This window comes from Alosa pseudoharengus, unplaced genomic scaffold (assembly GCF_046254945.1).
Source record: "Alosa pseudoharengus isolate Yale_2024_CS ecotype anadromous, Long Island Sound unplaced genomic scaffold, YU_APseudo_1.1 YU_APseudo_1.1_scf_9, whole genome shotgun sequence".
Taxonomy (NCBI): domain Eukaryota; kingdom Metazoa; phylum Chordata; class Actinopteri; order Clupeiformes; family Clupeidae; genus Alosa; species Alosa pseudoharengus.
Window position 1 is genome coordinate 31,100,485 of NW_027468881.1, and position 60,312 is coordinate 31,160,796.

The following is a 60,312-nucleotide window of genomic DNA, read 5'->3' on the forward strand; positions in this document are numbered from 1 at the left end:
AAGTAAAATCAAGTCATTTTCATCTTTTTACCATGTTGCCAGGGATGGGCAGTATTTCTAATACATGTATTTAAAATATGTATTTCAAATACAAAATACTATTTTGTTATAGGGTTTCTGAGATTTTTCTTTTTTCCTTTTTTTTTAAGTAACTGGTACTCACGGTTATGGGTAGAAATGTAGTGGAGTAAAGAGTACAATATTTGCCTCTCAAATGTACTTGAGTAAAGTCATGAGTACTCCCCAAAAATGATACTCGAGTAAAGTACAGATCCCTCAAAATTGTACTCAAGTACTGTACTCAAGTAAATGTACTCCGTTACTGTCCGGCTCTGCTAGTAGCACAATTTAAAGCTTTCTCTAATGCTTCTCTGGTGATTTCCCATATTTGATAACAGGATGAAAACACATGCACAGTATTACATTCCGTGTCAAGACTAAGACATTTACATCATTAGTTATTCATTAGGTATTTCCATGCTGTATAGTTAGGGCCTGAGCACCAGAAGTGCATCAGCCCTGTTGTTTCTAGAAGGATTATTATTGCTGCGGTTATTACAATTGGTGTTTTTTCTTATAAGGCCCCATAGTTCAACATTGCTTTTTCCCTAAATGAAATTAGTTTGCTGATCCTGCTCCTCAGACCTAGATAGAAACAAGTGGCATCATGCCTCGCTTAAAACTGGTTATGTACAACGGCATAAAGCGGCATGTTAACTTTTCATAACACACAACATCCCAGACCTCAGCTCAGAACAATACTGCTTCTTGTTTGCCAGTTCCACAAGGGAGACATCAAACATCGCTCTGTTCCAACCTTACAGTTACAGTCTCTGTCTGTGTGTAAATTAACTTTAACAACATTAAACCTTGCATTTTATGTGCCGACATTCCAGGAAACTATGGTAGCTTTTTTTATGGCTCATTCTTCATGTCAGTTGCTTCTTTGCTTTTGCCTCTGGCACGCCGACTCCCAGTCTCGTCACTTGTCATTTCCGAGAGCGTGAATGATCACGATGACACCTCACACCGCCCCAGTGTTGCGACACTCAAAAGGCACCGTGAGCGAAGGACAGAGCGAGCTAGTGAGGGAGGGAGGGAGTGAGGGAAGGAGGAAGCCAGCCTCCTCGATCCGAAGTTTATCTATAGGACAATCTGAGCTTGGCTTGAGAGGAACGTGTGTTTGTGTGAGATTAGGGATAATCACAGAAACACCGTTCTTCAGCCTTTTCCCTGGGCTGGTGACGTAAGGGTTCACAGATGTCTACGTCGATGTAACCCTCGCTTCACTGACTGACCTCCAAATGGGGTATCTGTTGAAGAGGTCTCAAGGGGGAGAAAGTTACAAGGGCCACCTGGGATATCTAACATTAGATTTTTTTTTTCAGTTTGGACTTTTGGCTTGCCTGTGTGCTCAGTTTAGAGAGAGAACGAGAGAGAAAGAGACAGAGACAGAGAGAAAGAGAGATAGAGATAAAAGTGTGTGTATGAGAGAGAGAGAGAGAGAGAGAGAGAGAGAGAAATAGAGAGAGAGAGGGCTTACCATACATGGCAGTGTTTGTAGAGACAAGGAAAAGGGCAAGCAAGTGTGTGTGTGAGTGTGAGTGTGTGTATGTATGCATGCATCTATGCCTGTGTGTGTGTGTGTGTGCCATGTTTCTTCACACGAATATGAGTGATTGTGTGTGTATCTCTGGATGCCCATGTGTCTGTGTTTCTTCAAGGTCTTCCCAGCTGAGTGCTTCTTCTGGTGACTTAAAGAGAGATTCTCTGCAAACAGATAACTGTTTGGTCGACATGACACATTCAATGAGTTAGAGGAGATCGGAGTCCCCACAGTTTGTGAGTGTGTGTCAGTGTGTATGAGTGAATGAGGCAGAGGGTGTCTGGATGTTAGCAACGCCGGAGATGACCAGTAGTTGCTGAGAGATTTTTGGGCTCTGATTCATACTACTGTGGAGGTTACCTTTTAAAGGCATCATGAATCAGTCTGGACACACACACACACACACACACACACACACACACACACACACACACACACACACATACCCACCCACCTACAACCACCCACCCACCCACCCACACACACACACACACACACACACACACACACACACACACACACACACACACACACACACACACACACACACACACACACACACACCTCAGCTATCAATGAATCAATTTGTCTTGCCTATACTGTAAGTATACTTCTGACAAGTATCTCTTATACCCACCAACTCTATAGCTATATAACCTATTTAATTCCATGTGATTATTGCATCCAAACACTCACTCACTCACTCATTCACTCACTCACTCTCTATCACACACACACACACACACACACACACACACACACACACACACACACACACACACACACACACACTGACACACACACACACAGACACATACAAACACACACACACACACACACACACACACACTCATCCTCCACCACCTTTCCCACTACTCAACAGGAACATAGCAACATTACTGGAGATCTGGGAATCACTCCAGGACACACACACTCAGTCCTCTCTCTCTCTGTCTTTGTTTCCACTTTCATTATTTCTCTTTCTTTCTTTCACACACTTCATGTCTTTATTTGACAGTCTCTTTGGGTTAGTACTGTCTAGTATTGTTTTAGATAATTTGTAAGCTGATTCAATTGTCTTAGTTTGGTCTGATTGTTAGTTTGTCAGTGACAGAAAATATCAAATGTAGGTATACTCTTAAAACCAGTGTAGAAAACAACAGAACTTGCATTGGTTTTAACACATCACTATGTCCAGATAGGGACAACACAGTTTGTGTTGTTTCCCTTTTTTATTTGTTTCACAATATGTCTTGAAAATAACACAACTTGCATTGTTTTTTTAACACATATCTGTGCCCAGATAAGGACAACACATTTGTTTTAAGAGTGAAATGTAGAAATGTACATCATCCACAGAGAGAGTGCTCAATCTTTTTGCATAGAAAACCTTTTGAATCATCTCAGTCTGTTGGATGCCAGATTCAAATAATCCAGAACAGATGCGAAATTATCACCTTGAAAACATCTGATTTTCCTGCTCACCACACAATGATATAGCAGCAAAAGGTGTCTAGCTAATTTATTTTAAATTCACTTCTGCTCAGCCTCAAATTACAGTAATTCAATCCTCCAGACAAAATATGATTATGTGTGAACAAAACAAGAATTCACATGAGCATTTCATTAAGAACAACAGCACCACATATATACACCAAGTAGTGTTGTTTACGCTGACATTAAAAACAAAAACATTACATCCCCAGATATACTTAATCCCAAAGCCAAATAAGACTGTTTCCATAAAAGTGGTTCCAACACACCTGAAACCAACATTCCTCAGATGCCAAAACCCTTGATCTGTTCTGCTGGCTCTTTTCCCACCTGGAGGGGTGACGCTGACGTCAGACGTCTCAGGCTCCATGTTTGATCTGGGGCATGGCTGGAGAGTGTCTACTGACACACACACACACACACACACACACACACACCTACACATACATACACACACATACACTCCTACACTCACATACACACGCACACACACATGCTCACACAGCACACACACACACACGTACACACACATTCCTACACTCTCACACAAATGCTCACACACGCACACACACACACACAGAGTCTGACTCAGAGTAACGGGAGCCCTCCCCATCTGTGACGACTTCACAGTGATTTGGGGCTGTTTCTCTGAGCATGACCCACGGGAGAACAAAGGCTGTGCTTGCGCAGCGTGGAGCAGCCAGTGGGGGCATTACACAGTCCTAGGCCCTGTGACTAGACCATGAGTCACAGCTCAATGGTTTCCTCCCAAACACCAACAGATGGTACAGAGTCCTCTGCTCCCCCTCGCCTTCAGGTGCTCAGACTTATCTGTCTGAGTGTCTGCAGGTGTGAGTGTGTGGGTGAGTGTGTCTGTAAGTGAATACTGTAAGTCAGGTGTTATGTGCTTCACAGGTATTGCAGGTGTGCCTTACTGTCGAGACTGTGTAGCATCTGTGGCAGCCTTGGCCAGGTTCGTGCCAAACATGCTGGACCTTATCTGAGTCAAACACATTTATCTTGGTCTATCTGACCAAAGAATGTGCTCCCGAAATTCATCGGGTCCAGGCCATCTTACACGTTCTTTAGCAAAGTTTAATCTTGCGGTCTGATTGGGATCTAGTTGGTGTGAACCTGGCCAGGACTACCACAGTGAAAGCATAATGTTGAGAGAGTTATATGGAGATGGGAGGGTGTCATTTGGGGCTGCATTTCATTTCATTTTCATTTATTTATTTAAAGGACAGTGCACATTAATCAACATTTCTGTAAATGTGCCAGTGTTAGCCAGCAGGCTAATTTTCATTTTGGGATATGACTTTTATAGATGGCATGATCACAAATGCATGTGGATGCCAAAATACTGGCTGATAAGATGTCTCCCAGTCTTCAGAGGCTTGGCACAATAAGAATATTTCAGCATGATAACAATCCAAAACACACTGGCAAAATCATGCAAGAGTTTTGTAAGAACCACTCACTATATAGGGATCACATGATGAGTTGTTGATGAGACTGAGACCATTGTTGTAGTGAGACCATTAGAGTGAATCAATCAAGACATGACAATGTATACATTTGATTACATTCCCTGGACCTAGTTAACTTCTCCTGTGGACATGTGACAAGCATTTGACAGTAGGCACACAATAGGCACACACTTCCACAAAGCAGATAGCTGATGATTGAAAGAATTATCATCAGCCTGGGAATTAGGACCCTTACAGTTTCTAAAGAAAAAAATACTTGGCCATGTATGTCACCAAACTTGAATCTAATAAAATAGCAAAGCAAAGAGCAGATGAAAATACATCTCTGAAGAATGGCAGGACATCTCTCCACAAACGGGGATCTTGGTTAGAGTCCATCCCGGGTCATTCCCCGACCCCACCTCATCTCTCTATCACTCGCTTTCTGTCAATCTCTAAACTGTCCTATCACAATAAAGTCAAAAATGTCCCAAATAATATACTTAAAAATAAATAAATAAAGGGATATTGACTTTTGTTGCATTAAGTTCTTATTGTATAAAAAATAAAGAATGCAACTATTTGTATTGTTTGGTCATTATTTATGATGTACAGTATCTTCATAACGTTCTCAGACAGTCCTGGTTTTTAAGTAACAATGAGCACAGCATTAGAACTATTCTTACTTCTTTATCGGTCATACATGTGTGTTTGTGTGTGTTAACTGACTTGATTTGAGAATCAAAAATGTATTTACCTGACAAGACAAGGCTTTGTCACAAGGATAGGATTATGAATTGAAATATGAATATGGACGTAATGAATCCATGCCTCCTTCAAGCTGTTTTGACTGTTTCGTTCCTTAGCTCTTTCTTTTAACTCTTCTGTGTGTGGCCATGTTTAATTCCATGGAAACAGGACTATATCTGTCACTGGGACTTCCTGTCCACATAACAGGCTGAACAAAAGCAGATCACTCTGGTTTGGCACACAATTCTCCATGACACTACCCACTCTGGACTTCCCTCAGGATGTTACACTGGCTTTGGAACATTTCATGACTCTAGGGAACCACCTGAATATAACATTCCATGTGTGAGAATAAGAGAATACCTTAAAATTATAATCATATTTGAAATATGTTTTATTATATAAATATGCAATCTCCTCATGTTACTATAAATCAATCAATCAATCAATCAATCTACAACTTTTACTTCCACAATGACGTTTAATTTGCCTTGAATCCTGATCCAGTCGTGTCTTCTCTGTGATTATACAAAATCAGTGAGAAACCTACTGTGCAAAAAAGGTCGGAGAAACTCATTTTAAAGGCATGCAGGAATGAACCAAGCCAGTATCAATGGATTGAGAGGATGTAAAAAATCAGAATCTCTGACCATCACTATGCTCTAACAATAACGAAACACACACAGGGACAAGGTAAAGAGCTTATTTACTGTAGGTAAAACCATTTATTGGCCTGACTTTTGCACTATTATATTGACTGTCTATGCACAATTGCACAATTTCAACCCAATTTTGCTGCTCTTATTTCTTCACTGTATGTGCCTTCTTATTTACTTTTTATTGTTTACTTGAATGTCATGTTTGTCTGTGGACTTAAATTGGTAAAATATGTCTTGTCTCCACCGTGGGATAGTGAGAAACATAATTTCGATCTCTTTGTATGTCTTGGCATGTGAAGAAATTGACAATAAAACAGACTTTGACTTTGAAGAGAGACTTTCTGAATAAAGTGGAGTAACATTATAACTTTGAGGAACTGGTCCTCTATACCCTCCTCTCTCTGTCTCTCTGTCTCTCTCCCTCTCTCTCTCATGCTCCCCCTGCTTTACTTTTATCTCAGTTTGTGACTGAGCTAATTTTGACTTTAATGGTCATAAAAACACAACTCAATATTTTACTAGCTTAAATCTGGAATCCAAATGACGGCATTTTCCTATTTTTCACATTCTGTGAAGTAGACTATTGCTTGCCTTTGACATAACTTTCCATCGTACATGTGTTCACATACCAGTGTGTCTTGAGCAGAAACAAAAGGCCAAAGCACAGAGCATTTGTTATTGTTCGGCATTTCTGTTACATTCTAAGGAATTGCAATTAAGGCTGCCCCTTATAAACACAACTCTGATGACGTAGCTAACAAATGATGAGTTCCGGTGTGTTGTGCCCTGTATAAACATGTTTGAGAACTTTACAAACAAAAAACCCCAACAACAACAAAACTGATGCTCATAGTCAGAGGGGAATAGCATGGTTTAGTGACAAACCTGGGTCAGTTCTCTCAGGATAAGAAGCAAGGCTTGGTACTCAAACTTGACACTTTTAAGGCACTGAAAAGCTCTGATTGAGTGAGAAACTGCCTTTTTCTTCATAAGCCTCTGTCCCTGTTCATCTTTATGTTAAGACAGCTTTAAGTGTTCAAAATCAAAGCAGCTAAAAATAAAACAAAAAATCTGTACCGTAGGCTAATGTGTTTTTTATTTTTTTGTTGCTGAAATTAATTTGATTAATTGGTATTGGAAAAATGTATCGTATAGGTACCTGTATCAAAGTCATGATATCAGTAATAATAACTGTATCGAAAATTCCCAGCCCTCGTAAGAGGTAATTCTCTCAAAAAAGAGCTGCTTAGTTGTCCTAGTAAAACAAAGGCAATACTATTGTTATAACTAAAATAAATTAAGAACACTAGGATGAAACACTGGGGGGAAAAACTAATTATTGTTGAAAAACACTCAAGAAGTGCATCAAATGTGTGATTGATATTCAGGAGTTCAGGAGCTTGCAAGCATTTTTCGTGGGGCTTTCTCTCCATGGCCAGAGGTTGGACTAGCAATGTTGCCAATACAAAGCATGATTATTATTATGAACAAAACATAAACACGTCAGGGCAGGTCATTTTAGAGGGCAACACACTCTAATACTTCTGAGACTAATCAGCACATGAAGACCATGACATATTTTCAGATGAGCTTGCCAATCAAGGACCTTTTTTCCATTGCACCAGTAGGGAACGCTGACAAAAAAACATTCAGTTCTTGCAATAAAACAATGCTCTTTTCCTTTAAAATGTGCTGAGGACACGTGATGGCATCCAGCTATTGGTCTAATACTCTCTGGATGTTCAGCGATCCACTATCCAGTTTTATGAGGACTTTAACTAGGTGCCGTGCCTGACGCACAGCACTTTCATTGATGATCACCCTGTCCAGCAGGTCAACTATTAAGAAGTTATCCTGATTTGTCCCCTCTCTCTGTCTCTCTTAATTTCTCAGACACACTCAAACCTCAGAGTTAATCTGTTTGCCCAGGTTTGGTTGAATTGGTCCTGTCTTTACCAAACCAACAGAACACAAAGGAATATGATCTGCAATGAATATTAAGACAACGAACCATGGTGTTAAAAAGGTATCTGCTTTTATGAGTGCAAATTAGCCCAACCCATACCAGGGCTCTTCACCAAGTATCCAATGGAAAACCTCACTAGGCTATCTTCCATTCTCTTTTTGTCATTGCACCCCCAACGTGTTTATACTTGGATTAGATAAGCAAGTAGCCTACTCTTGGCTGTATTTGACTAGCTTGTAAAGTAAATAATACTTAACAGTATGATTTATGAATGAATAATTGGCCTTGCATCATGATTTAGGGGTCAAGAATAAAAGGTTAGAGAATTTGATATCTGCATTGACTCTACAACTGCATCAGGGCCTTCTTTAAAGCACTGAAAAGGCCTTAATACATTTTGACAGGATGATGAGTATTTCGAATGATTTTTCATTTAATTTCATTTTCATTTTGAATTGACGGGTTCACTTTAAGAATTTTTCTTACACTTTAAGGCTATTCAAAATAATTATAGATAGATACTGTAGATAGATAGATAGATAGATAGAAATATAGATAGATAGATAGATAGATAATCATCATCTTCATCATCATCTTTATCATCATCAAAAACAGATTCAGTAATCTATTTCACTGGCTAATTGAATAATTATTGTAACCGCAGAGATTCCTTACTCTGTCCCTAATTATAGTCGCGCTTTGCAGTTTGTTGTTGTTGTGTTGTTGTGGCTCCTGGCGTTTACATTCGGCACTCGCAGCAATGCACGAAAGTGCCATAACACAAGAGGTCAAATGTTGACTTGACTTAACAGGGTTGCAACACAGAGCTTGACTTGTGTGGACAACTCAAAAACTACTCAAACATCCCGCACGGACAGATTAGCCTACAGGCGCAGTGAGCACGCTGACATCATACCTTTAAAATCTGAGGCGCGGTCGCCGGTATAACGTCAGCCTTTTCTGAAACACACTCACCAAACAGAGAAGAAAGCACCCCCCCCCCCCCCCCCTTCAACCCCCCTTTATACTTTACCAATTAAGGCTCTTGCAACAGGGACACACACGAGAGAGAGGGGGGAGAGATAGAAAAGACCAAGTGGTGTCACTCTTGTTCTTTCTTGAGTTCAACAGAACACAAACATTTTCCCCGAGGGAGGCTCGCCCGGGAGGGAGGTACAGTGATAGCTGCTTACATTTTGCCGGAGCTTCACGCGCAGTCAGAGAGGAGTAGAAGCGACTGTTGAAAGCTATCCACAGTGCCAGTAAGTCGTAGCGAACTGAAACGGTGAGTTTCGCAACTTTTTTTTCTCTTTTCAAGCTTAGTTGGGGTTTTATGAGCTGTGTCATTGCGTTGTGTGGATCTGAGGTTTGCTTGCATGTAAAGTTGTACAGTGCTGCGGACTATCTGTAGCCTATTGATTCAATACGTGAGCGTAATAATATTATTGATAATGTGAGAGACGCTGATTTAGTCGACCTATCGTTGTAGTTTTAACCCTAAAGTTAGAGACCTAACCTGTTGTCTAATTCTTTGGATGGTAGCTTGCAAAGAGATGCCCAAAGCTGTCATATGGCATTGTGCAGTTTTTGTAACTCTTTTAAGGAATGGATATGCAGATCTACAGCCCTTGTTGGGGTCTGTTGATGTTTACAGTGAATCAAAGTCTTGCTTAGCTTGGCGTTTTCATAAAAATGTTAATCTTTGAGATTATGCTCTGGGTGTAGACCAAGTCTACGAGTGGGTAACCTTCTGTTATAAATTTGAGCGTGTTAACTGAATACATGAATCGTAATACATTTAAGTGTTTATACTTAACTGATCTGAGTTTTAATGCGTATTGGCCAAGTGATTGAACAGCATGGCATTGACCAAATTATTGGTGTAGTACAGCCTATGGGTCATTTAGAGTATAATTCCACTGACTCTATTTCCACTGTACATTGTGACTGTCTGCATGAACCACCCGATGCTCTGTGGGATTTTAAACGCATCAATCGTATAATCTAATCAAGGAGTCCACACCAAATAAGGCAAAATATGGAAAAGTCCTCTCCCTGTCTGAACGGGGATGGGATAGTTGCGCGCGCCCCCCCACGATCAATGGAGATGCTGCACCAGAATGGGTTGTAACCTAGTCTAGTATAGTCCACTACCTCGATTTCCCGTTAGACATTTCTGACACACTTCGTAAATAATTTACTAAATGATTTAACTAAATAATTTTAGTTTTAAACTAAATGTAACCTATACGTAGCCTATATGAGCTTGCTAACAACAGCGGTTTTAGGAGGTTAGTTTTGGTGATCATAAGTTTACTAGGCTATTGAGCTGACTTGAAGCTGAATTACTTGTGTAAACCATTGTCGTATACAATATTTGTTCTTCAAATTGGAAGAAAATGTAGGCTGGAAAGTGCAGCGAGAAAACATCTGGCTTAATAAAAATGTTGCGGAGCCTAATCAGTGTTTTTCACTGCCAGTGAGAAGAACATGTCCTGTGGTTGAGCGCTGCCAAGGAGGTCGGTTAACCAAAGTGCCTCAATCTTTTCCGCTCTTCGCTGTAAGGGTGTCGGTTATTGTTCTGTGCATGGCATCATCAGCAACATGTCTGCAACCCTCCCTCGTCTTCAGTCGCGAAATGTATGAAGCTCCAATACGGCATTGGCTTACACCTTTGTTAATATAGCAACATCTGTGGCAAATATTAAAGATAATGCGCATAATTGCGGACTGGGTAGTTTGCCAGTGGGATCCATCACATTGTTTTACAGTGGTAGGGGTTTTCAGAGGACTATGACCCATTTTTCAAAGCTGGATTATATGTGGACAGTGGTGTGAATTTTTTGAAAGTTAGGTCAGACATTGTGTTAGAGTGTAATTTGAATCATCATGCCGAGGTATGCACAAGAGAATTTATTTGACTCGGTTCATACTAAAGGCGATTACATTTTTTGGGTGGGGGAGGAGACATGTCCAAAAACCTTGGCCATCCTCCCATGTTGTATAAAAACATCCTCCAGGGAGCGCCAAAGTCCAAGCTGTGCGCAATAGTTACGCAGCACGTCATCGAATAATGAATACGGGTCCAGCATCCCCTGTTGTGCCATGACTTAAGTTTCACTGGTTTAATTCCAGGCCGAACGACTTTATCGCACATGCCAGACATTCTTTGTAAAAACTGTGCACCAACAGACGTTGTTATATAGCTTTCTCATTTTTGGTACAACTGTTGACAAGGAGATATTTTAGATAGTAGGTAAAATTAGTGAATGAATGAATGAATGAATGGTTGAATGAATGAAAATGTCGTGTTCTAGAATGATTGGCTGTGTGTGTGTGTGTGTGTGTGTGTGAGTGAGAGTGAGAGAGAGAGAGAGAGGTGTGGTATGTCTGTGTGTGTCTGGGGGGTAGGGGTGTGCCTGACCCTCATATTTAGAGGTTGGGGGTCATCATTTGGTGGTCAGACGTAGGCATTCCTTAGATTCTCATACAGACTCGGGAGCTGAAAAAAGGCCAAAAGAAAAACATTCTTTATGGACTGCGTCCTCACACAAGCTTTTGACAGAGTGGCCTTATTTAGTAAAGCTAGTATTTAATGTTTCTCCTCATTCCTATTAAATTTGTTAAATTGCTTCCTTCTATTAAGTTTCTCCCACTTTAAGGGTGAAACACCACTCCAGTTATCTTGCCAAGAATCTTTATGACATCCACCATAGGTACCAAGACATTTGATTATAAGCATTTCTATTGCCCCCCCCCCCCCTTATTTTTCCAACCAAACAAAGAAACAAAGAGGAGGGGGCTGTCTAGACACATAGACACGCCTGACTAAACTTGCATTCCCTTTGGACAATTAGCTGAATTGAGCAGCTCTGACAGTACTGGAATGGTCCATCGAGACACTTAGGAGTGGGTTTAAATGCAGAGCTTTAAACAAGCACATGTTTTTTTGCAAACGCTGTAATGAGAATGGGCAGGATTCCTTTGGGGATAGTAGGCAACATGACAAGAAATAGAAGTGAGAGAGTCACACGTCCTCAGAAAAACACTTTGACAAGTTACAAAATAGGATAACTATTTATAAATAGCAGTTTTTATCACCGCTCACAGATCTGAGAATTTTGTGGTAAAACTTTAGCTGTAATGTTTTGGACTTGGTGTTTTCCCCAAGAGTATAGATTTCCAGCTGACGATTTGTTTATGAGGAGAATTCACAAATATTTACTCGGACACCTTGGCAATCAGTCAACCTAAATGTTCCAGTGTTGGAGTTGTGTAACATAGGCGAAGCAGCTCCTCCGATGACTGTTTGTGCAAATGCCACTTAGCATATTAATAGCCTATATAATAATCCTTTAAGATCTTCTCTAATTCAAATTATCTATATAAAAAAGATGTCAGTGGTATTTTTTATGAACAAAGCAGGTCTGTGATACTTAAATGTAAATCAGCTAATAATCACCTATCTGTAGTCCCAAAAGCTGAGCCACTGGGCACAGTCTAAAGTTGTTGAAAGTATGCTGTCAGTTATGCTTATAATATTTTTTGGGGTCGACATGTAAAGGTGACCAAGGCATAACATAACGGAGTTCGTGTTTACACAGTCAATCTCACATTTTGACACTGTCTAATACTAACATTTACATATGTCTCTTTCTCTCTCCAGTCAAACAAAAACGCTACAAAGAAGAACCAAGGAATTGTAAAATCCCGCAAGACTCCACCCTTAAAAGCTAGACAGCGAACTAGTGAGGGAGACCAGAGTCAATAAAAATGAGTAGTCAACACCCACGCCTCCACCAGTCGAGCGCGGCCGCCGCTCCCGTATCCAACTCAGCTCAAGAGAAGGACGCCGACATGCCAGCCACGGAGAAGGATCTAGCCGAGGACGCACCATGGAAGAAAATTCAGCAAAACACCTTTACGCGATGGTGCAACGAACATCTTAAATGTGTGAATAAGAGAATCGCGAACTTGCAGACTGATCTGAGTGATGGGCTCCGGCTGATAGGGCTCCTTGAGGTGCTCAGCCAGAAGAAGATGTTCCGCAAGTACAACCAGCGCCCGACGTTCAGGCAGATGCAGTTGGAGAACGTCTCGGTGGCGTTAGAATTCCTGGACAGGGAGAATATCAAACTTGTTTCCATAGGTGGGTGTCCGTCTGACTCATTCTTTGTTGATTTTCCCTTTCTTTTGTAGCTCACACGTCACTTAGACGAATTAACTCAGCGCTATATGTTGCATCCGAAATCTCGTATTCCCTATTCGGACCTCCTTTTTGAGTTCAAGATCCATAATCTGTTTTTAACAAGGATGCTGATTAATGTCACTGAGCTGCACCTGGAGCATGCCCAATTGTCATTGATCCGTGTGTTCTGCACAGCAGGGTCCCAGGCCGTGGTATGAGGGGAAAAGTTATGGATGCAAAGTTAGGCTATTGTAAAACCACTGAGTAGGCTGAGTTGCTGAATAATAGACTATATCAAAGGCAGATTGGACATGCGTTTTGGACAAAATTATTCAACAGTTTCCCAATTTTTACAAAAAAGTATAATACGGTAAAGTGGAATGCGTCCTGGTGGACAAAATGGGTCGAACGTATGGGTTTATCTTACGTCTTGCAGGATTTTAACGTACACCGTATTCTAGCTGCTCCAATGTCGTAAAGCGGACGCAGGGGCCTGTTACTTCAGCGTTTCTTGAGCCCCGGGCGTTGTATTTCTATGCAACAACGAATGAGAAAGGACCATGTGTAACTTCTGGTCCAGGGGCTTATTGCTTGCAGAGATTGAACTTTTTTTGGCCTGGCAGGGAGGGAAGTAGGGAAACGTAACTTGTCAATAGAAGCGTTTGTTTCTCAAGCTCAAACAGTTGTCATCGGGTTGATCAGTTACATCTCGAAGCGCAACTTTTTAGAACTATTGCCTCAGGGCTTTTGTGAACTTGTGAAGTTTCTTAATTAAGGGTGGGGAAAGGGAACGTTTCTTTGTTAGCTATTTTGCAATGCTAGAGGACACAGGCAGGCTGTTGTAATGTTACATATGTAATATCCATGTAAAACCTTTCTGACGGATTTCTGAAAGATTAAAGTTGTTCGGCTAGGTCGTCTATGGAACATTATGCTATGGCTATGTGGAGGGAGAGTTCGTCAGCACAGATCACCACAGTAGCTGGAACAAAGTGAACGCCTTATTCTGCAAAGCAACAGCATACAATCATTGTTCATCCTCACAATGGAAAAATTTAAGCATTACCGTTGTCTAAGGGCGATCGCACATTCTTAAAGCGATGCCTCTGGGGAGGCGTTCAAGCTGAGACAGACTCACCAGGGCATGTTGGTCCAAACATGTACGGCCCAACACCCAGCAACAGTCAAAGGATGTTGTAGATAATCCGCTGTATTGTGCGCTGGTATCAATCACTCATCAGTTTTAAAGTAATCTTCATTAGTGTTTATTCTTCCCTTTTTACTGCTACTGTCTCTGGGGGTAGTAAAAGACCAAAAGTGCCTGTGCAGAGATAAACTCAGAGTTAGGGCTACTCACCTGCCTTTGTAGTGCTCATGTCTACATTATGGTCACATATAGACATACCTTTAAGAGAAAGGCATCTATATGCAGAATATCAATCACTGGAGAGAAGAGACAGATACTTAAAAAATAACATGCAAATTTGAATACCCCAAAAATGAGTCAATGAAAAAGTCATGGAGCTGGTTTGCTCCCAGGGCACTGTCTGTCCCGTTCCTGCCACTGGAAAGTCAGCATCTACCATTAATATGTTATTTTACACAAGCAGCAAGACTGCACCTAGCTTGGGACTTTATAAGCCATCCTAGGCTGTGTGTTTGTGTATAATGGCCAACTGAATTTACAGTGCACGGAAATGGACTAGAAGAAAACCTGGATAAATCCAAGGCGGTTTGTGTTGTTGCATTCCTCCACATGTTTCCCAGTGTTTCATGCCTTGAAATAGAGTTGTGGAACAGAGGAGTTCACCTGGAAGGAGTTAGTCAGTTAGTCAGTGCAGAGATGTGGAATTTCTTTTCTAGACCTTTAAAAGTAGTAGTATATGTGTGTGTGTGTGTGTGGTTGTGTGTTTGAATGGAAGAAGAAATGGCACTTCTGTCCCATAAGCAAAAAAGAAAGTAGTCCCCCCAACACAACTCCCTCCTCACCTCATCTCTCCACACACCCTCTCTTCGTGGGCTCACCAATCAGGACAGAACTTGCTCGGAGACACGTTCCATCACAGCAACTAGTGTTTTATATCTATATAATGAAGGTTTGTAGAATGCATTGCGTCAACCCCCCCCCCCCCCCCCCCCCCCACACACACACCTTCCCAGAGGAAGGGATTGAGAAAGAGCCAAGTTGCCTTCCGATTCTTGACAAGGGAGCCTCGCAAGAGAACTGTGGCTGCGCTATATGTTGCTCAACTCAAGAGTTGGAATTAACATCCTTGAAGTTGTTTTAGTCAGGCAGCGACGTTGTTGAAAGGACCTGGTGCTCGTCAACTTTGCTCCACACTCCTTGTAGCTCCTTAATGAGCCGAGCCCTTTCAGCAAGGGATCAAACCCTATCTATGCAACGTTTTTAATCTTATCCCTGTGCTGTCAGTAGCTCAGACAGCCGTGCCAAAAGTTAATTTGAGAAATACTAATTGCAGATATTTCCCAGTGGAAGTTATTTCTATACCAAGGAGATTATGTTTTTGGTGCCATCATTTGTCTGTCTGTTTGTCAGCAAAAATGACCAGGTCAATTTTTATGAAACTTAGTTGCAGGGTGTGGCATGTGCCATGGAAGAACCCATTACATTTTGAAGCAGATCTGAATCATGGGGCAGATCCACAAAGTATTTTCATTTTGTTATCATTGCAAGGTATTTGTCCTTGCTTGAGGTCTGTGCTCTCTGAGTGCCCTTCAAATTTTCTCTTGTTTTTCTGCATACCTCTGATAGGATTTTTTGCAAGGATTTTTTAAAGAGGGACATCTTGACCCCGTACCTTGGCATAAAAAAGACGTTAAAAAAATGTAATCATAGATGTACTTCATGTTCTATCAAACTCTGCTAATGTACAGAGAAAACATACTCTTTGCTCTCACACACCCTTTATGGTAGGTTACATGAGCTATATAGCCACATTCTTGTACGCCTAGGAGGTTCCTGCCCAAGTGCCTTTGTTAGAGATGCCAGGATTTCCTCTAAACTACCAAGTTGTGTGTAAGGAATGGTCTCTGTGGAAAAGCGGTCTAATAACAAGTGTGAGATGCATTGAAAAGACCTTTAGTAACAGCAGTGTTTTATCCTGTTATGTCATTAGTGTGGTAGGTATGCGTGCATGTGAAGATATTGGGGAAAGCACCAAGATATGCTTTCTTATGTGAAAAGGTGGTCCTCCCCCTCCCATTTCAGCAGAGTTCCCTGTCATTTAACATTTTACATAACATGACCTATTTAGTCGTTTCAAATCTCTTGTTGTTAACCTATTAAGCCAGCAGCCACGGTAGCCCATTAAGACGACAGCTGCTTAAACCACAGCGGCCTTTGATTTTTCTTTCACGAAGATAAGTGCCCTCTTGCACTCGGAACAGGTTCTTAACTTTCCCTAACTTGACAGATGTGTGAATAGACAGACAGATGGACAGATGCACAGACAGAGATAGCCGAGGGCTTGGAAGGACAGAGAGGGAGAGAGAGAGAGAGAGAGATAGGGGACAGGATGAACAGATGGCAAGGCCAGGAAATGGCTCTTCCTGACTGTGTTGTGCCTCCGCGTAATTAACTTATCCCACAGCCTTGGCACTGATGAAAAGGGAATTGCAGTTGATAGAACTTGTTAGGTTTGTTTCAGCATGGTTGATATGTGGCCGCATGAAGCCTTGTTGTAAGTGTCCTCTGTTGTAGGTTGCTTGGTGAACAAGGCAAGACAGCAGGGCAGGGGGTGGGGTGGGGTGGGGTTAGATGGAGTAACAGTGAAAGTTTGAGCAAGTCTGGACACCAAGGTAATAGGTGTGTCTTCATAGCTTTACCCGTGGTGTAAGGATGTTGAGACAGGCAGAGAATTGTGCGTGCCTGTGTGTGTGTGAGTGACTTTTATTGTGTAAGATGCTCAGTGGCCACTGTCTTCTGAGGAACGTATAGAATGATGAGGAATCTGTGATAAGGGCTTTTGGCCCCAAGCTCTTGCCACACCGTAAACATTGTTGATTAAATCTTGTTGCAACTTCGTTCAATATGTTGTGGTGACTAGCCTGCAGGCCTGTAGAAAGCTGTTGCATTGCATTGTATCATTAACTTAGACACAGAATGATATAGAACTATAATTAACACACATACACACACTCACTCTCTCTCTCTCTCTCTCTCTCTATTGATGTCTTTTCTCTGCAGTTCATCTCTTCATTTCTCTCTTTCTTGACCTCTCTCTGCTTGGGCTCATTATGCTGTCCTTTCATTCAGCCAAAGGGTGGAGCTGTAGAGGAATTTAAGAGTGTACTGAGGAGTTTCAGAGTGGACAAAGTATCCGCTAATTCACTGGCTGTTAGTGCCTGGTGAATGGTTGTGCTGTTACTCCGAAAAGTTTTAGATTTTCTGATGTGTGCAGAAAAGATGTTTTTTTTTATGTGTGTAGATGTGGCTGCACTTTCTTGTGGTAGCCTGATGTGTCTGGTCTGGGTCCAGTAACAGGACTAAGGCAGCCAAATGACAATCCGACCCTGTCAATATGGGCTTTTACAAAAGTCCCAGCACAGCAGTTTTCAGTGTTTCACTCCTCTCTCTCTCTCTCTCTCTCTCTCTCTCTCTCTCAGCCCCCCTTTGTTCCCCCCCTCTCCCCTCCCACATAGCCTGCCTCCCTCCTTCTCTATGCTGTAATCAGAAACCTCCAAGCGGGGGAATGGGTGGCCTGCCAGGATCAAGTTTGCTTCTGCCCTTTTAAGGCTAAAAAACCAAGGGGAACATTTCCAGCTTGTGAGCGAGAGAGTGAGCAAGTGAGTGAGGGAGGTAGAGAGAAGGGAAGAGGGAGGGAGGGAGGGAAGGAGAAGAGAGGCGGGAGGGAGGAAAATAAAAAAAGAGGAGGGACAATTGGAAGTAGTGAAAAGGAAAGAGCAAGGAAGTTTGCTGGAGAAGTTCATGCTCCTGGAATCTTCTATTAGAAATCCACCCCCACCGATCCCCTCCTTCCCCTTGTTCATTCTGTTTTTTTTGTGTTCTCTCACTTTTGGATCGGCACCATGCATGTTAGGAGCGTCGCAGATGCAATGTGTTTCGAGGGCTGTGCCTGTGGAAGAGAATCCAATGGCAGCAGCTGGGTCGAATACGGCAAAAAAAAATGATGTAATGCTCTGGCTACCTTTCATTCAGATAGCGTAGACATGGTCCTCTTTCTCTAACTGACTCAGAGGTCTGTGTGTGTGTGTGTGTGTGTGTGTGTGTGTGTGTGTGTGTGTGTGTGTGTGTACGTTGTGTACTCTTGGGGTGCAGAACGGCAGAACGTGGGTTAATGGTTTAGTGGGTGTTGGTGTGTCTGTGTATGACCGCACGTGGGGGTGGTTGGGCGAGAGAGGGAGGGAGAGGTTTGGGGGGGGGGGGGGAGTCCAGACCACAAACCCTGGACTTGGTGATAAGTCCTTATTGGAATGTGTGCAATTTCCTCTGTGTCTTCCTCTGCCGAGGTGCAGCTCCAACTTCTGCTGACGTGCTAATTCTGAAACCAATGGCATGATTTTGCTCACCCCTTTGGCATACCATTGGCTAATTAGTCCTAATTTGAATCATATCGTAATCTTCATGGTGGTGGCCAGTCCCTGAGACGGAGGAGGAGGAGAAGAAGCTGTAACAAAGTTGGAAATGGTGATTTTTCTGTTCTCAGGGAACATGGGTTGAACTGAGTATCCTCATCATGTTTGAGCCTCTGGTTTTGCAGTGTCACAGTCCCTTGGGTTGATGTTCTTGCTGATGTGAAAGAGGTCACTGGTTTAATGGCCCAGAGAGAGAGAGAGAGAGAGAGAGAGAGTGCGCTATGGGAATCTGTCCTGGGGGGATCGCCTATTGCACTCGCTGGTGATGACTCAAGCCATAGAAATGGCTCATCCATCCCCTGTTGTTCCAGAACAGCCCAAACCCAACTCTCACCCACCCCCTTTCTCCCCACCCCACCCTACCCTTTCCTCTCTCTCTCCTTTCTCTCTCTCTCTGTCTCTCTCTCTCTTTTTCTCTCTTTCTGTCTGTCTGTCTCTCTCACTTACTCCCTCTCTTTCTCTCACACAGACAAACACACCACGGCTACTGATCTGATGACAATCATGTTTTGGGAATTTGACTTTTTAAACTGCTGGTGGAAAGGCTGTGTCAGTGTCCATGTCCAAAAAAGGGCAGAGTCAGACTCCGTGGGCTTGGTGGTAGTGTGGTGGGAATGCTGCTTTGGATTCCTGTCATGTTTCGTGTGTTTGCTAGAGTGAGACGTGCGTCACAACCCACCGCTTCCCCCCCCCCCCCATCACCTCACCCCAACCACCACCGTATGCACTCAGTATATATACATACATACCCATATATATTGCCCCCCCCCCCGCCATTACCTCATCACCCCACCCCTCCCTTCATGTACACAGTGTATGCATACATACCCAACTCGGTGTATACCAATACATTACATACATACATATAAAGACCCATGTATCCACCTGCTGTATGACATGGATCTAAATCTTCATTCGACCCAGATCTGATCCAGGTCAAAATCAGGGCTGGTCTAGATCCAGCCCAGATGGTCAGATGGTCTCTAGTACTTATGAGTTGGACTCATGTATGCATATACTTGTAGACTACTTACTTACATTGCTGTTGTGTGTGTTTTTTCACTATCAACATCTGTAGCTTATTGGAATGAAAGATTAAGCTTTCGTTCTTACTTTGATATATGACGTCTATAAACTAGACATGTTTATGGATGTTCTTGAATCTCCATGATAAATCAGCAGCTCCTTTTACCACAAAGATGTAGTCACTTAATGCCACACGTCTGGACTGGAGAAACCACACTCTGGCTCTGGCATGATTTAGGGACACCGTGTTCTTGACTCAAAGGATGGTGAGTGGCTGATAAGCAGTATTTCTCTCTTTCTCTCTCTCTCTCTCTCTTTCTCTCTCTCCCTCTCTCTTTCTCTCTCTCCCTCCCTCAGCAGTGCAACTCACCTGTTGATTCACATTTGACTCATGGGTGCCAACCACGCCTTAAAAGTTTTGCTCCACTCTGCTCCTAATAAGTGTTCATAATTCTTCAAGCAAGCTCTGACCTGTTCATTGCACAACAGTATGGCAACACAGCACATCCATGCATTTGTCATCTGGTCAGTCATATCTCCAGGTGTTGCAAGAGTTGTCTGTATGAATGACATGAATGACATGTATCTGTATGACATGTTGAGGACTTGAGAGTGTATAGGTTAACCTGATGCCTATAGGCACGCTATGCTCCTTTCACTTGTATGCTTTTCCATCAGAGTGGGTAGCAAGCTGTGTATCGTTTGCATGCTGAAAGTGAGTCAGGCGGTGGTTGCCACCCCGTTGCCACGGTGACGGCATCACAATTCTGTCTACTGTGGTGACCGCACTGTTTGGTGGCACGCGTGCAAACTTCCCTACCTCGTTGCCGAGTGCAACCCTTTTAGATACATACTGTAAATAAAGCTGGGGTATTCCGCTTCTTTTGGGGAACTGGATTGGAAAAGTTAAACCAGAAGTATACATTTAGCTTTGTCTGGGCTGGTCCCTGATTCATAGGAACACTCATTACTCGTACTCAACTTCCTGGAGTTTTTTGTTCAAATTTCTATTAATTTCTAGATGAGTCCACATGTACTGAATACATCTCCAGTGCATTTCAAAATAGCAGCGGATGCTGGGTCTGAGGCTGAACCTGGGCCAAACCCAGGCCAGATCAGGGCCAGATGTGTGCCCAGAGTCCTCAGCGCTCTGGATTGGCCTCAGAGTGGGAGAATCAGACGTGGTTAACATGGCCACCCGGCCAGCAGCCAGGGCGAATACCAGCAGACTTGGGGGATTTGAGGTTTATAAACCACTCTTTGTAAAAACAAAGAACACAGAGAGACTCGAACGTATTATTTGACATGGTCAAAAGAGAAAATGTTGGAAAACTGGAAAGAGGGGAACGGGCAAAATGTCAGTTTCGTAACAAAATTGCTTTAAAAAATAGTTTTCATTATATAGATCCAGTTTAGATTTTCTACATCTTCTGTCAGTAAAGAGTAAGTCATCATGGAACCATTGGAATAAACTAAGATCTCAACTGAGAAAACATTCCTCCTTGTTCAAATTCTGTTGAAATAGTGTATCCTACAGCAGTATAAATATCAGTGGGAACAGTCTGAACAATCTCTAAACCCCTTTGCTCCCTTGGACATCAAAGTATCTGAAACTTCATCTTTAATTGAGCATGCTTCTGCCTGGAAGAGGAAGAGGCTTGACCCACCACGCCCTCCCTGTTTGAGAAAGGCACTCGTTTTAGAGAAGCAGGCAGCTAGCAGTCTTGTTTATCTACCCCTATCTCTTATCACCACCACAGAGAGTCCCAGACCATTTCTTACATGTTTGAGGGTTTGTGTACTTCCTGTGTGTGTGTGTGTGTGTGTGTGTGTGTGTGTGTGTGTGTGTGTGTGTGTGTGTGTGTGTGTGTGTGTGTGTGATGAGCAACTCTGGTATTAACCAGTGATGCGTTTGCTAAGGGTTGCTTAATCCATGTCACATTCGCTCGAATTTATTTTTTAAGCTGTGAGGACTGGATAGGTATGAATTTGTGTGGACATGCACATATGTGTCCTCGCAGTTTAAAGATCCTTCATCCCAAAAAAGGAAAAGCCGCTCTCATTGGCTGTTTTTGCCCATTGGACACAGGGCTCCACACTTGAACTGTTGTATCTTTTATTAACTGACAATAAACTCACAAGTAGCTCACAGGAAGGCATGCTTCACACAATGCCATCTTGTCTTGTCACTTGTTGCTTGTAGTCTTGTACAACGAAAAATCCCTTAAAAGAAAAGAAAAGTCTTTAGGACAGATGGCTGTTTAGATTTATCATTTACTTTTGAGTCTACGTGTTTGCGCTTGTTTCTGTAAGTGTAATAGCGCATATCCGAGGGGGAGCTAGGGTGTGTGTGTGTGTGTGTGTGTGTGTGTGTGTGTGTGTGTGTGTGTGTGTGTGTGTGTGTGTGTGTGTGTGTGTGTGTGTGTGTGTGTGTGTGTGTGTGTGTGTGTGTGTGTGTGTGTGTGTGTGTGTGTGTGTGTGTGTGTGTGTGTGAGCTCAAGTGTGATCACAGCCGAAGCAGGGTGTGGCAGGCCTGTGGCTGGGTGGAGATGGAGAGAGAAGCCCACTTCCCCATTTCTGTCATAACCTTATACCCAAGGGGTCATCTGATCACAGCATTGTAGCTCCTCAAAAAGTGTGTGTGTGTGTGTGTGTGTGTGTGTGTGTTGCACAACACAAAGTGCTTTCTCTTCTAAGAAAGAGTGAGGCTGGGACTTAAGCCTCAGCATGTTGCAGTGGACCACACCCAGACAACACATATTTCAAGCCAGGAGCTTTAGCCCGTGATTACCAGCTATCTGCCCATTTGAATGATGTCTCAAATGAACAAAAACAGGGCCCGGGCAGCTCACAGTCTGCACTTAGTAAGGATAAGCTCAGTAGGAAGTTTTATTTCTGCAAATGGATGTAGTTAAAAAAACTGATTGTTTTGAAACCATGTCTTGCAAAAACTCCTTGGTACTCTTCATTTAAAAACATGTAGGGCAATTTTACGAAGACATTAAAAAATAAGATGCTCCAAGACCCTTAGGCTATTTTAAGGCCTTCCTTACAGTCAGGAAGTATTCTCAGGTTAGAATCTTTCTAGTCCTGCCATCCTGCTGTTTCTTGACATTCTCCACTAATCCCCCTTGTCTCTTTCTTTGATTTCTCTCTATCTATCTCTGTCTCTCTCTCTCTCTCTCTCCCTCTCCCTCCACAGACAGTAAAGCCATAGTGGACGGTAACCTAAAGCTGATCCTGGGCCTGATATGGACGCTCATTCTGCACTACTCCATCTCCATGCCCATGTGGGACGAGGACGAGGAGACAGCGGACGATGGCAGGCAGAAGACTCCCAAGCAGAGGCTGCTGGGCTGGATCCAGAACAAGCTGCCCGAGCTGCCCATCACCAACTTCCACAGCGACTGGCAGTCCGGACGCGCCCTCGGAGCTCTGGTGGACAGCTGCGCCCCAGGTGAGGGGAGGGTGGAGGAGCTGGGTGGGGTGGGGTGGGGTGGTGGAGCAGGGTGGGGGTGGGGGGCAGGAGGAGGGTGGAGGAGCTGGGTGGGGGTGAGGGGCAGGAGGAGGGTGGAGGAGCTGGGTGGGTGTGGGGGAGCTGGGTGGGGGTGAGGGGCAGGAGGAGGGTGGAGGAGCTGGGTGGGGGTGGGGGTGGGGAGGTTAGGGAATCTGGAGGGTGTTTTGGTGGTGCGGCAGTGGCCTCAGGCTGTGCAATAAACCGAGCAGATGGTGAAAGAGTCCTGAAAGGGTGGAGAGAAAGGGGAGGACATGGAAGGATGGGATGTTTACATTTTTGAGATATTTGGCATTTTGTGGGGAGTAAATGAGAAAGCCATAAGAAAGGTACCTGGAAAGAGAAATCAATAAGGCAAGGGGAGGAAGGAATGAGAATGTATGTGTGTGTGTGTAAGAGAGAGAGAGGGAGAGATGATTGGGTGGTTATGTAAGCAGGAGGGAATGCAGATGGGAGATGAAAGATTGATGGTTACTAAAAAAAAGTCTGGAAATTAATGAATCAGGTCTTTGTGGTGGAGTTATGTAAGTGTGCATCCAGTGAAAGGACCTGCCAGGATTTGATCTTTTGTAGCGTAACTGGTAGAGGTTGTCCTCAGGTGGTAAAGAAATACTCCAAGGAGCTCAACAATTGAATACATTTTCTTGTTCAGCAAACATTTCGTATTTGAGCAGAGTTGAGCAGATAGGATGCATATTTCATCAACAATGATGTTTCCAGCAAATCCCTGTTAGCAATAAATAAGTATACTATAGATATATACTATAACAATCTCTCTCTCCCTCTCTTTCTCCTTCTTGCTCTCTGGCTCTCTGGCTCTCTCCTTCTCTCTTTGAACTGTCCAGGCCTGTGTCCAGACTGGGACTCCTGGGACCAGACCAAGCCAGTGGACAACGCCAGGGAGGCCATGCAGCAGGCTGATGACTGGCTCGGTGTGCCTCAGGTGAGCTCTCTTATCAGGCTGGCTAACGATCGCTTCTTTTCCACAGTCACCTGAGTGAGGCTAATCTAGCTTGCCATTGATTCTGTGATCCTGCTAACTTAGCCAACTATCGATTCTGTTGAGCCCTGTTCCATGCTGAGCCCTTACTCTCTGAATATATCATATTGTTTAGCAGCTTATCATTAATCATGGATTAAGCTTATCATTAGTCATTATTGTAATCATGACTGGTTGAGCAGAGTGAGTCCCTCTAGTGACTGATAAAAGGTGGACTGTTTTGTCATCAGTGTATGTCAATATCTCTGAGTGAGTGCATCAAATCTCCACAGCCAGAAGAATAGTTATCAGATAGGATAGATCGTGCCTTAGTATAATCTCTGAGATTGATACATGGTTTAGTAGTAATTTGGTGATCTATTCCAGCTAAGCAAATGTTGCATAACATTTAATCATGTCCTGAAACCTTTACCAATCATTCTCTGTAAGTTTCTCTGTGGTTATATGAGTTTCATCATGACTGTAAAAGAAAACAAAGTCGCTTGCACTTCCTGGTTTGCTGCTGTTGTAAAAAACTGTTATCACAGCCCTATCACTTTGCATACCTGTCTAATACCCTAAAAGTATGATGTGGGTATGATTTGGGGAACATTCTTAGGATGGATTTCTGCACATTAGATTCAGCTTATTGTGCCTAATTTCTGAGATTTTGTTGAGATTGCACCACTTTGTTTCCGGATTTACCTCACAGACAGAGATCTTTTTAGGTCACCAGTTCTCAGTGCCAGGCTTTCGTGACAGTTGGTAAAACCACACGCCACCACCGATCTTGTCAGTTGTGCGCCTGTGGTCTGTCGCCTTTCCGCCCCCACGGCTGTTCTGCTGTGAAAGTTTCGTTTTTTTGGAAGTTGCGTGTGGCTTGTCACTCAGCCCTTGCTGCCATGTGGTATGATTGGCAGCTGCGCCACAAGCACATTTCCAAAGTGTTGCATGAAGTTTATGGTCTGTGCTGTATGTGTGTGGACCGAACAATTCATGAAATGGCTTTCCAACAATTCCTTGAAATTACTTGGCAGAGGAACAAGCAGTCCAGTTGGTTAGCTTGGAGAAATATGATGCCTTAAAAACATTGATACCTACCTACTCTGCTCAATACCCAAACCTCTCAGTATGAAAATAAACCTTCCAGTTAAGATTATGGAGATGGGTTTTCGGTATATTAGCGGGTTTTCTCAGGCCAAATTTGACCTGTCCAATCAGCAAACAGAGTGGGTGGCTGAGAACGATGATGTTGAGGTTGTGCGCTAGTTTGATAGATAGATAGATAGATAGATAGATAGATACTTTATTGATCCCCAAGGGGAAATTCAAGGGTCTCAGTAGCATACAGACATCACACACAACATGCACTTACAGCAGAAATGGTAAATATGAGTATAAGTATAAACATATAACTAAACTCCACTGTACAATAAAGACAGTAGAAGATAAGAAAACTAACAAAACTAAATACTAAATATAGTATATAAATTAAAATTTAAAAGTCCAATGTGCTTGAGGGTGATCGAGCATAAGACGCTTGTAGTGACAGGGCCGGGACTGGTAAGGTGCTCAAGGGAGTGAGTGTCATGGTGAAGGTGCAAAAAGTAGTCCAACCATAGTCCTTTAGTTATGTGTGCATGGTAAGGTGCTCAAGAGAGTGAGTGTCATGGTGAAGGTGCAAAAAGTAGTCCAACATTAGTCCAACAGTGCAACAGGGCAAGAATAAGGTCTAGAGACCAGCATAAATAATATGGACAAATAGGAGAGTAAAGTATAATGTAGACAAGGTGATATAAAAAACTATGTCAGTGCAAGAACAGGTTGAGGTAATAGGGTTAAAGCCATTCAGTATTGTAGCAGAAGCCTGACCGCAGCCATTGATCATGTGTGCTAATATAGCATGAAAAACAGTGTAGCAGTAAAACGGTAGTGAAGTAGCAGTAAAACAGTAGTATGAGCATGACTCGTCACGACCAAACGTTAGCGATTGGTTATGGAAGATCCAGAGTGGCTCTGGGCAGATCCAATAGTTAAGTTAAACTTCAACAGAGTACTCGCCTTCAAGGACGTTAACGCTTGGCAATGGAAAGTGGCCAGACTCTCTGTACATTATGAAATGTATGAGAGTCTGGTAGGACCAGGCTAATAAGCTTTACCTTCAGTTCAACAAAATATTTTGCCTTTCAGTGTCCAAAACTGCATGCAATGGCAGTAGTCAAGTGAAAGGAATAAAAGGTGTTGGTGTCTTAGCTGTACCTCACATTGCCAATGATTTCCCCCTCCAGCTGATGACCCCAGAGGAAATTGTCAACCCCAAAGTGGATGAGCATTCCGTCATGACCTACCTGTCCCAGTTCCCCAAGTCCAAGCTGAAGCCTGGCGCCCCTCTTCGCCCAAAACTCAACCCAAAGAAGGCCCGTGCTTACGGACCAGGTAACCAAACCGCACAGCAGTCAGATGATTCACGCAAACAAATTAGTTTGCCAAAGTAATCATCAAAAAAGTGATATTTCTCTAAGATTAAGTAATTACAATGAAGTAATATACTAAATACTATGTGTGCAACACTAAAGTGTCCCGTTACTATAACACCATGCCATAACTGTGAACCTGTTAGGTATCGAGCCCACCGGTAATGTGGTGATGAAGAAAGGCGTGTTCACCGTGGAAACCATCAGCGCTGGAATGGGAGAGGTGCTGGTCTACGTAGAGGACCCGGCTGGCCATCGCGAGGAGGTGAGAGAGGCATTTACATTCGCTGTCGATGAGTTACTCGGGGTGAGGCCTTACACTGAGAAGCTCACAGGACGGCGTGTTCTCATCGCAGTTGAGCAAGGAGCACATATTATGTGAAATGCCTATTGTGTCCCATTCATCCTAAACAATTCAGTGTTTAAAATTGCAAATCAGTATGTGGCATTTGTATGACTTTGGAGGTGGAAGTTAAAATCTCTTTCAGGAAGTGTAGGAGTGGTCACTAACATTTTCCCCTTTTCTTTCAGGCCAAAGTCACTGCCAACAATGACAAGAACCGTACCTACTCAGTATTCTATATCCCAAAAGTGACTGGAATGCACAAGGTAATCTCTCTCTCTCTCTCAATTATCAACTCCCACAATAGTTTTGTGTATGGGAAACGCCCACAGAATATGCATTTTCTAGCCAGATTTGAGAATGATCTTTGTCCTAACTTGGCCACATTCTTGGGCGTTTCAGAGGTTTGTGTCTTGACCTCGGTGGTCATGCTCACTTTATGGCTTTGACCTCCATTGACCTCACATGTTTGTGTGGTTTCCCAGGTGACGGTGCTGTTTGCCGGCCAGCACATATCCAAGAGCCCCTTTGAGGTGGACGTGGGCATGGCTCAGGGAGATTCCAGCAAGGTCACAGCCCAGGGCCCAGGCCTGGAGCCCTCTGGGAACATTGCCAACAAGACCACCTACTTTGACGTCTACACAGCAGGTACCAGGCGGCACCCATTGGCATGCATGTGTTCCTCTAAGCTCAGTGGTAGAGCAGGGAAGACCAAGGCAATGCATTTGATTCCCCAAGAGAACACACATACTGATGGTTTAATATCTCCACCCTATATCATATTAGTGTCAACTACATTTTAGAAAAAATATTGCATGTTCTATCTGGTCTATTACCAGGACACAGCGAAGATCTAGACAAGAATATGGATAGCTCTAGTTATATCCATTTGTTAGATACATTGTTTCTATCTATAGCTTAATACACAACCAGATTCTAGATAATAAAAAAAAACATGGAAAGCTTCAGTTACCAGAGCCATTATGTGTGAAATGCACCATTACACTCTTTTTGTCTTGCTGGGGTTCCCTAAGGTGCCGGTGTTGGTGAGGTGGAAGTGATCATCATGGACCCAAGTGGGAAGAAGGACACTGTGGAGTGCCAGATCGAGGACAAGGGCAACAGCAGCTACCGATGCAACTACAAACCCACTCAGGAGGGGCAGCACACAATCTATGTCACCTTTGCCGGTGGCCAGATCTCCAAGAGCCCATACACAGTCAACGTGGGAGAGGGTAAGAGAGAACATCAGAACAGCCCCCCACCCTTACTCTCCTTCTGTTATTGTGTTTTTGTAGACCTTTCAAACTCTGAGGTTTCCTTGACTATCTTTCTCTGCCCTGTGTTCTTGGGTACTGTTATGTATTGTTTCTCTTGCCCTGTTCATGCTCTGTTTTATCTTCTCGGTTCTCTTTCTCCTCCTGATAGACAGGTGTCATCTGTGTCCGCTGATATCTCTTCCTGTCTCTCTGGAGCAGACACTCTGCTGCTGATGCTCTTCTTTCCTGCTTCCTTGGATCTGTGTTCGGTACTCCACTCGTTGCCCCTAGTTTTCCTTTTCGCTTTGGTTTTGTGTGGTTTCCAATTTCCCCCCCCAAAGTTTGACCTCCTCAAACTACTGCTTAGTGCCATCCATGTCTATGGGAAAGTATTTCCATTCCAAATCACCACATATAAATAAAACCACTGTGTTATAGACGTGTGCTTTGTAATTATCGCTAAAAGGCATTTGGGTAGTAGCTTCACCAATAGCATGCACACTATCTATGCCAAGTATTTGGCTCCAGGTTTCCCCCCTGCTATTCTACCCGTGAAGACGTACTATCTGTCCTGTCTCCTCGAGGCACCCGGGAGGTTGGGATGTTTTCCATGCCCCAGTGACTCATGGCTCTTTATTTATAGGGCTTCTCCCTTTTATCAGACGTTCGCATAGGCTCCTCCATTTCCCCTGCTGACACACTCTCTGTCACTCTTCCCATAAGCAGTTGGAGGCAACTCAAATCTCCTCTGGTAATGGCTGTGGGGTTGTTCTTTGGGGTTGTGGGTAATTGGGTAATTGGCATGCTTGCCTTCAGAGACTCAGGTCTCACCTACGGCAGCATGTTTTCCTTTCCCGATGATGAAAAAGGTTAAATTGTAATGGCGGAGCATGGGTGTGTGTGTTTAGTTAAAGCCCAAACCTAAGAAGAAGCATTTGCGAGCAGTATGTCTATTAAAATGAAGAATTAACTGAGTTGCCGCAAGTGTTATTCCATCCACTTTCTTTCCTTTTTCATCTGTTACTTTCTGTCACTAATTATATCCATCTCTCACTTCCTTTCTCTACCTCTTTCACTCTCTCCTGTTTTTTTTGCTTCTACTCTCTCTCCTTCTCTCTCTCTCTCTCTCTCTCTCTCTTTCTCAGCTTGCAACCCAACTCTAGTGAGGGCTAAGGGCCGCGGCCTGCAGCCGAAGGGCCTGAGGATTAAGGAGACTGCTGAGTTTAAGGTCTACACCAAGGGAGCTGGCACTGGAGACCTCAAAGTCACCATCAAAGGACCCAGTGAGTGGCTGCAGCTCTAAGCCCTTAAACACACCCAAAGCCACTAAAGTCAACACGCCACAATGCCATGTGTATTTATTCACCATCGCCTGTACTTGCAACTGAGTCATATGAGACTGTGGTGGCTCATTGGCTTTGTCTGTGTCCGTGTTTGCCCCTTCCAGAGGGTCTGGAGGAGCCCTGCAAGAAGAAGGACTTGGGAGATGGAGTGTACAGCTTTGATTATTACCCCACCACCCCTGGCACCTACAGCATCACCATCACCTGGGGAGGCCAACACATTCCACGCAGGTCAGGGCGTGTCTCCAGGGCTTAAGGCTGCCAGCATGGGAAAAAAGCGATTTGAATGATATTCAGCCCAGAGGACTAACAATGTTGAAATCACTTAATTCAGTCTAATCTAAAGACCATAATTGTTGAAATCGCTCGAGATCTAAATATTGCAGGCTAAACATTTCACAAACCACCAGTGCTTTTAGCATGCAGAGGCATGTATCCAATACTGTCACTGGCTTGGAGGATTGTGATGTGTATGTGTGTGTACTATATTGGGGGATTGTTTGGGGTTCTCATTTGCTTCTGTCCACAGCCCGTTCGAGGTGAAAGTGGGCATGGAGGCTGGACCACAGATGGTACGCGCCTGGGGTCCTGGACTGGAGGCCGGCGTTGTGGGCAAATCTGCGGACTTTGTAGTGGAGGCCGTTGGAGACGATGTTGGCACACTTGGTGAGCGAATCCATTTCCATCCTTTTTGGTTGCAAATTGAATACAGTATTTTGCTTTTCAAAACATTCACAGTGCCTTCCAGTGGTCACTAGTATCAGTTGCTACTGTATCATCATATTGGATTCGTTCTTTGGGTGAGTATCCCAACTTTTTGAAACTTGTAACTAAGCTATGACCTCCATCTGCCTCACAGGCTTCTCTGTGGAGGGACCATCTCCTGCCAAGATCGAGTGCGACGATAAAGGTGACGGCTCATGCGATGTGCGCTACTGGCCCACAGAACCTGGCGAGTACGCCGTGCACGTTCTCTGCCAGAGCGAGGACATTCAGCACAGCCCGTTCATGGCTGAGATCATACCGGCTCCTGGAAAGGACTTCTTCCCAGACAAGGTACAAGCCAGAGCAGCTTTCTCATACGGACATGCAGACACAAGCACACTAAAGAATGTCAGTGGCCGTATTGATGTTATTGCAACAAAATGGCTGCTTAGTTACCATTCTGAAGTAGTTCTGAATTCATACCAGCTACTTATTTGAAATTATTGTATGTGCTCTTACCTCAGTCATGTGTAGGCCTCTATTATAGTATACACACATATACATAGCTCTGCTGTCAAATAGAATGCCTAAGCTATTAAACTACTTGTTGAAGATCAGCATAAAACAGAAAAGTAAGGCCCTTATTTTGAAGTTTTGCTGTTTTAAACTTGTAAATCACTACAATTGTGCAAATATGAGAAGAGATGAGATATGTTACTTAACTGATATGATTAGATAGATAGATAGATAGATAGATAGATAGATACTTTATTGATCCTCAGGGGAACATTTTTTGTGTACTGCTACCAAGTTTGTACCTGTTTACAGCGTTGCAACATCATAAATTCTGTCCATGATTTGCTCAGACACATTTATGATTAATGGTTTAGGAGACAAGATGATTTGATGTGTCTCTCCTCTTTCACAACTTTTCTCTAGGTGAAAGCCTACGGCCCTGGTCTTCAAGCCAGTGGGTTGGCTGTGGGCAAGCCGGCAGAGTTCACCGTGGATGCCAAGCAAGCTGGCAAAGCTCCACTGAAGATCCAGGCCCAGGTGTGTGTGTGTGTGTGTGTGTGTGTGTGTGTGTGTGTGTGTGTGTCTGTGTGTGTTTGCCAGCAAAGTTCATAGCCATTCTTTGAGGCACCTTATTCAGTCATAAAAATGATTTCTTAGTCTTTCAATCCATATTGCAATAACATTTAGTAGACACCAACATTGTTTCACGGAATCACAATTATTCCTTTATCTGACATTATGTTATGTGGAATAGGATGGTAAAACTAGAACATTTCTGCTGTGACATTTATATGCTGGCACTGTGCATTAATGGGATCCTCCTTGTTCAGGATCGGGATGGAAATCCAGTGGACGTGCAAGTCAAGGACAATGGCAACGGCACCTACACCTGCACCTACACACCCCGCAAGCCAATCAAACACACCGTCATGGTGTCCTGGGGAGGTGTCAACATTCCCGAGAGCCCATTCAGGGTTAGTACACACACAAACGCACGCACGCACGCACGCACGCGCGCGCGCACACACACACACACACACACACACAGAGCACCTGGCTGTCTGTTTGCAGTTGTGGCTTAGTACCACTCACTGATGACAGATTTATAATGATGTTGATAATGCTGATGACAGCAACAATAGCAAAGATGAAAATAATAGCGAGGCATAATATGACATAGCCCAGGAGTGTTGTATAATATGTTTGTGTTATGTAAATACAATACATTTATTCTCTCCTAACTTACTATTACGTGTTGTCCCTGAGCTTTAGGATTAATAAATGTAAATAAATGTAAATGTACATTTTTGATGTGCTGCAGATGAACATTGGAGCTGGATGCCACCCCAACAAAGTCAAGGTGTCCGGCCCTGGCATTGCAAAGACTGGTCTGAAAGCGTTCGAGCCGACCTACTTCACCGTGGACTGTGCTGAAGCTGGCCAAGGTGGGCGCTTACTGATAAACACCTCTGAGCACATCTGTTGCACTCTCACCATGTACATTCTGCTCCGCAGGCATCAGTAGCTACTCTGTTAATCATAAACAATGGGCTCTGTCTACAGGTGACATCAGCATCGGTATCAAGTGTGCCCCAGGCGTGGTCGGGCCGGCGGAGGCCGATATTGAGTTTGACATCATCCGTAATGACAACGACACGTTCACTGTTAAATACACACCCCCTGGCGCCGGCAGCTACACCATCATGGTGCTGTTTGCTGATCAGGTGAGCCTGGGGATAGGGAACATGGCTATAACTCTGTCTGTGTGTGTGTGTATGTTTTAGAAGAATGCTTAGTGTAAAAATGCTTTTACTTGTGATGTGTGTATGTACTGTGTATAGGAGTGTGTATTTGTATGTATGTTACATGCATTTTAGTGCAGTGCAGTTCTTATTGTTTAATTGTTTGTTTGTTTGTTTGTGTTTAGGCCATTCCAATGACCCCCATCAGAATTAAGGTGGATCCTGCCCATGACGCCAGCAAGGTCAAGGCAGAAGGACCAGGACTCAGCCGTAGTGGTAAGGAGTTTGCGATGCAACCTCCTATCATGTCTAAAATCCTTCTCATTTTGTTGTACAGTTTTAAGATAAGTCAGGATTTTTTTGTAGTGGCATGTTCCCTGAAAGATGAGTAAGGGGATTTACAAACATCTTATTTAGATAATGCTGCGGCTCTTTGCTTATCTTTTAACAGGTTTGGTGTTACTTTTCTGTTGTAGAAGATTGCGCTCATCACCTTAAAGCCACTCATGGTTGTTCTTCATTTCCACAGGTGTTGAACTGAATAAGCCCACACACTTCACTGTGAACACCAAGGCAGCAGGCAAAGCCAAGCTGAACGCTCAGTTCACCGGTCCCAGCAAGGGAGAGGCTGTGTGTGACTTTGAGATCATCAACAACCATGACAACACCCACACTGTCAAATACACCCCCATACAACAGGTGCGGACTTTCAATCAGTTACCTAATACCATGTAGAGCAGGGTTGCCGTGACGCATGCTCAGGGGTGCCATGGAATGGTCCAAGGCTTGATCATTTAGTGACATTTTTTTTAAACAAATTAGCCATAATATCAAATTAGCCATAATATCAAAAATACAGTTGTGATAAAAGGGACAGACATTTTATGCACTTTAGTTGAAGGCCTATTCCTGATATTTCTGTCCATATTCTGTTCACTATTTTTTCACTATTAAATGAGTTGAATTAAAGAAAGTGGTTAATTTGAATAAAGCAAAAATTATATAAACCTCACCTTCTCATAGCAATGCTTATAATAAAAGCAGTTATGGCCTATCCAACATATCACAAGGTTGAGGATAAAAAGTAAAAACATAGGGGTGCCGTGGATGTAGAGATATGTTTAGGGGTGCCGTGAGCCAGAAAAATTTGGGTACCACTGATGTAGAGGTAGGCACAACATACAGAAATTAAAATATGCTTGCAGAAAGAAATGTATCTGCTTCAAAACTGAATGCTTCTGCATCAGAGATGTTGATTTTGGACATATGGGATGTGTTGTTTGATTGACACTCTTGAGTCAGTGCTGCAGTGAATTAATGGCTGTTCTTTTCTAGGGCCAAATGGGAGTGAATGTCACCTATGGAGGAGACTCTATTCCCAAGAGTCCCTTCTCTGTTGCTGTCGCTCCCTCTCTGGACCTCAGCAAGATCAAGGTGTCTGGCCTGGGAGACAGTACGTTTATTTTATTCATCTCTGATCATCTTATTCATCATCTTTTTTCTGAATGAACTGTCATTTTGTATGCTCCTGTTAACTATTATCCTAAAGGTTTAAAAGTGTGTTGTGTTTGACTTTTGTGTTTGGCTTTTTAAAAATTTTTGTTTGTCTCTATTTTTTTCTCTCTCTCTCTCTCTCTCTCTTGCAGAGATGCCCGTCGGGAAAGACCAAGACATCACTGTCAAGTCGAAGGGTGCTGGCGGCCAGGGTAAGGTGGCGGCCAAAGTGACCGGTCCCTCCGGCAAGGCCGTTCCATGCAAGGTGGAGCCGGGCCTGAGTCCCGAGACCAGCCAGGTGCGCTTCATCCCCAGAGACAAGGGTCCCTATGAGGTGGAGCTCACCTACGACGGAGCTCCCATCCCCGGCAGCCCCTTCGCAGTGGAGGCCGTGCCACCCACAGATGCATCAAAGGTGAGAGGGGATTATCCCGTCCTGTCAGGATATACAGGCAGCAGTATATGCGCTATGAGCAGTATCTATATCTACAGTATATCTTATGCAACAGTTAGGTCTGGTTGAACTATTTATACATCTGAATGGATATGAGGCAATCCAGAGTGGGGGGTATCCCAGGGTGTCCCCACTTGGTCTCTTTACTGCTGGTTACCTATGGCTGAACCACAGCTGTGGGTACAGTATATCCTTACCAACCCCACTTTCATGTGCCATATTGCTTGAACATTATATATCTGCTTGAATATAATATATTTATTTTGTGAGACTGAGCGACACACTCTTGGCTGACTATCATCTGTCCCTCAGGTCCGTTGCTCCGGTCCCGGCCTGGAGAGAGCCAAGGTTGGCGAGACCGGCCAGTTCGTGGTGGACTGCACCAACGCTGGCCCGGCTGAGCTGACCATCGAGATCATCTCTGATAACGGCACTGAGGCTGAGGTGCACATCCAGGACAATGGTGACGGCACCTATACCATCACCTACATTCCTCTGTACCCTGGAGCCTACACCCTCACCATCCGCTACGGTGGCCAGGATGTGCCAAACTTCCCTGCCAAGCTCAATGTGGAGCCAGCCGTGGATTCCAGTGGTGTCAAGGTGTTTGGCCCTGGTGTGGAAGGCAAAGGTATTGTAAACCATAACCTGGGTTTCACTGAAATGTCCCTAGAGATACTCAGAACGCATGTTACTTTTTAAACAGACACTGCTTAAGTTTTTCCTGTAATGTCAATCAAAGAATGGCTTCTTCTGCTACTAGATTCTGACAAAGGATCTCTGTAATCGTCAGATGTAGTAACCATTTTGCTGCTTCTTGCCCCAAAGGTGTGTTCCGCGAGGCCACCACGGACTTCACTGTGGATGCCCGCGCTCTGACTAAGTCTGGTGGCAATCACATCAAGACCTGCATCAACAACCCCTCTGGCCAGCAGACTGATGCTCTGATCCGGGACCTGGGTGACGGCACCTACCAAGTAGAGTACACTCCTTATGAAGAAGGTGAGACTACGCACTGTAACGTCCCTTGGTTGTAACTTTATTATAGTTGTTTGTAATAGTGCTATACAACAGTGGTTCTTAAACTATTTGTCTGGAGACCCCCTCAAAAAACATGGGCCAAGTCTCGCAACCCCCTTCTCTACAGGTGAATGGTAAATAGGGGTCTATCAATAGATGGCCTTGAGTGTCTGTTCATCTTTTTAAGACATTATCAGACATTGCATGTACATACAAAACCTACAACTTGGTCAGGTTGGTGCACAGTACATCATCAAGATGTGTATGGACTTAGGGTTAGAGCAATTCCTTCCTAGTTGTGGATAGATAGATAGATAGATAGATAGATAGATAGATAGATAGACAGATAGACAGATAGATAGATACTTTATTGATCCCCAAGGGGAAATTCAAGGTCTCAGTAGCATACAGACATCACACACAACATGCACTTACAACAGAAAAAGTAATATAAGTATATAAATATATGAAAAAACTTCACTACACAATAGATACAGTAGAAGATAAAAAAACCTGAAGGGCCACTACCACATTGTGTCCAGATTGGCAGTCCACCCCCGCTTATGGTTTCCATCTTTTTTGCTGTCAAAGTAAACGGGTTGACCTTGTCTTGTTCATCTGTCCCTTAGGCCCACACAGTGTGGAGGTTTCCTATGACGATGCCCCGGTGCCCAAGAGTCCATTCCGTGTGCCCGTCACGGAGGGTTGCGACCCTGCCCGCGTGCGTGTTCATGGACCTGGGTTGAAGAGTGGTATCACCAACAAGCCCAACAAGTTCACCGTGGAGACCCGGTAAGTGGACTAGTCCAACTTGATGTGTGATGGTTATGTATGTGTGTTCCTCTCTTCAGATCCAGTACTTGATTGTTGTATGGTATTGTTTATTGTCTTTGGCATAGGGTTTCCCCTTAAATTATTTACTTTAAAGTATTTGAATTATTTTAATATGTAAATATACTTACATAAAATGACCCAATAATATAGTTTAGTAGATTGAGCAGTAGACTGACTGATGTGTGTGATGTCTTCGTAGTGGTGCTGGCACAGGAGGTTTGGGCCTGGCAGTGGAGGGACCCTCCGAGGCTAAGATGTCCTGCGTGGATAACAAAGATGGCAGCTGCTCCGTGGAATACGTTCCTTATGAGCCAGGCACCTACAACCTGAACATCACATATGGAGGCCAGCCAATCACAGGTCGGTATCCGCATCACATGGTAAATCAGAACTTCAGCTGATGTTGCCACATGTCAGACGTCTATGTCAGTGACTATATAATGTAGAGATACCCACTGTCAGTCTTTGCTGCTTAACAGATTTACAATTAGTGCACAGTTGATGACTCTTGTCCATTGACAATGGCTGACTATTAACATGCCATGCACCTTCTCTGTCTGTGTTTGCTCCTGCAGGAAGTCCCTTCTCTGTACCTGTCCATGACACCGTTGACGCCACTAAGGTCAAATGCCAAGGTCAGGGAATTGGAAACAATGTGCGTGCCAACATCCCACAAGTCTTCACTGTTGATGCCAGCAAGGCTGGTGTGGCTCCTGTCCAGGTTCGAGTCCAGGGCCCCAAAGGTTAGTACGTTATGCGATGATGATGATGATGATGATGATGATTATTATTATCATTACATTATTAAGGTGTTACATTTAGTGTATTACACTTAAATATGTTATACTGATATGTTAGTTATCCATACAAACTGTGTCATAATGGATGCTGCAATTGGCAGTTGTTTGGCAAAGAAATGTGTCCTCCATCGTTACCTGTTCCATACACATAGGAATCTTTTGTTTGGATATTTGGATTGTCATGCATTATTGTCGTGACTTTTATTGAACTATATCCTTTAGTTTATATATCTTTTATATAGTATCTTTATTCTGTGTAATATCATTGGTTTGTGAAACTGGATTCTGTAGTAAGTTCAGTGTGTGGCAAAGGAAGACTGGTTTAAGTGAAAGAGCAGGCCTGGCAGAAAATGGCATAGATAAGGTTTGGTGCCAGGAAATGTAAGCAAAACCTAAAGAATGGCAAAACCTAAAGAATGTATGAATAACAGGATGAGAGGGCAAAGGTGAAGTACCATATATTACTTGGTCAGTTATCTGTAAACATAGAGTGTCTTGTCTGGGATGACTTGAAGGGGTATAAAGGCTGGACAACAGCCAGAGTATGTGAGCTCACTGCTCACAGCTCACTTTGCTTAGCTTAGCTTTCACTTACTTGCTTGCTTCACTAATGCTCCGGAGTGCATTAAAGCCATCATCTGCAGTATACATCCACGGTGTGCGGACTTCTTTTGATGTTGTATTATTTAATGTGGATCTCACACCACATTATATGAAGAGCGATATCTGATTGGCTTGTGTGCCTCCAGGCGTGGTTGAGCCAGTGGAGGTGGTTGATAACGGCGATCAGACCCACTCTGTGAACTATGTGCCAACCAGAGAGGGCCCATACTCCATCAACGTGCTCTATGGGGACGAGGAGGTCCCACGCAGGTGAGGGTGCATTCACACATTATCATCAGCCCATCCACACACACTACCAGTTTATCCACACACATTATCATCAGCCCATCCACACACACTACCAGTTTATCCACACACATTATCATCAGCCCATCCACACACACTACCAGTTTATCCACACACATGTATCAGTTCATCCACAAACGTTTTCTGTCAGTTGAAACTTTTTGTTTTTACTTTACTCTTTCAATTTTTCCTCATTATGGTTCTCTCTTTCTCTCCCCCTTTCTCTCTCTCTCTCTCACTCTCTCTCGGACACTGTCTTTCTCTCTCTCTTTTCTCTCTCCCTCTTCATATCTCTCTTTACGTATCCTAGTCCCTATAAGGTGAAGGTTCTGCCCACCCATGATGCCAGTAAGGTTCGTGCCAGTGGACCTGGCCTCAACACCACTGGTGTACCTGCCAGTTTGCCAGTGGAATTCACCATCGATGCCAAGGATGCAGGAGAGGGCCTGCTTGCTGTTCAGATCACTGTGAGTGTCCCGAGGCAAAAGAAACTATTGCAGTCACTCGTATCAGAGAGATTTATCTTTAATGTGTGAAGTGATATTGAGTCACCTCAAATCAATTCATCAAGCAGAAACGTAACAGGAATCAGGCCATGAACATTTCAGCTGTAACTTTTGATTGTTTTTGACATTTTTTTATTAAATATTAAATTCTTGTAATATGACCTTAAGGACCCAGAAGGGAAACCCAAGAAGGCCAACATCCGGGACAACCAGGATGGAACCTACCTTGTGTCGTACGTGCCTGACATGACCGGCCGCTATACCATCCTCATTAAGTATGGCGGAGACGAGATCCCATATTCCCCATACCGCATACGAGCCCTTCCCACCGGAGACGCCAGCAAATGCACCGTCACAGGTAGGTTTTGCACTCTGCACTGATGCCAGATCAGTTATACACCATCCATACACTGCTAATAGTACCAACTGATAATTAGATGTGGAGGGTCCATTCTAGATTAATCTAGGTAGAACAGGGGTGTTTGTCAGTAATTTGTGTCCACAAGCCAGAGTGCAATCAGAGGGCTGTATCAGTGCCCTTCAGAAGAGAGACCGCAGAGACAGGTCTGCAACATTAGAGTATCATCTAAGTACTGTGTACTCTCTCCTCTGTTGCAAGATATATGGCAAGACACTCGCTTCTAAAAGTGAGAGGGCACAGTCATGTACTCGTCATTCTGCACGTCACAGATTGAGTACACTGTCTTTGTGTGTGTTATGTGTGCTTGTGTGTAAATACTACGGATATATTGTGTCTGCTGCTATCTGTGTGACGCCCAATCCAACCCCCACAAGGACACACCAACTGTTGTGCGGTGCTGCTCACGTTGCCATCACGTTCTCGTCTGATTTTGGTTATTCTTTCATTTTGTTCTTTTGGAGCACATTTGTTTACCTTATCACACTGATTTGTTTACCTTATCACACTGATTTGTTTACCTTATCACACTGATTTGTTTACCTTATCACACTGATTTGTTTACCTTATCACACTGATTTGTACTCTTCACTTTTTCGCTCTCTGCTGCTCACGTCTCTCAGTCTCAATTGGAGGTCACGGTTTGGGTAAGCGCTTTGAAAGATGTTATGTTTTGGTGTTTTTATTTCATTTTCATTTCACTTTTTTCCTTGCATGTAAAATGGCCCACTCCCTTGTATGCCGTAGAAGAGCCTGTCCTCTCTTACACTACCAATTCTCTCTCTTTTCCATGACCAAACAACATATTTTTTACAACAAAGTTTCCCAGTTGTAATGTATATAAATTAACTTCAGCTCTAGCAACTCACTTTTAACAATGTAGAGTTCTCCCTCTCTCTCTCTAGCAGTAGAGCAAAGCATTGGGTATATGTTATCCCTCTTTGTGTTTGGGCCTCCCCTGCCGGAGGTATTTTAATCAAACGCATGTGGATCTATTGACGGGAGACTAATGACTAACCCTTTTCTGCTCTGCTAGGCTGGTATGGTGGAATGTGCATCGTGGGTAATTGGTTCAGACAGTAATCAAGACTGAAGACCTTTTAACTGACATCCTAGTGCCATGTGAGAAGTATCAGTGGTAGACGTAACAAGAGCTGTCCTGAGAAGCTGTCGGAGAACTTGGAGAGCTGTCCAGGAGAAGGCGACACATTCAAAATTAGAAATGTTAGAGACAATGGCGGCGGTACAACACACACACACACACACACACACACACACACACACATTCCATTTTGGTTTGGGGGGGGTAGAAGGGAAGGATAAATCTTGGCTGTGACATGAACTTGCCTCTCCTCGGCTCTCCACTCTTTGTATGCACCTTGGCTGAACTTACTTGGCAACACTTAACTGAGTGTAAATGCTGGATACTAAACACGCGTTTTGATTAAAAATTTTGAGTAAACAGTTTAAAACACACACATGTTCTGTCCACAGGTGCTGGTGTTGGGCCCACCATCCAAATCGGAGAGCAGACCGTCATCACCGTGGACGCAAAGGCTGCTGGGAAAGGCAAGGTCACCTGCACCGTGTGCACCCCCGATGGAGCCGAGGTGGACGTCGATGTTGTGGAGAACGAAGATGGAACCTTTGACATTTTCTACACTGCCCCACAGCCCGGGAAGTACGTCATCTGCGTGCGCTTCGGTGGGGAGCACATCCCCAACAGCCCCTTCCAAGTCACGGTATGTATGAATTACACAATCACTTCTTCAAGCACAATCCTGCAAACAGTGCTCAAAACAGTGCTTGCAGATAGTGCAGGACAGGCAGCTCCCAAAACAGTGGTCACAAATATTGTGGGGCACATGCCCTCACATTTGATTTTTTTACTCAGTTTGATTGTTTTACGCGGTTGACGTAAGCTAGTCAGATATGTGCATCATATGTGTTTACATCTACTATACAAACATACTTTCCTGGGGTGATCTTTGTGACAGGACTAGCTGTGTGTTTGGTACAGGCTCTTGTGAGTGTGGGAAGCCCTCTGTTAGTTTCCTACTTTAATTCAGTGCTTACTCACACATCCTGCTTATTGAGAAGTCTGAGAAAAAGGACTTCCCCGGCTGCTTCCTGATGACCCAGACACTGTGTCACTGTGATTCAGAGCTGTTCTTTGTGCGTGTGTATAGTGTTGTGTGTGTGTGAGAGTTGTGCGTGTGTGTGTGTGTGTGTATGCGCGGGATTTCACCGTCACCTTGTTCTTTCACTGTGACCCAGGCGTTGGACGGTGCCCCCACCGAGCAGCTTATGCAGCAGACCCAGGTCCCGCAGTACGCCTACGCGCCCAACATGGGCCAACCCTGGGTACTGACCTGCCCCCATCTCCTCTCTTTCTCCCTCTCCTCTCCTCTCATCTCCTCCTTCCTCTTCTCCCTCACTCCGCCTCCTGACCTCCTCAGTGTCCTGTGTGTCTACCCCCTCCAGCAGCCTGTCTTGTGTTCTTGTGTTACATCTCGAGGGTCCCTCTTGCACTGTTCAACTCTAATCTCTGCAGGTGCAGGTGGGAGTTCGACTGTCCAGTTCTTTCCCCTTAATAACCAACTCAGACGTTTGCGGTTGGGGGTTGGTTCAAATTAACCCAGATTAGGTCTCATTGGTGAAATGGAAGCCATTTTGATGTCGATATGAATGTAGTGGTGGCCTGCTAAGGGGGGGGAGGGTTGAAACCCACATTTAACAAAATGGCTTCCAGACCAAACTGGAGACTCTGTGTTTGTCTATTTTTCCCTTTTTGTTTGGGTGCTGGTCTTTTGTTTCCTGGTTTCCAGAAGGAAGGCATCAGACCACTTCTGCTTGTCTGTTCTCAACACTCCCGTCCTGTTTGTGCTTGGCTTCGTCCCCACTCCCCTTACCACCCATAGCCAGTCTGCCTCCTTGTGTTCTTTGTGTTGTAATGCCGTTCTTCCTCACAGTGGTGGTTTTATCATTGTACGTCATCATCATCATCATCATGATCATGATCATCACTATGGTCGCCATCATCATCGTCATCATCATCATCTCAATTTACCGTCCCCTTCATCTTGTTTCATTTTTGTCCCGTGTGAAAACTAAATTCCATCCTTTTCAGCCATCTTGTCTTCCCAGCTCCCTCATTTGTCTCGTCTTGTTTTGCATTGTTTAGCCTCATTTGTGAAAGTTACAGAGTACACTGTATTTTACATTCCAGTTTCATTATAGAACTGAATTTAATTCAGCATTTAACCAGAATTTTACATTACTTTTCTACTTCTGCTTAACAAAGCTCTCTGTTTATCTGTCACCATGACAAAACAATTTTCTAGAACACTATCATGAGAACTAAGAAAAACACTGAGTGGTATTTTCATCCAGACAAAAATATTAGCAGTCCTGTAGACCACAACAGTCTCAGAATAGGTTTTGTACCAGCTGCGTCTCATGGCCATCTCCTGTTGTGAATAGCAGTGGTGGAAGTTGGCATTTATCTCAGTGTTTTTCCCCCTCTTGTTGCAGGCAACCGACAGGCCCATGGGCATGAACGGTCTGGATGTGGCCGGGCTGCGACCTTTCGACCTGGTCATCCCATTCACCATCCAGAAGGGAGAAATTACAGGTCAGTAAGCTTCTCCCAACACGTCACCCATCCAAACAGGGTCTCGGTCTACAATGGCACCAGGGATTTGACTGTGTGTGTGTGTGTGTGTGTGTGTGTGTGTGTGTGTGTGTGTGTGTGTGTGTGTGTGTGTGTGTGTGTGTGTGTGTGTGTGTGTGTGTGTGTGTGTGTGTGTGTGTGTGTGTGTGTGTGTGTGTGTGTGTGTGTGTGTGTGTGTGTGAATCCACCAACCTCTCCATTCTTTCAGGCGACGTGCGAATGCCATCTGGGAAAGTGGCCAAGCCTGACATCACAGATAACAAGGACGGCACTGTGACCGTGAAATATGCCCCCACTGAGGCAGGCCTGCACGAGATGGACATCAAATACGACGGAATCCACATCCCAGGTCTGGAAAAGCAACAACCATGAACAATGAAACCAGAAACAATGTGTATTAAAGCATAATACAGTTCTGTAGAAACTGGAACTATCTCTCTACATGTTTCTATCTTTCAAACTAAGCATTTGAGTGTGCACTGCATCTTTCTCTCTGTGTGTGCAAACACTAACTCCTCAACATCTGTTGACACAGGAAGTCCACTTCAGTTCTATGTGGACTATGTCAGCAGTGGTCACGTAACTGCTTATGGCCCTGGGCTTATCCATGGCATGGTCAACAAGCCTGCGGTCTTCACCGTCGACACCAAGGACGCTGGAGAAGGTAATAGAGATTTGCACAGCAATCATCTCCTTTTCTGCTCAGTGCAGATTTAGAATGTTTTTGTATTTTTTTTGCATTGAATCCAATTTGCAAGTAAGTGTATGTACCCTGGCATTTCATTTTCATGGTGTAAATCTATGTACACCATGTACCTATCTACAGACTCCACGTTCAAAAAAGAAATAAAGAAAGAAAGTATGAGTAATACTCTTAATACAAATTAAGTACTTCCATTTCCTTTTTAATGGTGTATGGTGACTTATGGCACCAGAAATAATTTCTGTTGTTCATTGTGTTAGGTGGTCTGTCTCTGGCCATTGAGGGGCCCTCCAAGGCTGACATCAGCTGCACTGACAACCAAGATGGCACCTGCACCGTGTCCTACTTACCAGTGCTGCCAGGAGACTACAACATTCTGGTCAAATACAATGAAAAGCACATCCCCGGCAGTCCTTTCGTAGCCAAGATCACAGGTCAGTCAAACCCTTTTACTTTGTCAGACATTTGGGAGGGTTGAGTTTGTGGTTAAGTAGGTTAGTGGTAGTTTAGGTTGGTGAAGGGGTGAAGGGTATTTAACCCTGTACAGTACACTTATTTTACTGTAAGTTGCTTTAGGTAAAAGCATTTACTAAATTAATACATTTAAAGAAATGTGGGGATTGAACAGCAAAGGAAATTATTTTACTATTTTTCCTAAACCATCTCTGATATCATCACTGTGTGCCTCAATCTGTCCACCGTCTGTCTGTCCACAGGTGATGACTCCATGCGCATGTCTCACCTGAAGGTGGGCTCCGCTGCAGACATCCCCCTGGACATCGGGGAGCTGGATTTGAGCCAGCTGACCGCCTCTTTGACCACTCCCTCTGGCCGAGAGGAGCCGTGCCTGCTCAAGATGCTCCGCAATGGACACGTGGGTGAGTAGAGGGAGCCAGGCAGAGGGGTACATAAGGATCAGCGGATGACAGGGAAATGGTATCCAGTATTTCCCACAGAAATGAATTCAATTTGTGGTGGTAGGTGACGGGGGGAGTTCACAGTTTTGAACAAATATGCGCAATGTGGTTATGATGCTTATGTATTTAATCACGATTTAGCCAGTCGTCTTCTATGCCAACAACAATCCTTGCAGGATTTTTAATGTTTTCTTTAAACGTGCATGCAGGTTTGTTGAGGGACAGAGACACAAGGAGAGACTGTGCAGAGGTGCACATAGCTCTACAATGAACGGATTTCATCCCATTTAAGTAGTACAACATAGAAAATCATTGTGTGGTGGTCAGTGTTGATATTGTGCTGGGCCGCCACAAATAAGTCAATGTATGGGAAACACTGGGTCTCAGAAGAACATTAGAAGGAAGCCGTTATAGACACTAGATGGCATTTTATTTTAGCTTTGAGCTAGAGTTGAAACATTTAATTTAATTTAATTTGATTTCAAAAATGTTTTTTTTTTTACAGGTATCTCATTTGTACCTAAGGAGATCGGCGAGCACCTGGTGAACATCAAGAAGAACGGACGCCACATTCCCAACAGCCCCATCTCAGTCATGATCAACCAATCAGAGATCGGAGACGCTAGCCGCGTGCGTGTGTCTGGACAGGGCTTGAGCGAGGCTCGCACATTTGAGCCAGCTGAGTTCATCATTGACACTCGCGATGCAGGTAGGGTGACACTGGAGCTCAGCATGTACTGTATACAGAGGCCTGTTGAGAGATATACTTTTCAGTCACACTTCATAGACATTTAAATAAGCAGTATATTACTCCTTTTTTGTCCCTATTTTACAAGGTACAAGTTTTTTCTATGATTAAGGGTTTACTTGAGATTTACCTTGTATTAAAATCCTTAATAACTTACTTTACATAAAGATGTTGTATCTAAAGCTACTCAAAATTCTGATCTACCAGTTCATACTACAAAATGCTAGTCTGCATTTATCTATGGATGCTCACTCTGTCCTGTGTGCCGTTATAGGTTATGGTGGTCTCAGTCTGTCCATTGAGGGTCCTAGTAAAGTGGACATCAACACAGAAGACCTGGAGGATGGTACCTGCAAGGTCACCTATTGCCCCACTGAGCCAGGAAATTACATCATCAACATTAAATTTGCTGACCAGCACGTCCCAGGTGCCAGTCTTGACATTAAACCATTATGAATATATGAATGTATCTCATTTCGCTGACTCTAACTCCTGTTTTAACTCTTCTCTTCTCTTCTCTTCTCTTCTCTTCTCTTCTCTTCTCTTCTCTTCTCTATTCTCTTGCTGTAAGTGTCTTTGGATAAAAGCGTCTGCTAATGTAAAATGTAAATGTATTACAAGTCCTTCTTGTATAATATTATGTGGGTAACCCTAGAGACGCTGTGAGGACTTTGGTAACCCCTCTCCACTGCTTTCTCTTGTGACACAGGGAGTGCTTTCACTGTGAAGGTCACTGGAGAGGGCAGAATGAAGGAGAGCATCACCAGAAAGAGAAGAGCCGCCTCCGTGGCTAATGTAGGCAGCCAGTGTGACCTGAGTCTCAAAATCCCAGGTAATTCTCCAGAAGATCAGTCATATCCATATTCAAAATGGTTCTCCCCATCATTCAAGATAGAAACGGTCAGATTGTTTACTCCATTCACCTCCTCACCACACAGAGATCAGCATAGCGGACATGACCGCCCAGGTCACCAGTCCTTCCGGAAAGATCCACAAGGCTGAGATCATGGAGGGCGAGAACAACACCTACTGTATCCGCTTCGTCCCCACTGAGATGGGCGTGCACACAGTCAGCGTCAAGTACCAGGGCCAGCACGTGCCCGGCAGTCCCTTCCAGTTCACCGTGGGGCCCCTGGGAGAGGGAGGATCCCACAAGGTCCGCGCCGGAGGCCCTGGCCTTGAGCGGGCAGAGGCAGGAGTGCCAGGTAGAAATGCCTGCTATGTCTCATACGAGTGGCTTCTTTTTTCTTAGGAAAAGGGGGATCATATCGATGAAGTGTGTTTATGAGTAAACTGTATTGTGTGTGTGTGTGTGTGTGTGTGTGTGTGTGTGTGTGTGTGTGTGTGTGTGTGTGTGTGTGTGTGTGTGTGTGTGTGTGTGTGTGTGTGTGTGTGTGTGTGTGTGTGTGTGTGTGTGTGTGTGTGTGTGTGTGTGCATAGTGGAGAGGGAATAAAAATTAGCAATCACTGGGTACATTAGATTGTGAAGTTGGTATTGATGAAGGGAAATACTGCTATGTGTTTATGTAAGTATGAGAATGGGTGAGGGAGCACAAAGAAAGGGACCAGTTGGCCTCATGGTAAATGACCAATCCTTTTGTGGTGCAGCTGAATTCAGTATCTGGACCCGTGAGGCTGGCGCTGGTGGTCTGTCTATTGCTGTTGAGGGCCCAAGCAAAGCTGAAATTGCCTTTGAGGACCGCAAGGACGGATCCAGCGGCGTTTCCTACATTGTCCAAGAGCCAGGTAAAATGCATAGATATTACTTGTGTTTTATGATCAATGCCTTGGTTGGTATTAAAGACTATCAGTCTTTGAGAAAAATATACTGCAATTACCAAGGTTATTTACAGTATTAAGGCTAAAACTAAAACAATCAACAAAGTTACATATAATAGCCTTATAAGGACATGAAGCAACATGAATGATTCGTGTTGGTTTCAGGTGACTACGAGGTTTCTATCCGCTTCAACGATGAGCACATCCCCGACAGTCCCTTCGTGGTGCCAGTGGCCTCGCCGTCCGACGATGCCCGCCGTCTTACTGTTGCCAGTCTTCAGGTGAGGCTATGAGGAAAACAGACAATTGTCCACCCAGAAAGAGTTCAAGACCACCCATCACACAGCAGCTCCGTCCTCAGTCAGGGAATCAAGGCACATCTGCTAATGCAGACAGTTAATGGGTAATGGTGATTTATATGAGGAAGCGGGAGGTTGGTTAAACACAGATTATAGCTTGCAGATACTTATCTGTAGAAAAAGGATATATTAACAGAATAGAGATATTGATATTTTTGTGAAACTAGATTAACTTCCACTATTTTAACCAGTTTATGAACAGTGCTCTTATTATAGATTAAGGCATAGACATAATAGGGGGTAATTTGCGCTTCAATAAGACCTTAAGCAGCAATTAAGCAATGAAGTTGAATTTTACGACATCCTGCAATTTCAGGTCATTGCTTCAGGCAGCCCGGTAAATTATGTCATTTAAATTGGGGTGTAAAAGGTCAGAGCAAATAGAGGAGAACGAGGCGTAGCGGCCTAGAGCAATAACCTTTAGCTCACCTGGGCTAGATCCAAGCCCGCTCAGTGCTAGAGTCGGCTGCTCTCTCTGAGGCCTGCTGCTGTGATCATGGGTGTTCAGGACTCGGGGACACTAAAGGACTGTTTGTGTTTCTCGTGCCTCGTCCTAAAGGCTTCCAACAGCCTTCCCTCTCCGCCCTCCTCTCCCCTCCTTCAGTGGAATGCAAACCAGGGGCTAAAGGTTTAAAAAGGGCAACAGAGGCAATTTCTTCACTTCACCTTTTTTCCCATTTAAAATCTGCTCACATAGACAATCACTCATTCGTTCATTAGCGAATTGTGATTGTTTTTTTTTTTGCTGTTCTCTGTGGGCTGTAAGGGTCTATATTCTTTACTCTTTGCCTTATGCTACCCTTTTTAACCCTTTTAGCCTTAAGGTAAGGTAGTCTAATGGACAGAGATTATGAGACAAGAAAGAGAGAACTCCATATACGAACATAAACAATCAGAGGGAAAAGCATGGAGAACTCAGGGTAGATTCCATGTCAAGCTTTTGGTCAGTCATCAAATTCATTGTATAAGTATGAACTAGGTTCTATGGTACTGAAAATATAAACAGCTAGATGTGATAATGAGTCATGCAGTCAAGCAGGAGTTGTACTCATTATTGATCCAACAAGTAATGCGATGTACAAAATGTCTAACAGAGCTTGATGTTGAGTTGAGTGTTGAGTTGTTGTCTGAACACAGGAGTCGGGATTAAAGGTGAACCAGCCGGCTTCATTTGCAGTAAGCCTGAATGGTGCAAAGGGTGTCATCGACGCCAAGGTGCACAGCCCGTCTGGGGCGCTCGAGGAATGCTGCGTCACAGAGATCGATGAAGGTAACGTGGAGACAAGGGAAATGCCTCAGGCGTTTAAGCCTATATTTGAAAAAGATTCAACCGATCAGATAACCTTCATTATCGGAAAGCCAGGTATTTCAGCTAAGGAAAGCAACATGGTTTGCAGCTAGGAGATGCTCACTAGATTTGATTCAGCTCTCAGTGCCTTATCGTCCTACATGTTTAGTCTGATGTCCTGAGCATTCTCTTAGCCAGGCAGCCCTGCTGTAGGTTTTGCGTATGTTTGTCATTATTGAAATTCCTTAGCGTTCCCAAGTTTCTCTTGTGTGATTCAACATTACTAATCATCCCCATTCCTTACTGCCTCCTCCCCTCCACAGACAAGTATGCTGTACGATTTATTCCGAGGGAAAATGGTCTTTACCTGATTGATGTGAAGTTCAATGGCTCCCACATTCCCGGAAGCCCCTTCAAGATCCGGGTCGGGGAAACAGGCCAGGCCGGAGATCCAGGAATGGTGTCCGCATACGGCGCTGGACTAGAGGGTGGCACCACAGGTATCCACATCGGTTTCACCTCCAAGAATTTCTCGTTTTCCTTCCCTTTGCAAGGACTGAATGCTTTTATTCCCCTTCCATGTGTGCCACTAAAATCGTATAGCTCTGTGGTATCGGAAATGTCAAGGCTCCTAAATTTCAGTTGGTAGAACAGAAAGCTTGCAGTAACTTATCCATGACGGTGATTTCTGTTGAGCACATCTACTGATGAAATACATTACATTACATTACATTACACTTAGCAGACACTTCTTGACCAAAGTGACTTACATATGTCAGCTATATTATAAATACATACCATGGCTGAACTGCTCATCTGTTTTGGATAAAGTATAGCTGCTAAATAAATGGAGATTTGACTGTCTCATTCTCAGGATCCCCATGTGAGTTTATTGTCAATACAAGTTCGGCTGGTCCTGGTGCCCTGGCTGTGACCATTGACGGCCCGTCCAAGGTGAAGATGGACTGTCAGGAGTGCCCAGAGGGCTACAAGGTCACCTACACCCCAATGGCTCCTGGGAACTATTTGATCTCAATCAAATATGGAGGACCCTATCACATTGTTGGCAGCCCGTTCAAAGCTAAAATCACTGGTGAGTTGATCATTCGCTAGCCCTGCACAGTGTACAGTTACAGCACATTTTTGTAGGTTGATCATAGACAAGCACTGCAGTGATTGTGAGAACAAAGTAATTTTTTTTTTTTTTTATTTAATTCTGAATTTAATTCAATATGTGAATACTAGTACATGCCACTGACATTTGTCTGACACATTTTCACTCTTGAACAGGCTCTCGCCTGGTCAGCAGCCACAGCAATCACGAGACCTCATCCGTGATGGTGGACCCCGTTACCCGTAGCGTGACGTCCAGTCAGCAAGCGGCGCCAGGCTGGGCCTCGTCTGATGCCAGTCGGGTGGTTGCCAAGGGCCTGGGTCTCACCAAAGCCTTCGTTGGCCAGAAGAACAGTTTCAGTGTGGACTGCAGCAAAGCAGGTAATTGTTTCTGAATAATCTGGGAGTGTCTTTCGTGATTTGTATATGAATGTTAAACCATTCCATGTCCTAGGGTATTTGCAATTTGGTTTTCCAATATTTCCTACTTTATTTGCCACTTCTCAGGGAGGAACATGCTGTTGGTTGGAGTTGATGGGCCTAAAGTACCATGCGAGGAAATCCTGGTGAAACACCTGGGAAACCGCCTCTACAATGTCTCCTACCAGCTCAAGGAGAAGGGCGAGTACATCCTGGTGGTCAAGTGGGGCGACGAGCACATCCCAGGAAGCCCTTACCACTTCACTGTCTAAGAACCACCGACCCCAAAATCCAGGCCCAGTATGCGAGCTGGAGGCCCAACCAAAGACTCCTGTTCCCAAACTACACACATACACTGAACATCCCCCCTGTTCCATCCTCCATATTTTATTTGTGTCTTCTATCTATTTCATTTCAACTGTTTTATTCATAACCTTCCCAGCCATACTATGTGTCTCTAATAGAGTGATTTACATTTTAAAAAGCACCTTTGTTTACTGTAAGCCGACTGAATTTCAGTAATAACTTTTAGGTCATTTTAAAATGTCCGAGGTGGATGCAGGTAGTTGTGTAGCTCTGGCTCCTTTTCCGGTGTTGGTTTACATAGGTGTATGTGTTACTGATGCTGTCCCTAACGTAGCTGCTGCTAGTTTTGCCTGATTTGTAGGACACTGCTGTTCTGAGCTTAACTGTAGATGATAACTGTAGCCTGTGGCAAGAGCAATGACCAGTGGATTACGTACCACACATCTGGAGTAACCAAGATGTTTTGGTCATTATTTAGGGTGAACTGACACACTTAAAGCAGTACTGCCACACACTTTCAGTGCCTTTATGACACCACTTTAACAAAAACTAACACTGGTGCAAAAGTAGCCTGTTTTGGGGGTTTGCCCTATGTGTCCTCTGTGTTTTGAGTCTTTTTTTCTCTCTCTAAGGCTTAACATTTTTACATCTTCCTGCACTTGCAAACTGAGCGTTGTCTACACATTTTGTTCATAAGCATTTACAGTATCTTATGCCAGCTGACAACTGGCTGACCTAGAGAAGGACCAAAGCACCAAAGTTGGTCTTTTTTGACTAAAAGGGAAGTTAGAAAATTGGACTGAAGTTGACGTAGTGAAGCCGATGTTTAATAAAGTGGAAGTGAGCGAGGTTATGCAAAGAGGTGTTTTTGCAATATCTAAAATGAATAAATAAAAATGAAATGCTTTTTTCAAAGTGCCACATTTCCCCTCTCACTCCCCATGCCTTCAAGTTCTTTCTTGTGCTACCTTGTTATTGTGTAATCAGTATTGCAAAATAAAAAAAAATGTTTTAAAAAGAAACCAACATCAGCAATGTTTGTAAGTCTGATACAATATTTTGATACACAATAAAATTGTCTTAAATATTGTTCTGTCAATTCATCTCTCGAATGTGTCTTTCGAATTGTCTTTCTCATCTGTAGGCCTATGCATTTATTTACTCACACAGTGTACACTGACCTGGTAATAGAGAACAATATTTATATTGTTTCTGGGTAGCACTTCTAAGAATTTTATATAGGCCTAATGTGTAAGTCATTTCATTTAGGCCTAAGTGCTAAACAGAGTTTGGAGAGGAAGGGCAGCTGCTCATTGTGTGTCGCAAGCACCGAGAAGAACTACCAGCCAACGCCCAGTAATTGGCATGCGGCTGACTCATTCTCCAAACTCATAGGACTGCAGTGCCGGGAAAAAAATTCCATATAGTGCTGCCCATATAAGGTAGTGAACTTTTGGCCAAAGCTAAAGCCACTAGATGGCGCACAGTGCATTTGTTGGAGAAATCCCCTGCTTTCATGGTTGGCCTACCTTCAGACATAATTGCCAAAGCCTATGATCCTCGTTCTCACGGACTTTAATTTAGGTAGCATAATGAACTTAATTTAGCCTACATCTCTCCGTGTCATGTTATGCATATGTAGCCGAAACCTTTGGCAACATCACTGTTTGTGACCATCAACTCAGCAATTTGTCCCACAACGGTGGTCTTTCAAGTAACATTTTGTAAATAAACACACAATGTGTAGTTTATAGGCTCATTTTAATCGATAAATCACCAAATTGATCTTCCTGTCTTGATCATTTTTGCGCGTTTGCATTTTGCGCTCACCCTGTGACGCGCGGCACGTCGCGAGTTACGCCCTGTCTATGATGGTCACGCCCACAGCGAAACAAGTCGTGAATTTCACTGACAACTTGCCAAGAAGTGGAGCCTGGAGTGACTTGGAAGGTAATTTGCATTATGTACTTTTATGACACTAACTAGTAGCCTTCTATGATGCAACTCGGTAGCCAGAGATTTTTCATATCATATTGGCCTGGTTGAAATTCACAAAATGTTATTAGCAAACTGCAGCTGGGTTTGATTGGGAAATAGAAACTTGTCAACGTTACTTGAATGTTATAGTAAGTCGAGTCTCATCCATTCATCGAAATTCGTAAAAGTAACGTACAAGAAAGGCTGGTTAAGTTTTTCGGTCGTCTAGTAAGTATCCTAAACTTAATTTCTGTAACTTGAATTGGTATGTCGCAGAACTCGTTTGGCGCGCTCTTTCTCTAATGTTAACGTATGTAAACATCGACGTCAGTTACAAATTGTGAATACCTTGTGAAACGAGTAGCTGGGGTTGCGTGTAACATATAAGGCTAGTTAGCTGGTGGTTAGCATTAACGTCGAAAGGATACACTGGCTTTTGTTACTAGCTAGCCAGTTCATTTGGTCTCTCTCTCTTTTTTTTTTTAAGGAAACTAACGTTGAATAGCTGCTAGTTCATGACAGAGGTTACATCTGACTACATCATCCGCTAGTACTTACATACTTGCATACATTGGACTATAGTCAAACCTCAGCATTGTCATTTGAAGGTAGTATAATTTTGCCTCAGCTAACTCCAGGGTAATAGAGAAACCGTAATGTAAAATAAAACTGTAATGAACGGCATTACTACACCCCACTGTTGTCTCTAGCTTAGGGATGGCAGATCTAAGCACCAAGTCAGTACAAGAGATCACTGATCTCCTGGATGAATATGGCATCAAGCATGGGCCTGTCGTTGGTATGTATGGAGACAACTGATTGATTCATTAACTTTAATTCATGTTTTTAACTATCCACTATACATCCTATACAAAGCATATATCCAGCAGAAGACAAAGTCAGATTGTTGGGTGTGTTGTTATTTTCGTCTTAAATATAAATCATCTTCCGACTGCTAGGCAGCACCAGAAGCCTCTATGAGAAGAAGCTGAGAGAGGCCATGACCAAAGGTACCCTGAAACAGTCATCTGACAAGACATACTACAGAGAAGAGGGTAAGATTGATTGGCTTGTAACCCATATCTACATCTATGTTTTATGATCGTCTTGAAAGTACTCTTGTGATTTCTGCTGGAGAGGAGCGGTGAACCCACACAAACCTGTTAGCAAAAAGTCCACCTGGTGTACATGTGTTTTGTACATTTAGTGACTACACCAATCAGCCTGTAGATGGCCAGACACAGTTTTCAGTGAATATCTCGAGAACCATAGGGCCTAGGATGACCAAATTATTTTTGTTTGTTGGTCTCCATTCCAGGGCCCATGTCATAACATCCCATATCCACTCATTTCAGGTACCTAGTGAGAAATGAAAAGGCAAAAAATGAAGCATTGTAATTGCAGGCATCTTGGGCTGACAGGTTCAGTTCATGGGGGGGGGGGGGGCGGCATATCAGCTACACACACACACGTGCATACACACACGCGCACGCACACACACACACAAAAACATAAAGACACGCACACATTACACATGCACGCACGCACATGCACACACACAGGCACTAACACACACTGACACACACAGGTACTCACACACACAGGCGCGTACACGCACATAAACACACACACACACACACATTTAATCACGAACGCGCACACACAGTTCAGTTGGTGACAGTTTAGTCACCTGTTGCACTCTCATCCTCCAGTTTACCTGGGATCTTATTTGAATCTAGCTTTTTACCAACAGGCCATAAGCCAAAGTTGTGCGACATACACAGAACCTGTAAAAAAAACATCTTGATTTCTGTAGATACAGTACAGCAGCAGATTGGAGAGAGTGAGAATCATCATGTCTTTAGATAATGAACTGGTGCCTCCATGTTGACCAGCCTAATTGAAGTACCTTACAGATATTAAAGCTCTTGATGGAAGTGTAATCCAGTCTCTCGTCGTTTTAACGAAGGGACTGGGACTTTTTTGTCACATACAGCTAACATCACCTCACCATCCGTTAGCTGCCTGTGCCCAGAATACACTGTAAAAAAAAAGAAAAGAAAAGTGGCCTCCATGGACAGCCTAGGCTCCAAAAACCGCCACAAAACAACTTCACTGACGAGATGCGTGTTTGGTAGAGTTTCAATTGCATGGAAGGGAGGGGGAGGGAGTAGCGATCTGGCTCTCTGTTTTGTTTGAACGTCAACAGAAGTGACGTTACCCTGCATCACTTATAGCACCTTTAAGAGACAACAATTTGTCACTTTTTGAAGCATGCTTTTATAGGGTACTAGTACTGGTATCCTTTTCATTTGGGATGAAATGGCTATTCATGCCATTTCATCCCAAATAATTTTCAAGTGTAGCTGTTGATCAAAACTACTTCTTGCTGCTTAAAGCTAGTATATTGTAAAATAAAATCTGTCTTTTACCTCATAAAAATGTTATGCTTATTTACTGAAGATTTGTTTTTGTTCTGACAGAGGAAGAAGTCGAGTACATCGAATATCATCCACCGGTAGGTGCATATGCATGGCTCTTTCTTAGACAGATTAACTATTGGACCAGATTCTGGTAAAACATGTCGCTCCAGTCAGGTGTTTGAAAAGCAATGGTGTCTTTAGTCCCATCTATAGGGGCAGAAATGCAAAACTAGTAGGAAATGTACAATAGCAAGCATTGATAAATTGTAGTGGCGTGGCATGGCATGGTTTGATGCAGTGCTGACTTTTACCTAAAGAGGAATCATTGGGTAGGTGATTTGCAAACCAATGCAGATAGACATCAACCTTTCAAAGACTAACTCAGCTTCACTATTTCATATGCATTTTGTTTCATTAATAGTTTATATTCAAATTGTACTAGCATTATTTTTACCAGTTTGTGGTCCTATATCCTCTGCCTAGCAATATGATAATCTTACAATTGTTTCATGTTGGTGTGCAAAGGCAGAGTTTAAAAGGTAGCATTGTTTATATCTGTTAAATCAGACTGGTTTTCATTTATAACATAAACAATACTGCTTGTTCTCTCCAAATTTCAGGTGAGAAATGAAGGCTTTGGGGATGTGTGAGTACAGTTGACGCAGATATTGTGGTGTTATGGTGGTGGATCTACAGCAAATCAAAGCAATGATGATACTGGGCCTGTCAAAATGTGAAAAGTGTTTGCATTGTCATTGTGTCATCTTTCCTCAGCGTCCGAAGACCAAGAAATTTTGAATACGACGATGAAGTTGATCACCACTTTGAAGAGTGAGTCTTGATGTCCTGCCTAAATCACAGTTATATTTCATTCTCTGTACTAAAAAGTGTCAGTGTAACAGAATCAGGATTTGAAGTCATTATTAGCTTGTCTTATCACCGTAGTCTACATGTAAAGCTCTTTGTTTTTTCTCTTTTTCCCCACTTTGTCTCAGGCCCATCATTAACAGGTCAAAAGCGTCCTATCAGAACACGTCTTACTCCATGGCATCGCCCCTAAAAGCTAGCCAGAAGAAGCCCATCACAGAAGTCCCCAAATCAGGTGGAATCCCGGGATGGCTGCGCTTGCTTGTGTTCGTCATCATAGCAGTATTTCTGTATTACGTATACTCAATCATGGAGACCCAGGAGGAAAACCCATTCAACAGGGGGATTGAAGCATAGTTGACCATTTTCTGGTTCTTTTCATTTACAAAGAATTGTTTCACTACAAAAAAACACTTCAATTTCACATTCACAAGAGTATTTCCTGTTTATGGTACTGTACCTCTTCAAACATTATAGAATGTAAATGCCTTTTTTTTTTTCAGAAACTGTCTATGGTTCAATGCCAAGACATTTTTAGTCGACTGCAGTACCATAAATCATAAAAAGGAAGTATTTTTTTAAATGTTTTTACCTGATTAAATTTCTGAATGTACAGACATTACTCTTTAGTGCAAAAAATTGCCAATTTTGTACTTGCTAGCTTGCATCCTGTGCAGTCACTCTAATTCCACACTGAATTGAATGCATTTTATATGGAAGTTGATACAGCTCTACTTTTGGGTTGAGTTGAGTCTAATAGATTTTGAACACAATATTTAATTCAAATCAATGCGCCTCAGTATTTTTATATCAGAAGTATCTTGATTGTATCAATATACTATTATGTCGTTGTTTTTTTTTTACCTTAAGAAGGACTACAGTGTTGTCAAATGTTTTGCCAAAGATAATGTTGTGATGTAGAAGATGCATTTTCTTTCTGTCCTTTCCAAATTTTGTATGGACCACTTGTTAACTTTAACAATATTTTTTCCAGTTTGTTTGTACCCATCTTCAATGCATTTGTCCAACAATAAAGTTTGTTTTAAGCGTTATTGTTTGTTTTTATATTAAGTTTGGTTTACTTTTTACGCAATTAATGTAATTTTTCACTGAACAAATGTAAGATAAAATATGGTCAAAATCTCATGGTGTTCTACAACACAATTTGCATTAGGCGTTTTGATTATTTCTTTGAGTGGGAGAGAATACTACACATTTAAATCTTAGGCTTCAACTGATCTTTGTTACCCAAAACCGAATGCATTATGTACAGTGGGCAGAGGCCTGGATGTCTGCAGTATAATGAACAGCTCAGGTGTCAAGAATTGAATGCATGGTAGATAGGTTACACTTTGTGTTTTTTCAGGTATAGAAATGAAATGTTTTATATAGACAAAGTAGAGAAAGTAAAACAATTTTAATGCCTCTATAAAATAATAAAGTATTGTACAAATAGCTTAATAAAACAAGATGAATAAGTAAAGGAACAGTTTATAAAAAAAAAGGAAATTGTAACATTGTACAGTATTGCAGAAACAGTTCACAACCACACAAAAGCTATACTACAAACCTGAGAACATTTCCTAAGAAACTGACTTTAATTGACTGATCTAGTGTTTGACATATGAGAAATGAAACCTACCAGTTCAGCACTATCTACTGTAACATAATGTCCAATGATAATGCCTTCCCCATTTATGTCTATTAGCACCTGAGTTTATGAATGACATTTTACAGCGAGACCTCTCTTGGAAAACCCACCTTGATAAACCTGGTTTTGTTCATTTGTTTGTTTTAAATAAAAGCATACACTGTAGCTAGAGATGTCCGATAATATCGGCCCACCGATATTAGCATAAAAATGTAATATCTGTTAATATCGTTATCGGATTTTTTTTGCCTTAAAACCAATAAAATAATCCTTGCGTTACACCCATAGACAGTAAAAGAAATGGACGAACAGACTCCGTCGTTTTCAATGGGAGGGCACTGAGTCAAATAGAACGATTTTTCAGTTGGTCCCCCCAGTACTGCGCAGACTCACACTTAACTTCGTGACGTTAGCCATCGAACTGAATCTTGTAACTCATATGATAGATACACAGAAATTATTCTTACACTTCCTTCGCCTTCAAAGTCATCAAAGTTAAACATTTATTTATGTATTATTATTAATATCATCCTCACCAAGTCGAGTTAATGTTGAAGCTACCATAGCCTACATGATCATCTTCAAAAACAGTCATGCTAAAACAAAACAAAGTTTTAGCCTTGAAGCTAATCTTTTTTCCACTTTTCCGACCTACGGTCAATCCATCGAAAACCTCTGAAATGATTAGTGCCCTTTTTTAAAAAATTAGGTTTACTTTTTTATTATTATTAGGTTCCCTCTGTGTAATGCTTTACCTTAACATACGGTCGTGTATGCTAGGTTTTGCTTATGAGTTACCGTCATAGGCAAGGTGGACTGAGCTTCTTATCCAAACAATACGGTTATCTCCCTACGGCGCGAAAGAGAGATTACGTCAAAGCTAGCTTCCCTCCAACCGAACAAGCTAACCGTTCTTCTTACGGGTAACCAACGTTACGGACGAGCTAGTGGAGTCTGTTTAGCCTTTGTAGTGTTTATGTGGATTACACAGAAGCTACAATATCGGCACATGATATATGTTATATGAAGTTATGGTATTTCAAAAAAATCTTACAATGAATGGACTTCTATGGGAGTTAGCAGAGAGGTGGTCCCTCCAGCCTACGTCGATTCTTCTACTTCCGGGAATTCGCCTGCCCCCTTGGTTACACCCCATAGATATATACACTAGATGTCGCCTTGACTACTGCTGTTCATTGGAACGAATGCGTCAATCGAGACGCCATCTTGCTTCAGTGATCCACTCCTCTATAATGCATTAGCGTCAATCTGGGCAAAGATCTAGCGAAAATAAAATCACCATAAATCGTCAAAATCTCAAGCAATTATCTAATTTTTTGGGTTGTTCCAACTGACAGGCATGTATTTATGGTTGAGTCTAGAGAAAACTAAGCTTAAGACGATAATAAAGATACATTTTACCCGTCTAGCCCCATAGACTCCCATTCATTCTGCACTAGCTAGCGGCGGCCCCTAGAGGAACAATGAGTAAACTGCAACCAGGTTCGATACAATGAAAGTAAACAGGCTCTTCGTAGACAGGCTCTGGTTGAGGCCACATACCCCTCGTCTCGTTTACTCATGTAAGTTGTAATCTCACCAGAAGTTGCTGTAGATCTGTAGAACATTTACCTCTGCTACTACATAGGCTACGCCAGTCGTTACTTTTATAAGCATGGGTCAGTGCCATGGGCAAACGAGATGTAGCTGAATTCATAAATGACAAAGCCATGAGAAAGGTGATTTTCTTACGTTTCAACAACAAAGAAGCCGATCTGCCATCATTGTGAGAAGTTCCCAAATTTGTCGCTAATCGCTAAAAAGGTTTTCTATCGCTGGGGATGGCCAAACGTCGCTAAATAGGTAACGCTGACAATACAGGAGAACTAGTTTAGCGATTCAGATCCCTGTACAAAGATGGCGGCGGTGTTGACGCATGCTGAGAAGCAGAAGGCGACATCTAGTGTATATATCTATGGTTACACCCAAATAGTGCCTATGCGCTCCTGAAGCGTTTACCGGCGCACAGATGATGACCTCATCAAGCTGCGTCTTGAAGCATACACACAAGCGTGGATGGCTGCAGTAACAAACTTGCTCGCTCTGTTTCAACATTATGTCTGTGGTTTGGAATTGGCCATGGCCGTCGTAGCCCCTTGCGTTGGCCGTGACGCCCCTTTGAAAATCAGAGGTTTACAGGCCACGGTGGCCTTGGTGCCCCCAGAGCCCGTCTACGGAGAGCCTTGCCACTCCGTATTAAGTCCCATTGTACCGAATTTTGGTTGCAGTTCCACCAGAGTTCCACTGGGGGCGATCGCCATGAGTGCAGAATGAATGGGAGTCAATGGAGCTAGACGGCTAAATTTGCCTCTTTCACCTGATTGTCGTTGACAAATCTCAGATTTGATTGTAGTTTGTATAACTTCAACATGGGTTATAGGTCAAAAGTTGAATGAACGAGTACTTATGTCCTTTTGATTTCTTACAGGTTGGGTCGTTGTTGCCCATAACACGCTAGCATTGTGCTAATGAATGACGTCATTGACACGTTTGAAAGGCTTTTTAGAACAATTAAGTGACGTTAAAAAATATAATACTCAACCAAGTGTATTTTCTTTGCCTCCCCTTTCGAAAACAATATTCAAATTACTTGTAAAAAAATTATATCCCGAAAAAAGTGGATTTTGAGGGGTACAGCTCCATAGACCTCCATGCATTCTGCACTCGTGGACGAGCGCCCTCATGTGGAACCACAGAAGGAACTGCAACCAGTTCAGAACAGTTTAGAAACCGGAAGTTTTCCGAGAGTGGCAGTTCTCCCCTTATTAGACATTCTCTGGTGCCCCCTTCTTTAAATATTCTGCTTTGCGTCCTACTAATAGCGATATATATTTAGCCTATGGCCAAATTACGCAGTGGAGAAAGTGACAGCGCAAGAAAGTGCGTCCAAATTAACCCATTCTTCTCAGTTGAACTACTCGCGAAGAAGCCTACTCATCACACA

General features: G+C 43.2%; 2 protein-coding genes across 6 annotated transcripts; both read left to right on the plus strand.

Moving 5' to 3' along the window:
• Positions 1–9,023: 9,023 nt before the first annotated feature.
• flna (filamin A, alpha (actin binding protein 280)) lies at positions 9,024–51,489 on the plus strand. 3 transcript variants are annotated; one of them, XM_076276965.1, is made up of 48 exons: positions 9,024–9,229; positions 12,611–13,093; positions 22,977–23,231; positions 24,134–24,231; positions 26,556–26,703; positions 26,888–27,006; positions 27,273–27,350; positions 27,570–27,732; positions 28,119–28,319; positions 29,489–29,626; positions 29,791–29,917; positions 30,216–30,352; positions 30,546–30,742; positions 31,331–31,444; positions 31,738–31,881; positions 32,229–32,352; positions 32,471–32,631; positions 32,835–32,925; positions 33,179–33,348; positions 33,985–34,102; positions 34,296–34,558; positions 34,910–35,228; positions 35,426–35,599; positions 36,247–36,409; positions 36,651–36,811; positions 37,027–37,194; positions 38,001–38,124; positions 38,471–38,627; positions 38,835–39,024; positions 39,708–39,731; positions 40,579–40,826; positions 41,362–41,448; positions 42,619–42,718; positions 42,966–43,106; positions 43,293–43,421; positions 43,721–43,894; positions 44,177–44,338; positions 44,883–45,086; positions 45,400–45,552; positions 45,835–45,957; positions 46,064–46,330; positions 46,734–46,871; positions 47,070–47,185; positions 48,401–48,533; positions 48,875–49,051; positions 49,426–49,644; positions 49,842–50,045; positions 50,172–51,489. In XM_076276965.1, exons 2-48 carry the CDS (start codon positions 12,718–12,720, stop codon positions 50,354–50,356), a joined length of 7,662 nt encoding a protein of 2,553 aa, XP_076133080.1. In that variant the 5' UTR covers positions 9,024–9,229; positions 12,611–12,717; the 3' UTR covers positions 50,357–51,489. The 3 variants fall into 3 exon arrangements, with proteins under 3 accessions (XP_076133080.1, XP_076133081.1, XP_076133082.1); XM_076276966.1 differs by lacking the exon at positions 39,708–39,731; XM_076276967.1 differs by lacking the exons at positions 39,708–39,731; positions 41,362–41,448.
• A 775-nt stretch (positions 51,490–52,264) lies between these two features.
• Positions 52,265–56,709, plus strand: emd (emerin). 3 transcript variants are annotated; one of them, XM_076276359.1, is made up of 8 exons: positions 52,289–52,340; positions 52,855–52,975; positions 53,078–53,166; positions 53,327–53,422; positions 54,851–54,885; positions 55,411–55,436; positions 55,565–55,621; positions 55,786–56,709. In XM_076276359.1, the coding sequence occupies exons 3-8, from the start codon at positions 53,085–53,087 to the stop codon at positions 56,012–56,014; spliced, it is 525 nt and encodes a 174-aa protein (XP_076132474.1). In that variant the 5' UTR covers positions 52,289–52,340; positions 52,855–52,975; positions 53,078–53,084; the 3' UTR covers positions 56,015–56,709. The 3 variants fall into 3 exon arrangements, with proteins under 3 accessions (XP_076132473.1, XP_076132474.1, XP_076132475.1); XM_076276358.1 differs by lacking the exon at positions 52,855–52,975 and having other exon boundaries at positions 52,265–52,340; XM_076276360.1 differs by lacking the exons at positions 52,289–52,340; positions 52,855–52,975 and adding an exon at positions 52,368–52,595.
• Positions 56,710–60,312: the final 3,603 nt, after the last annotated feature.

Excerpts from the sequence above, each read along its gene's own strand:
- flna (XM_076276965.1), top strand. The coding sequence starts at position 12,718 with ATGAGTAGTCAACACCCACGCCTCCACCAGTCGAGCGCGGCCGCCGCT. Across the intron at positions 27,007-27,272 it reads CGGCTGGCCATCGCGAGGAG|GCCAAAGTCACTGCCAACAA; the intron begins GTGAGAGAGGCA and ends CTTTTCTTTCAG. Across the intron at positions 36,410-36,650 it reads AAGTTCACCGTGGAGACCCG|TGGTGCTGGCACAGGAGGTT; the intron begins GTAAGTGGACTA and ends ATGTCTTCGTAG.
- emd (XM_076276358.1), top strand. The coding sequence starts at position 53,085 with ATGGCAGATCTAAGCACCAAGTCAGTACAAGAGATCACTGATCTCCTG. Across the intron at positions 53,167-53,326 it reads CAAGCATGGGCCTGTCGTTG|GCAGCACCAGAAGCCTCTAT; the intron begins GTATGTATGGAG and ends TCCGACTGCTAG. Across the intron at positions 55,437-55,564 it reads AATGAAGGCTTTGGGGATGT|CGTCCGAAGACCAAGAAATT; the intron begins GTGAGTACAGTT and ends ATCTTTCCTCAG.